The sequence below is a fragment of the Schistocerca serialis genome, chromosome 3, assembly GCF_023864345.2.
Source record: "Schistocerca serialis cubense isolate TAMUIC-IGC-003099 chromosome 3, iqSchSeri2.2, whole genome shotgun sequence".
Taxonomy (NCBI): domain Eukaryota; kingdom Metazoa; phylum Arthropoda; class Insecta; order Orthoptera; family Acrididae; genus Schistocerca; species Schistocerca serialis.
The window spans coordinates 872,340,851-872,412,939 of NC_064640.1; the positions used below are offsets into that span (position 1 = coordinate 872,340,851).

Genomic DNA, 72,089 nt, shown 5'->3' on the forward strand with positions numbered 1-72,089 from the left:
TTCTTTGATATGACCAGTAACTACAAAATTATAATTTAGCTTTCTTGCTTGGAATGCACCAACTCCCAGGAGGCCACAAGTGGCCACAGCAGTCTCACACCTGACACTGTGGCCTGGCCATGAAACATCCGTCACTATGTACGCAGCAGTCAACATGTTGACAGATCAATGAACTTTATTTCGACAATAGTAGTGAGAATGAGAACATTTTAAATTTCAATAAGACAATTGACATTTTTATTATGTGTAATTTATCTCAACACAACAAGCTTTCAATTACCTATAAATTATCAAATGGTAATAACTACTTTTTTTATGAAAATTTGGAAGCTAAGTATTTTGTCATATTAAGTATCAATTGATATTTTTAATATTCTGCTTGGTTTATCAGTTTTTTTTACATAATATTTGGGCATTCTCGAAGGAAATCCAGTATTAGCCACACTTCAAGATATCTTTACATATGAAAGTGTCGCAAACATGGCTATAATTAGTTTGCCCGAAATGTTTTTCTTTTTTAATCTGCGAGGATATAAAACTGACAAAATTATCCAAGTATAAATTCTAAGATAGTATTCCAATGTTTATTCATCTACAAGTGTTATTTGTTGATAATACTGCACAGGAAAACTTCTAGTATAGTAGATGACACATTGTAAACAATATTGCACTACCTGATACATGGCCTAATTCAGTACTTTAGTATCCTACACTGTATAAAACTTTATACTAAGCATTGCATCACTTGATTCAATGCCATTCCATTACTCTTTTCACTTTTGAGCCATTCTGTTGAACTGCTCTCAACGTCCTTTGCTGTCTGACAGGCTTATAATGTCATCATTAAATTTTTATTTCTTCTCCCTTAACTTTTTGTTCCCTTTCCATATTTCTCCTTCATTTGCTTTACTGCTTGCTCAATGTACAGATTGAAGGAAATAGGCTACAACCCTGTCGCTCCCTTCTCAACCACTGCTTCCCTTTTGTGTCTTCACTAGCTGGAATCTGGTTGTGTAAAAGTGGTGGATAGCCTTTCACTCCCTGTATTTTATACCTCTCACCTTGTTAGTTTTGAAAAGTATTCCAGTCAACAGTTTCAAAACTTTCTCTGAAACTGGAAATGCTATGAACGTCAGTTTGCCTTTCTTCCACCAATATTATAGGATATGGGTTTGAGGTTCCTTGTGTGTTCCTATTTCTCTCCAGAATTCAAGCTGTTCATCCCCTGAGGTCTACTTCTACCAGTTTTTTTTCTTCTGGAAATAATTCATATCAATATTTTGCAACTATTATTTATTAAACTAATAGTTTGCTAGTATTCACTCAGCAGCACCTGTCTTTTCTGGAATTTAAATTACGTTCTTCCTATGACGGCCTTTCACCTGCTTCATTCCTTGCACACCAGGCAGAATCATTTTGTCTTCAAATTTTAACAATTCAGAGGGATAGTGTGGAAGGGTGCATAGAGGAAGATTCAGCATTAGCTAGGATATATACACGAGTTCTCCAACTTCTCACATTCCTATCTTGTGCCTAAGAGAAGAAAATGGCTTATGACTAAAGATGCACTGTTGCTATCATAATTTGTGTGTCAACAGTGCACTTTGTTCATACAGCTGCCACCTACACTTATGTTCAATATTGGAGGTCTTGCTGCTGCTGCTTCTTGTTCTTCACTATGATATTGTAAGTTCTAAAGGTTGCTGAGTGGATGCTTAAGCAAAATGCTGTCAGGCACATGTATTTGATTTTTGCTGTTAGGAGACTAGTGAGACACAGCAGTAGACGAAAGTTAAAAAATGAAAGGAATATACTGTTTACTTGAGTCTCTGGGCAGTACTTTTGGTGCTCTGAAGTTTGTTGTTACTACCTGCTGTACAAATAAATAAAAAATAAATAAGAAAAAGCCTTCTGTGGATGATTAATAATATTAAAGGAGTTGTCAGTCATTGTTCCTAAAAGACAGTGATACAATTGTCATCTAAATTGAGGCTGCATAGCTAAGGCATCTGATGTCATTAAATCACTGGAAGTACACTTTACGTATCAGGGATCTTATTGTTATTCAAGCACTAATGAAACTAACACATGCTAAAGCATCAATGGTTTCAGTTCCTTTAATAATCACTGCACTAAAGATTTAACCCTGGTCATTCCTGCATCAGATCTTGCTGCACTGCCAGTTTTCTTCAGCCGGCCAGTCATGGTTGGTTGGCTGGTTGGTTGGAGGGGACCAAACAGCACGGTCATCGGTCCCATCGGATTAGGGAAGGACAGGAAGGATGGGAAGGAAGTCTGCCACGCCCTCTCAAAGAAACCATCTTGACATTTGCCTGAAGTGATTTAAGGAACTCACAGAAAATCTAAATCAGAATGGCCTGACTCAGGTGGAACCATCATCCTGCCAGTCATGACCAGCACCAATGTACAGTAGTTGCTATACACAACAAGATACAGATTTTTTTTCTACTTAAAATTTTTAGATGTTTGAATAATTTTAATTATTTGAAATAATGATACACTCAGATTGTTAAGTGCAACTTTTTTATGAATGTAGTTAATTTTTAATTCAATGATTTTTAAAAATGCTTCCTTTTCATTAAACATACTTACAAAATTATGAAGTTCCCAAATCCACATAGGAAAGGTAGTTCTTCCAGATGCACTGGAACACTTTGGTACAACTGTAGTATCATATCTCTTTAACAGAACCCAGTTTCATCATTCATATTTGTTTCTTAGATAGTGACCTGATCAAATTAATCTTGTAGACCCAAAGGTCCATTAACATTTGAAAATTTAATACTTCATGCAATAATCTAGGTAGAGAGAGAAAAACTGACACATGCTTGAAATAACATGGGGTTCTCTTGAAGGGAAAAAAATGCACAAAATGAGTCACAGATGGTGCTTCATATGATACAAAAGCAATAATTAGCAAAACTATTTTTAATAATGATAATGTTCTTTGTAACAAATGCTCAACATGTCTGCTATGATTCATCAACAATACCTGTAGCCAAGGAACAAGGTTGTCAACAGAACTGTACAGCACATTAGTAGGTACAGTGATAAACTGCCATCTGATGTCTTATAGCATTCCTTATGAAGTCTGATGATTGTGGTAGACTTGTGACTTGGGTAACCCCACAACCAATAACCACACAGAATGACATCTGGTGACCTGTGAGGCCATACATGACGGAAGTGGTGGCTCGGCATGAGATCCTCACCAAATATTGTGTCCAACAGATCCTGCAGATGGGTAGCAATATGCGGTGGAGTGCCATCCTGCATAGAAGTCATACCTTCCACCTTCCAGCAGGTGTTTATCAGCCAGGCTATGGATGATGTGATTCTGTAACATAACAGCATACCTTGCACCCATCACACTGACAGCTTGGAAAGCAGAAATACCATTTCCATGAAGAAAATAGGTCCAATCACGATTGATGTAAATGTAAATTCTGCAGCTGTGCCCATTGACAGACCATTGGAGTGTGAAATGGGCTTTGTCAGCCCATAACAGGTTAGACAACGAATCATCATCTTCCCCATTTTTTTGGGGTACACACACTGCAAATGCTCTCCGCATCACAAAATCAGTGGCTAACATTTCATGAAGGTGCTGGATTCTGTACAGATGGCATTGGAGGGTGCACTTCAGTGCTCTCCATATAGTGCATGGAATGCCAGCACACTGTCCGATTTCATGAGCGCTAACTTACCATATGGAAATGAACTCAATAAAGTCTCCATTTCTCCCTGAATTGTTTGAGCAGCAGTAGCAGATTTGTCTGGTCACCCACTATCCATGGCTTCAAACTTTGTAATCATTTTCTTCACAGCGGCACCTGTCTCAGGACCTTTACCTGTTCAAATGGCCTTCTTACGGCTATAGGATTCTGAAGCAGCAGTAGTAGAATTCTCCAGTGTGATAGTAAGGCTTTACTAATAGTGATGTTTTGATAAGGTCAGCATGCCATGATTTGTGGTCCATCTGACTCATCTCTCACTATAGCTCATTTATATATGATTCTCATTTGGCACACTGACGTGTTGCTGTCATGTGATGGCTGATGGCCAGTTTTTGGACTTTTTTGGTTGATAACACTCATCACATCAGGCATGTGGGTCAATTTTTCCTATCTACCTACATTTTTCTGTGAATTATGTGCATTTTCAAATGTTAACGGACATTTGGGTCATCCTGTATAATACACTTCAGAGAAAAACAAATATACGAAAAGTGACTGATACAATGAAGCACTGTAACAACAGTAGAGAATTGTTTCTCCACTCTCATCATTAATCTCTGACAGTATTGTACGTGTCAGAGTCAATTACTACATCAGTGTCACTGAACACTACCAAGACTCCAATTTCCCTGCAGTGAGAAAACAACCAGGAAAAAAAGGCAGTTTGGGCGTGGGGGCCAGTGTGAAGGTGAGGGAGATATATATATATGCAGTATTGTTAAAGACAGTATTTAAAAAGCTATTTACAATTGTGCCAAATGAAGACCAAGAGGTGGTAACTCCACCTTCTTATTTTTTAATAGTACTGAAATGACATTCCATAACTGGCATTTTGTAAACAGCACAAATGGCAAACTCTTACAACAAACATTTGGGTAACAGCACAAGTTTCTGCTTTAAGCAAAGGTGTCCATCTGCTGACAGTGGAAGTTATGTAGTTGAGGGTTACACCAATGTGCCTGCTATTATTTTGAGTTTTCCCAAATCCCTGTCTATTCTCAATCTTCTGAAGGTTGCAGTAATACAATTTTATGTGTGCGATTTGTGTACACTGATTCACCAGAACTCTAGTGCAAAGACAGCACTGGGGAACCAATTATTTGGAGTGACCATAGATCCAGCAATGAATATTTTCTATCACATTTAGAATTACCCAGTACTGGCAAGCATTTTTATTTTCAGATTTTCTTATTACGTAACACCCAAAATTAGTAGTATCTTGAATTTGAAGTAAATAAATTCCACATTACTGTCAAATAAAAGTTAAAAATGTATAAACTAAAAATGAAATTACGCCAGTTATCCTGTCTTAAATATTTGTAGCCTACAGCGTGTATCAGGCCTACAGTCATTAATTAAAATTAAAAGCCCCAAAAAGTAACATTAAAGTAGGTATCTGTTTTAAAATTTTGCAAAAAAAACAGTAATAACGTGAAATTGTCAATTTTTTCAAGATATTGCTAAAGTTGTAATTTTCAAGATAAGAATGTTATAAATCTGAGACACAACATAGTTATTGAATGCTGAAATTGCATTCTGACTTCCAGTCACCTCAAGACTGAGAAGGTTCATGTAGGTTAGAATATTAAAATAATAGTTCTTTTCACATGCAACAAACTTTGATGTGATGATAAAAACAGCACTGAATTTGGCCAAAGCAAAATGATTTTTTTTTTCTTGTCCCTAATAATGACATGTGGTTTTCATAATATTACGAGGTTTACTAGTAGTATTTTTAAAAAAAGGATAAGTGATGATTGTGGGGCAAAAGATTAATTAGATGACGCTGATGGTAACTATGCAGTAGCAGATACAGCAAAACAAACAACAACAAAATGAAAATAAATTACAGAAGGAAAGCACAGAGAGAGAGAAAAACCTTATTGTGGAGAAGCTTATAAAACAAGAAGAGGGAAAGTGGTTGCAGAAAAATTGTTCAGTAAAATTACAACAGTAGAAACAAATGTTTTTCTAACATTTCGGAGAAAGCACAAAAATACGCATTCAATCTTATGACAGTAGGGCCTTTCTCTGTTCAAAATACATTGTTATGTGACCTATTAAAATGGGCAACACCATATTGTCATCACTCAACATCAACAAAAATAAACATTTATACCAGTTTTGTTAAACATGTCGAAACAAGAATTCCCTCTGCAAGACACTGTCTTGTACAGTGATACCTATGAGAGGGATTGAAAGATAGTCATGACAACGAAACTAGTTTTAAGTGAAAGTAACAGCATTGAACTAATCAGAAGTTTGTGAACAGAGGCCATTTTCATCTCTACCATGATTTAATTTGCCTCAATAGAAAACTGCAGCAAGACAACATACTGACCTAATGATTGGTACAATATTATTACTAGGTCATGGAAAACTTCCAGTCACATCACTGTAATAACAAACAATAATTTCTTGTCTGCAAAAGGTTTGTTAAAGTCAGTAACCGAAAGGAAGTCTCACATTGGAAAAATCCTGCATGATGGCTAAAGGGGCAGTGGATTCAGTAACATTCAGTGTCTCAATTGACGAAGCCCATTTAACAGACATGGAATTTTCCAAGTTGGACTTCACACCAGGATCTAAAAGCACTGTGACTAACATACCTCAAGGAATGCTGTACACAGGACCACAGGCTGTTACAGAAGCGAAGGACAAGGAAGACCTTTTGTCCTTTGTCATACCTGTTGCTCAACATTACTTTCACTGTCTTCCTTCTTCTGACTACGCTGAAGATATTTGGCCACTGAATGGGGATGACAATACTGATGATGATTACAAAAGATCATGTAAAATTATGTGATAACGGTGTTGTTGACTGCCCTGCATATTTTTTTAGTCAATAAAACCCTTTACCTGTTTATATCAGGTCTATAATTAGATGAAATTTATTAAAATTGTTTATTATTTGAAAGAACTTATTTTTATAGCCATCAGCTGTACACAAATTTTATTCATCACTGGTTTTGGCCCCCATCACTGGAAGTTTAAACAACAACATAAAAACCACAGTATTTACAAAGCTGTACAGCAAATGGATTAAAAAGGCATACTTCTCATACAAGACTCATTTGCATACCAAAAACAATGTCTCACAGTGGTTTGTAGAAACATACGTCATTTAGCATATGTCAAATCACACAGAAAGGTTAATCAGGGGAGGCCATTCCAGCAACAATGCTCGCTATTGGCTGGTGGCCCCTGACGTCACAGTGAGGCTGCATAGTGCAGTGCATTAGTATGATTACACAGCAAATGAGCTACACTACAGGTGCTCTGGAGTTTTATTCATTCATTTCACTTTCAGTTTGGTTCCGTACACAGGTGGACAAATTAGAACAAGTGGCATGGCAAATGAATTACACATTATGACTGAATAAGTGGTAATTAAGCTGAAAATAACATTCATATGATGACAAAGCATGTATTAACATAGTGTGTTCCAGATTTCTATTGCTGTTTACCAGATGAAGATGCAATCCATAGCTGCTTCCTCCTCTTGGTACATTTCTGCAAGGTTTACAACTTTGCTTACTGATTCAGATGCCTAATCCTTATAAATGTTCTTGTTCTTACATAAAGTGCAATAACTGTCATGAACCTTGGGAAACTTTTGTTTCAATATGAAGTACAGAGACCATATTACCAATATATAGTAAATCAGCAGTTGTTTTAAAGGGCTCTTCCTCTTCTTTGTTCCATCATTCACAGGTCTGCAGCGTTTTCCCCTGGTCTGCAGCTCTCTCTCCATTACCATATACTGGTAATATTTCAGTGCAAATAAGCAGAATACTAAGAAAATATAAAGTGAATGTAATCTTTCGCCCTCCTGCAAAAATTTCAGCACTGTTGGCATCTGTCAAAGGTGACCTAGACCTGCGCAAGGCAGTTGTTTACAGAATTCTGTGTGAATGTGGCAAATCTTACATAGGGCAAATGATGCATACTTCCACGATCACATCATAGAACATCAGCGGCATACTCGCCTTCTTCAGCCTCGTATTTATTAATCATGACGACGGTTTCCAACTGAATTCGGCGCGGAATCCAATCGTCGAAAAACTTTGTGTCCTCTGTAGCTGGCGTAGTTCTGTGATGGAACTGCAGGAAGACAATCGAATTGATATTGATGCGGTGAGTTTTCACCAGGGAGGGCGCACGGCACAGCAGAATCAGATGCACTCAAGTAGCGCATGTGCAACGCCAAGTGAATCCACCACACATGGGCCGGAGGGGCCTTAAATACCAGAGCTCAGGGAGTTTTCGCCAGTATCACCTGAAGATGGCCAGAAGACTCTGCACCAAAATTTGTGGCAGGAAGTTGCAAACATCTGGCAGTTTGCCCAAAATTTTGTGGAGGCATCCGATAGTTTGTTGGCAGGTTTGTGGAGCTATGTGGCATTAAAGATATACACACAGGTCATGTAATTCCATAGGATTTACATCAGGCAAATTTTGTCACTGAGACATCAACGTGAGTTCACTATAATGCTCCTCAAACCACTGTAGCATGGTTCTGGCTCCGAGGCACACACAATTGTACTACTGAAAGAGAACATCACCACTGGTGAAGACATTAAGCATGAAGGGATGCAGGTGGTTTGTAGCTGTCAGTTTCCACATTTGCAGCCCATATCTTCACTATGGTGTTCTCCCATCAGTATCTGCTCCACTTGCATATTTTTGTTACTGCGTCACGTGCCCATAATGCCACCAAGCAACATCCAATCTTGTTGTGGGCAGTGGCCACACCATTTTGGCTTACCAGTGTACGTTGCCCCAAGCTACATTCAAGTTACCTGTGAAAATACCATTATAACCTGAGCAGTAGTTTTGGAGATTAGCACATTCAAACAGACAGACAACAATATTACAGTTTTGTTATTTGTATAGGTAATACGGATTTATTTAGTGACATACCAGAGGGTGAAAAATTAAAATTAATTGCAAAAGAAACCACCTCAAGCATTTTATATATTAAACCCTTACTGTGCTCCAATAGCCAAAAGAAAGGAGGTCGAGAGAGAATTACAGAAACTTGCAAGTCAGGGCAACACTGATTAAAGTAGTAGCATTGTAGTAATCCGTTGGTTGTGCCAATACAGATGGTGGCATACTCTTGGTTTTGAATTCTAGACAATTCAATCTATTTCTGTATCAAGAAATTCTTCATTTAGAAAATATTTATGAATATCATCACAAATTTCAATGTGTGAAACCAGGTCAAGACTGGATTTAACTGCTGGCTTTTACCAAGACCTATAGCTCCCAATTCTAGAAAATACAATACTTTTAATATGGGGTTGGTTGGCTGGTTGTTGGAGTTAAAGGGACCAAACTGTGACATCATCAGTCCCTTCATCCTACGTGTATGGAACCACAAATAATCTCCCAAAGAAGGAGAAAAAAAGGCAAATCTTCGGAAGCCCAGTTGTAAGCGAGATACAGAAAAACAGAGAAGATCAAGGGAAGTAGGAGGGGGTAGAGAAAGAGTGTAAGGTGGGCGAGCCACGCTGCCTGGAATGCAGTTGGAGGTCCCCAGAGCATGGTATGTTGTGGAAGATGCACCCTCTGCATCCCACCAGCACCACCTAACTCTCCATTACCCCAAGAAAATGGGCAACATAGACAAGACTGGAAAATTTAAGGTAAGATAAAGCACTAAAAATGACAAACATAAAATAACAAGGAGAATAAAAGGGTGGGAAGGGTAGGGGCTAGGCCAGACCACTGAGCAAGGGTCACCATGGGATGCCTAGGTCAGAGCAGGTGAGAGATGCCTTCCAACCCCTCCGACAGTCAATGAGGCCAAAGGGCCCCACCTCAAACAGACGTGTAGAAACCACCTTTGCAGGTGAAATGTAAAACCAGGTCAGCCGCTTTGGTATCGTCTGTTAGCACCAGAGATAGGGTATCAAGAAGGTTAAAAAATCACATCCAAGCAGCCAAACTTGGGCAGTCCAGTAGTATGTGGGCCATAGTCAGGCGGTCACAACATCGGCAGTAAGATGGGCCCTCATGTCGAAGACTGAGTCTGTTGGTCAGCCACATTTGGTCAATGTGCAACTGACAAAGGAAATTAGATTCCTTGCAAAAAGTGCAAAGGGAAGACTGCCATGTGGTTGGGATCTCCTTTATTGCCCTCAGTTTGTTAGGGGCAAACCATTCCGAGCTTCAGAAAAACAACAATTGATGGTGTAGAGTCAACCAAATATCCAGTTCTGGGAACCCCATTTCCAAAATTGGCTTCCTGGTAGCTAACTTTGCCAAATGGTCAGCACGTTCATTCCCTGATATCCCCAAATATCTAGCACTCCAAACAGATGACTGGCTGTCCAGCTTGAAGGCGGTCAGAAAGAAGATCCTGGATAGTTTTACCTAATGCGTGGTCTATAGTCTGAAGACTACTCAGATGGTTGCTTCAGTATAGAAGCATCTTGCCAGTACAAGAACCAGCAAGGCTAAGGGCTCTTCTGATGGCCACCAATTCAGCAGTGAAGACACTGCATCCATTCGGCAAGAAGTGTAGTTCACTGCACCTTGCATGAAAAGAAAAATGAGTTCATCCATCAACTGCTGAGCAATCTATGTATACCACTTCTGAACCTAGAAATCCATCTTACAGAGTGGGTTTCAGACCACATGAGCGGTATCTATTTTCCCCTGCAGCTGGGTATCCAGGCACCCACAACTACTGTGGTGCTGGCCAATCCACGCAAAACGTATCCTACAGTACAAAGGAAGTGAAATTTTATGTCATCCAATTTGCCTTTAAAAAATTGCTTTACATAAATGAAACATAGCTACAGCCCTTTCTGTAGTCAGTTTTTCAGTGAAACTTTTAGTTTTCACGTAAAAAAAAAAAACCATTGTTTTGGGATTGCATATGTTCTCTGCTGTGCAGTCTCTCTCATTCAATTTTGAGGAAACTATTTTGCATTAAAAATATTATTTTTCCACATATTATAGTCACACATTGAAGCTTGATAATGAAATTTTTACCTTTTCGCTATGGCTGGTAATTATTGTGATACTTTGAAGTAAAGGACAACATCACACATATTTTGGTAAGTTTGCATTGAAAAAAGTAGTCACTGTCTAGATTACGTTTAGTGGATTTTAGGACATAAGTTGCTGGGTATGAAATGTAGCTACCATATTGAAATTTTTTTTAATGGTGCAAGGAGTGTCATGTCTGTTTCCATTATCAAGAAAATACGTGAGATATAATGGAGATTCTCCGCAACAAGGTTGGCAGCTACATACTAAATGCCCGGCCATTGCTGCCTGCTATGGTCTGCTGTGCAGATTGTGAAGTTGCCTTGTGCTTTATATGTTGCCATGGCAAAACACCATGGCATCAACTGAATCCTTCAGTGATAAATCGAGACAGATCCATGGTCAGGATACACATACACACTACTGGAGCTTACACAATCGCTCTCTGATAAGAGGCGACAGAGAGCAGAGATACTGTAGTCTAACAGCAATCGAGGCCCCAGGTCTGGGTCTCTGTTGGGGGAGGTGGACCTCCCTACTAAGAAAATGGACATGACAGTTTGGATGCTTAGGGGAGATGCGAATATGTATAGCATAACACCTCATTTGTACTGGAGGGACCCCAGCCTCTGCGAGTAGGGCTACCTAAAAGGCTCCTGTTGCAAGCTGGACCCCACAGTGGTGTATCAGGTCCAGTAACCACAATGGTGAGGGTGAAGCTGAACAATATGCCAGGCTTTCATAATCAAGATGGGACAGGATCAGGGCTTTGTAAAGCTGCTGAAGGGTAGTGCAGTCTTCACCACAGCTTTTGTTACTGAGGCAGCGAAGATGGGGAAGACATGCCAGCCAGACTTTGTACACCATAAAGCGATAAGTCTGCACCACACTGGGTAGTTGGTTGTCAAGGTAAAGTTATGGTTGTGGACGAACGGTTCGACAGTGACAGAAGTGCATGATGCAAGTGTCGGCAGCAGAAAACTGAAAGCCACAGGTGAAGGCGCATGACTGGACTGCTTCCTGCAGTCTGTTCAGCACACCTCACTAGAGGAGCCACAGTAAAAGCAAAAATTGTAGGCATACAAGGAGGGTGATACTGAAGACTCCACAGCTGCTGCTACACCATTTATGGACACTAAAAAGAGAGGGACACTCAATACAGAACCCTGCAGGACCCCATTCTCTTAGATATGGAGAGTACTGTGGGAAGCACCAAATTAAACACAGAAAGTGCAGTGCGACAAAAAGTTCTGGACAAAAAACTAAAGTGAGCCTTGAGGCTCCACTCACTTATGGCAGTGAGGATGTGTCACCATTTGATGTAATGTGACTTCTGTAGGTTGACGAAGACACAAATAAGGTGCAGACGTTGGCCAAAAGCTGTCTGGATGGCAGACTCCAGGCAAACTAAATTGGTTGGTTGGTTTGTGGGGTTGAAGGGACCAGACTGCAAAGGTCATCGGTCCCTTTTCCACAAAAAGGAAGCAGCTGTCAGAAGGACAAAAGATTCTTTTAACGAATCTGAAAGCAATATTTTATCTGTAGATTCTAAAAATAGCCCCATAAAATTTTGGTCGTACGTAAAATCTATGAACGATACAAATAATTCAATACCTTCTCTTGCTGAAAGTACAGGTAATGTAACTGATGATGATAAACAGAAGGCTGAAATTCTAAACCTAGCTTGCAAAAACTAGTTTACGGTAGAGGACTGCAGCACCATTCCCCCTTTCAATTATCGAACAAACGAAAGGATGGCTGACACAGTGTTTAGTGTATCTGGGTGTAAAACAATTAAGATCCTTAAGTGCCAGGAAGGCATCTGGCCCAGACGGTATCCCCGTAAGATTATATGTTGACTATGCTACAAATAAAGCACCATTCTTATCAATCATCTATCAGAAATCTTTGGAACAGTGGAAAGTTCCACTGGGGTGGAAGGAGGTCCAGGTCATAGCAATCTATAAAAAGGGTAGAAAATCAGATGCACATAATTACCGGCCAATTTCACTGACATCGATTTGTTGTAGAATCATGGAACATATTTTGTGTTCAGACATAATGACCTTTCTAGACTCTGAGAAGCTCATCTGCAGAAAGCAGCACAGTTTTAGGAAACAGCGGTCATGCGAGACACAGCTGGCCCTCTTTGTGCATGATATACAACAGGTTCTAGATACTGGCTCCCAGATTGATGCCATATTTCTCAACTTTCGAAAGGCATTCGACTCAGTTCCGCACTGTCACTTGCTCCAAAAAGTGTGCGTTTACTGTCTATCTGATGACATATGAAGTTAGATAGAAAGTTTTCTAACAGACAGGGAGCAGTATGTTGTCCTGAACAGGGCGACTTCAACAGAAACAAGTGTAACTTCAGGTGTGCCCCAGGGCAGCATAATAGGTCCGCTGCTTTTTACGATTTACATAAACGATCTGATTGATGGTATTGACAGTGGCATTAGACTGTTTGCCGATGATGTTGTAGTCTACAGGAAAGTAGTATCACACGAAAGTTGTGAATAAATCAATGAGGATATGCAGAAAATAAATGTGTGGTGTAATGACTGGCAGTTATATCTGAATATTAGTAAGTGTAACCTACTGCATATAACAAAGCAAAAATCCCCATTAATGTACGAGTACAAAATAAATGCCCATTCTTTGGAAGTGGTAACATTCATCAAGTATCTGGGTGTGACTATTCGAAATGATCTCAAATTGAATGATCAAATTAAGGCAAACTCTAGATTGCGGTTTATTGGTAGAATCCTGAAGTGCTGCAGTCCTTAAAGGAAATAGCTTACAATACTTTAGTTCGTCCAGTCTTAGAGTATTATTCGTCTGTATGGGACCCTTCCCAGTTGGGTCTGATTCAAGAGACTGGGAAGGTCCAAAGAAGAGCGGCAATATTCGTGACTGGTACATTTAGCCATCGCGAGAGCATTACAAATCTCATAGAAAGTTTGAAGTGGGATACACTTGCAGATAGACGGCACGCTAAATGGAAGGGGCTGTTTACTAAATTCCGAAATCCGATCTTCACCGAGGATGTAGAGCATATAATATTACCACCTACTTTCAAATCGTGCTAGCTTGGTGGCTAGCAGAGTATATGTGTAGATGTAGATGTAGACCATGAAACACCCACAGGGAATAAAAAGCAACGTAGATGACAAGGGACGACACAGAACAAGAAAGACACAGACAAAGACCAGTAATAAAAGAATTAAAAGCACACAGAGTTTTACAGTGGTTGGCTGACCATGGAAACAAAGAAAAGGAAAAGCCAACCACCAAGAGAGACACTAAAAACCCTAATCTAAAACTGTACACCAAAGGCCAGATGCAATGCACAAAAGACAAACCCTCAGATTGGTGATAAAAGCCCCCTGCTTGAATAAAACTCAAAACTAAGCCTGATATGGCAGCGTCATCCATTGAAAGAGCAGGGAGTGTATCAGGCAGTGCAAATGTCTGTCTCAGCGCAGTTAAAAGTGGACAGTCGAACGAGATGTGGACCACTGACAACGCTGATCCACACTGACAGAGAGGTGGGGTCTCGTGGCAAAATAAATGACCGTGCATCAGCCAGGTGTGGCCAATGTGTAGCCGGCAGAGAACAACTGAGTCCTTGCGAGAGGCTCGCATGGAGGAGCACCACACATCTGTAGTCTCCTTGATGACACAAAGCTTGTTGGGTGAAGGCAGGGTGCGCCATTTATCACCTCAGGTGCCAAGGACTTTCTGCCGCAATACTGACTGGAGATCACATTGCTAAAGGCCTATCTCCAGGGCCAGTTCACTGATAGCCTGTTTAGCCAGCCTGTCAACACGTTCATTACTTGGGATGCCGACATGACCCGGGGTCCACACAAAAACCATGGAGCACCGCAATGGGCAAGAGTGTGGATGGACTCCTGGACAGCCATCACCAGACAAGAGTGAGGGAAACACTGGTCGACAGCTCGTAAACTGCTCGGGGAGTCACTACAGATGACGAAGGATTCACCTGAGCAGGAGAGGATATACTCTTAGGGTGCGAGAGATGGCTACAAGCTCTGAAGTGGAAACACTGCAGCTATCCAGCAATGAGCATTGTTCAGATTGAACCCCAAGAGTAGAAGCATAACCATCTCTACCAGCAACCACCGAACTTTCAGTGTAGACTACAGCAGAGCCGTGAAACGTGGCAAGGATGGAAAGAGAGTGTCGGCGGAGGGCCTCAGGAGGGACTGAGGCTTTCGGGCCTCATGCCAAATCCAGCTGAAGGCATGGGCAGGGTGCATACCACAGGGGTATACGGATATGGGCCCGGAAAAGAGGTAGGAGAGGGAAAAACTCAAGCCCAGAGAGAAGAGACCAGATGCAAACCGCAATCATACAACCTGAATGAGGCTGCCGTTTCGGAAGATGGACGACTGAGTTTGGGAACAGGAGATGGTAATTTGGATGCCCAGACAAGCTACAAACATGTGCAGCATAAGTGACCAGTAGTCGGTGGCACCGGATCCGCAATGGAGCGACACCAGCCTCCTCAAGTAGGCTGTTTACAGGGCTGGTGCAGAAAGCTCCAGTTGCGTGTTGGATCCCACAGTGAAGTATGGGGTCAAGCAACCGCAACGAAGAAGGCGATGCCGAACCATAACCCAGGCTCCCATAATCGAGACAGGACTGAATCAATGCCTGATAAGTCTTAGAAGGGTAGACTGATCGGCACCCCAGCTGGTGTGACTCAAGCAACGAAGAGCGTTAAGATGCTGCCAGCATTTTTGTTTAAGCTGCCGAATATGAGGGAGCCAAGTCAACCAGGTATCAAAAAGCAATCCCTAACACCAATGTTCCTCCACCACAGCAAGAGGTTCACCATCAAGGTAAAACTGTGGCTCAGGGTGAACAGTGCGATGCCAGCAGAAATGCATGGCGCAAGTCTTGGCGGCCGAAAACAGGAAGCCGCGCATTACGGCCCAAGACTGCACCTTGCGGATAGCGCCCTGCAGCTGTCATTCAGCAACTGCAATTCCAGTGGAGCTGTAGTACAGGCAAAAGCTGTCAGCATACAAAGAAGCTGATTCGGGATGGCATGCATGGAATGGAGACTCCGACGTTCCAACCGCTCTTTCAGGCAGCGGAAGGCCAGCGGGTAATTCATAGAAGCGGAACTCTGAGCGTAATGCGCTGCTAAGAGTTCTGCAATCGTGTCAGATGCAGTACACACTGCTCCATTCAGGGAAAGCCCAGGTACGCTGACGGGGGTCGGGTCTGATAGCCATAGTGTTGCCTAATCTTGGTCCAAACCTGCGATGGAGAGGTATGGATGCCAATGTTGGAGACATACCTTTCCCAGCACTCCTGCTTCTGTCGGCTTATAAGGCATTGGGCTCGGGCACGGAGCTGCTTAAAGGCAATGAGGTGTTCCAGTGATGGGTGCTGCTTATGATATTGGAGGGCCTGCCTGTGATCTCTAATTGCCTCAGTGGTCTCTGGTGACCACCAAGGCACAGACCTCCACGGAGGGGACCTGGAAGAACAGGGAATTGCAGATTCCGCTGCAGAAATGATGCCAGTGGTTATCGCGTGAACCACCACATCAATGGCGTCATGAGAAAGAGGCTGAATAGTGGCAATGGAGGTGAACAAGTCCCAGTCAGCCTTATTCAAGGCCCATCTGGGGAGACGCCCAAAAGAGCGACACTGTGGCAGTGACGAAGATCGGAAAGTGGTCACTACTGCACAAGTTGTCATGCACACTCCATTGGACAGATGGTAGAACGCCAGGGCTGCAGACCGAAAGGTCGATGGCTGAGTACATGACAAGCACTCACTAAAATGTGTGGAGGCACCAGTATTTAAGAGGGAATGGTCGAGCTGTGCCAACACTTGCTCAACGACAGTGCCTTGGTCTGCTGCCACCAATCCACCCCACAAATGGTTATGGGCGTTTAAGTTGTCCAGTAACAGAAAAGGTGGTGGCAGTTGGGGTATCTGCGTGGCCAATACATGCTGTTGGACATCACCATCCAGTGGAAGGTAGGTACTGCAGACAGTAACAGCCTGAGGCATCCACATCCTAACAGTGACAGCCTCTAAAGGTGTTAGAAAGAGGTACACACTTGCTGTAAAGATAGTTAAGGACGAAGATGCTGATTCCACCAGATATCCTCATACAAGCTGCCTGATTCTTATAACAACCCTGATAGCCATGGAGAACTGGGGTTTGCATCACTGGACACCAAGTTTCCTGGAGAGCAATGCAGAAGAAAGGGTGAAGGCTGTTAAGTTGTCGGAGCTCAGCAAGGTGGTGGAGAAAACTGCTGCAATTCCACTGGAGTATATATGACCGTGAAGCTGGGAAGGCACTGAACATTCAATGAGATGAGTTATGCCCCAGGGTCACCTGCTGCTATCGACGAGTTGATATCCATTGTGTCTGAGGGTCCGGCAAGATCCAGGTCCTCAGCAGACACAAAGCTTATAGGTAGTGGTGGGGTGGATGCCACCCCAAGTTCCTTGCTCTTGGGGGTCTTCTTCTTGGACTTTTCTTGCTGCTCCTTTGGTGTCTCTGGCTGGGAGGGCTTCACTGATACAGTCTCCTGGACTGAGAAGGATCATGAAGCCCTACGACCAGCTGCTTTGGGGTAGTTCAGCCACTGGTGGGCATCAACTTGACCACTAGTGGAAACTTGGGAAGGGAGGGACCCCCCAGGGACCCCTTCCGAGTGAGAGGAGCCAAAGAAGTTGGGCGCTTCTCCGACTTAGAACTGGGGACGGACATCCCTTATTGTTGGGGGGGGGGGATTGCTCCCAAAGTAGGTGGTGCAGGAGCAACAGGGAGGGAATTGCCTCCTACCATCAAGGGGGCAGGTGTAGTCTTCCGGCTCTGACAGGTGACTGGGGTAGGTGGAGCAGATCGGGCTATAACAGTTGTAGCAGTGGTGTAAGAAGTGGTCATACGAACAGGATGGAGGCGTTCAAACTTCTGCTTAGCCTCAGTGTAAGTCAGTCAGTCCAGGGTCTTATATTCCATGATTTTCCTCCCTTTCTGTAAAATCCTGCAGTCCGGGGAGCAAGGTGAATGATGCTCTCCACAGTTGGCACAGATGGGAGGTGGGGCACAAAAAGTATTGGGATGTGATGAGCATCCGCAATCTCAACATGTGAGGCTGGAAGTACAGCAGTAAGACATATGGCCGAACTTCCAGCACTTAAAGCACCGCATCGGGGGAGGGATATAGGGCTTGACATCACAACGGCAGACCATCACCTCAACCTTCTCAGGCAATGTATCACCCTCGAAGGCCAAGATGAAGGCAACCAGAGCATCCCTCGGACCCCGATGAATGCACCAGACAAAATGAACACCTCACCACTCTAAATTGGCACGCAGCTCGTTATCAGACTGCAAAAGAAGGTCCCTGTGGAATATAATATGCTGGACCATATTTAAGGTCTTATGGGGTGTGGCCATGGAGGGGAACAATTTGGGGTCATACTTCAGACCACTGAATTGAGCTCTGGAACACTTAGAGACTGCTGGTGGTTGGCCACTAGCAAGAGATGATGTACCATGCTTCATTGTGTGTCATCCATCCTGATGCCATCCACTCTTACCAAGGGCCCTTCCCACATGCACCACACAGCCTCAGCAAGGGCCACCTGGCAGGATGGCCATTGCCGGGAGTCCTAATGCTGCAGGGTGATGCGCATCTACTACTTGGCATACGCGGGGAGTTAAGGGCGCAGGCATCAGCAGAGCAATTGCTGTGTTGTCAGGGGGCTACAACCAACAGGGTACATGGCGGCCCCACCACAACGGACTGGCTACCATGCTCGATAGCAGGTGAAAAGAAGTCCATGACATCGTCGGCGCAGAAAGCGACACCCAGGAATGTATCCTCGCCAGAGAGATGGAGAATGAGCAGGACTGCACAACAAGAAAGTGGGTTAAAGATCTGAATGCACGATGGACACAATGCACAATTTACGGCACCCTTCCCCAATTGGCTCGCTCTCTGGAAAAATTTTGAAATATGGAGGTCAAAACCCTACAGGGGACCATCAAATAAAGGCAGCAACATGTGAGACTCCTTTCAGTCGCCTCTTACAACAGGCAAGAATACCTCGGGCCTATTCTTACCCCCAGACCCGCATGGGGGCAAACCAAATTATTAGCAGTCAAACAGCCCCACAAAAACTGCCCTTGGCTGGAGCAAGAAGGCCCCGAGACTCAAGGAGCCAAGACAGCCACTGGCTCACCATGTGTTCGAGAAACTTACAGAGAACATTGGTGAGACTAATTGGGCAATAGCTGTCCATCACTAGGGGGTGCATACCTGGATTCAATGCCGGGCTGATTATGCTCCTCTCTCACCACTGAGAGAAAGCTCACCCTTACTAGAGATATGGTTAAAGATGGTAAGGAGATGGCAGTGGCAATCCATTGATAGATGTTTGAGCATTTGGTCTCATCACCATAACCTGCAAAGGAGGTATGTGGTGCAATTGTTGAAATGTACGATTCCCAGCATTCTTGCTGCCATTGTTTTATTAAGTGGTGGACCACGGTACACAGTCGTTTAAAGACAATGAGATGCTCAAGCGATGAACACTGCTTATGTTGCTGGAAAGCATGCCTACAATACTGAATGGCTTCGGCGATTTCAGAGGTCCACCAGGGTACTACCATCTGACAAGAGGATCCCAAAACATAAGAGATCACTAAGTCAGCTGCCGATATAATGGCTGCTGCTGCATTCTGGACAGCCTCATCAATGCCGCCATGTAGCAGCGAGCTCAGAATGACAACAGAGGTGAAAGCATTGTGGAGAGCCCATCTAGGTGGGTACCCAGGGTAGTGACACTGAGGAAGACTGGGAAGTGGTCGCTGCCACATAGATAAGTTTTGATGTCTTTACCATGGTCAGTGATCATGGTCCCACACCATAATCTTGAGTTATAGGCATCGATGTTGCCCAACATTAGGAAATATAGGGGGAGCTGAGAAACCAACGCAGACAATGCATTTTAATGCACTCCACCATCGGGAAGGAGATAAACATTACAGAAGGTAAAATCCTGAAATGACATTACCTGAATAGTCACAGCCTAGAAAGTTGTGTCAAGAGGCCCAATTTTGTTATATACCCAGTTCAGACGTATGTGCAAACTCCACCTGACACACTGTCATAACCAGTACAATTCTTAAAATATGCCCGGTGACCACAAAGGGCGATGCAGAAAGCAGGCAAGGAGCGTAAGTCATGTCATAGCTCAGCAAGGTGATGGAAAAAAACCACTACAATTCCATGGGAGAATTGTTCTGTCATTATAATGTGATGGCATGAAGGGACCAAGGAAGCAGGTTATGTCAGAGGGTCACCTGCTGCCACTGGTTGAAAGAGTATGGTATCAAGACATGCAGATTCTGAGATATGTAATGTGGAGCGAATGGGAGCCTCGAGGGCCACTGGGTTGGTTGCTTTTGGGGTTTGCTGGGGGCTAAACATCGAGGCAATCAGTCCCCTGTTCCAAACAGACATACTTGTAAAAGGCCTATACAGTAAAAGCGTAACCTCTGCACCCAGAGGGAGGGAACACCAAGGGGTACAGAGCTAAAATGAACACCTCAATAACACAAAATAGAGGAAACTTAAAAGGAGCAGAGCAAATAGTTGACTAGAGTAAAACAGACTACAGTGGTTGATGGATCAGGTAGAAGGTCAACCACTCAACTACAAACAAAGAACCTCCAGCTGGAAAGCGTTGATAGAGGTACCAACACAACTTGTTACCATAAAAGACACTATTTTGGTATCCACGTCACAATTAAAAGTCGCTGGAGTGGGTGTAGCCTGAGAAATCTTGTGAGAGCGCCCATACTAGAGTGAGTGATAAAACCCAGCTGCACAGAAAAAACATAAAACTGAGTCAGCTATAGAGACATCATCACCTAAGGAAGTGCAGCTGGTAAATTAAAGGACTGCCACAAGCGGGCTAAAATGGGGCAGTCCATCAGAAGATGGATCACTGTCAGCCCTGCGTCACAGCGACACTTGGGCTGGTTCACATAGCGAAGGAGATAGCTGTGGGTCAACCGCGTATGTCCAATTTGGATATGGCAGAGAACAACTGAGTCCCCATGTGTGCTCCTCAAGGATGAGTTCCATACGGCCGTAGACGACTTTACCATGTGCAGCTTATTTGTCGTGTTCACGACAGATCATTCAGAGCTCCAGACATCGCGGACCTTGCGATGTAGGGCTGACCGGAGGTCTCTTTCCATGAGACCAAGCTCCAAGGGTGGCGAAGTGGTGGCCTGCTTGGCCAACCAATCAACACGTTCATTTCCTGGAATGCCGATGGAGGGCCACCGGGATCCCTGCTGCAGCCACAGAAGCTGAACATGTGGGATCCATAGGCATGGGGGTCACTAGAATTTCCTTTGTCTTTGAATACTTCTTTTCATCTTTGTTTTCTTTAAGTAGTTTGGATGACTGTGAGGACTTCCTTGAATTAGTTCCAGGTACCGAAGAAAATCGTGATGCCCTACGACAAGCAGCCTATGGCTCCTTCAGCCACTGGTTGGTATCTGGTTTCTTTAGTTTTATTTTGCTTTAGGGCACAAAAACAACTGGGGTTCAGACACACCCAAGTCAAAACTATAGAACACAAAGACAGAGAGGATTTAAAAACGACTATATTTCAGTCCCAACTGACAAGAGAAGACAGTAAAAAACAGGGACGTGGCAAAAGGGCTACAAAAGACAGCGTACAGAAACGGAGGTTCAAGACTAAAAATTAAATGGCCTTTGCCCTATTGCTTTGGCAGATGAAAAGTAAATCGTGTTGACAGCCCGCGTGTCATTTGCTAAAACGGCCGATAATTCTGATGGCAAACCCAAGTGGGAATGTAAGCGGTTAGAAAATGGGCATTCTGTCAGGAAGTGGCGGAAAGTTAAAACTTGGGTGCAATGTGAACAAAGTGGTGGGGTAGGCCTACTTTTCAAATGACGATGGCTAAAAAGGCAGTGCCCAGTACGCAACCTAGTTAAAATGACCTCTTCCCAGCGGGAGGACCAAAAGGAGGTCGTCCAAGCCCCTGGAAGAGGCTTAATAAGCCAGAGCTTATGCCCGTGAAGGAAGGACCAGTGGCGATGCCAAAGGGACACCACCACCTGACAGACCCCAGAGATCATCGCGGGGAATATAGGAATGAGTGGGCTGAGGTATGAGGATTGCAGCCGTGGCAGCAGCCTCGTTTCCTGGCAAACTGACATGACCAGGAACCCACATAAACATCACAGTGGCTCCACGAAGAGTGAGGAAGTGACAGTTTTCCTGGACCGATTGCACTAAGGGATGGGCTGTGTACAGCACACGTAAGACTCTGAAGGGAGCTGATTCAGTCTGAGCAGAGGACACAATCGAAAAGGCTGTTTTGCCGAAGTACTCCGTGGTCTGATACAGGGCAAAGAGCTCGGCTGTAAATACTGAGCAATGTGACAGAAGCTGATATTGAAAGACACGGGCGCCAATGATGAAGGCACACCCAACACCGTAGTCAGTCCAAGAGCCATCAGTGTACACAAAGGTACTATCGCAAAGTTCCATGCGCAGGTCGTGAAACTGAAGGCAATAGAGCGAGGCTGGAGTAGTGTCCTTAGGAAGCGAATGAAGGCCAAGGTTAATACGGGTCACATCACGAAGCCAATATGGTGAAGGGTTCACACCTACCGGGAAAGTGGCAGGTAGTGCGAAATTAAGCCATTGTAGCATGTGCCGAAAGTGGACTCCAGAGGGTAACAGAATAGAGGGACACACCCCGTACTGGCGACCAATGTATTCATCCAAGAAGGATGCATAGGATGGTAATACTGTAGGATTTGGAAATGTGTATGGAGGAAGTGCTGTCACTCTTCACAAGCTGTTACAGTGCTATAATTGCTTGTGGTCTAGTGGTAAGCTTCATGCAACATAGAAATAAAGTCTCGCGTTCTAGCCCAATCCATTCCCTTTATTTTTAGATTGCATTACATTTGACTGTGTAAGTTAACAGTTTGATGGAACCTTACAGATAATTCAGTTTACTTTCTAATTCACCTGTAAGAACAAAAACTTCCAGAAACCATTGCACAAAAACAGCTTGTGGCAGTGTCAACATCAGTTTACGGTTGAGAGTTTCCTTGCTCTATAGTGGCCTCTGGCTACTGGCCACACACAACTCACTGCTGGACATCAGGCACCTTCCAACAAGCTGACCAACCACTGCGGGACACTGACAAGGGAATATCACCATCACACCCCCCTCATATTTAGTTATAAGTTGGCACAGTGGATAGGCCTTGAAAAACTGAACACAGATCAATCGAGAAAACAGGAAGAAGTTGTGTGGAACTATGAAAAAATAAGCAAAATATACAAACTGGGTTGTCCAGGTGCCAGATAGGCAATATTAAGGGCAATGTGAGGCGAGGAGCGCCGTGGTCCCGTGGTTAGCGTGAACAACTGCGGAACGAGAGGTCCTTGGTTCAAATCTGCCCTCGACTGAAAATTTTGCTTTCTTTATTTTCACAAAGTTATGATCTGTCTGTTCGTTCATTGACGTCTCTGTTCACTGTAATAAGTTTAGTGTCTGTGTTTTGCGACCGCACCGCAAAACCGTGTGATTGGTTGACAAAAGGACGTGCCTCTCCAATGGGAACCGAAAACATTTGATCACAAGGTCATAGGTCAACCGATTCCTCCACAGGAAAACGTCTGATATTTTGTATACGACACTGGTGACAGCATGTGCGTCACATGACAGGAATATGTTGTCGACCCACCTTCTTCTACCTTGCCCGATTTAGGTTTTCTTGTGGATGTAATAATCACTCCAAAAAAAGTGATGAAAATGTAAGAGTTTTTCACATAAACTGAAAATAAAAAGTTAAAATTTTCGGTCGAGGGAAGATTTGAACTGAAGACCTCTCATTCTGCAGCTGTTCACACTAACCACAGGACCACAGCGCGCCTCGTCTCACACTGCCCTCAATATTGCCTATGTTATGCATGGACGACCCAGTTTGTATATTTTGCTTATTTTTTCATAGTTCCACACAACTTCTTCCTGTTTTCTCGATCGATCTGTGTTCAGTTTGTCAAGGCCTATCCACTGTGCCAACTTATAACAAAATCTGAGGGGGGTGCGATGGGGATGTTCCCTTGTGAGTGTATTTATCATCTGCCATTTTCTCATTTGAAGTTATAGTATTCATCTTGTAGTTACATACTGGAGTTTGTATGGTTAAAATTTACAAACATAAATGATTTAGGATTAATACAAGCTCTAAACTTTGGTACTGAGTGCGGGGAGAGTACGTTTGTGCAAATATATCACAAAGGATTTTCTCGTTTCTTGAAAGATCGTTCTTGCATGAATGGTTTTTCACATTCAAGAAGACACTATACCTAACATATGTGATGAATTTGTGACCATTTAAGAGTCATGTGACATTGACATTCAATAGGCAAGGTTTGAGTTGTGTGACATTTGCATTCAATAGGAAAGGTCCGTAAGTTAGGAGTGGGAGTACTGCATGCTCCAATTCAAGGCAACAAATATCAAAGGGATGAAGGTTACTACACTTTTGCTTGAACATCATCAGTTCACTCGTCATGCATTCCTCTGCAATACTGTAACTAGCATTGAGTCATGATGCCTTTATGTTAATCTCTTCAGAATGAATTGATGGACAAGCCCCACCAAAGACATAATTCATCAAAGGGCTGTGAGAACATAATATTTTGCGTCTGATGGCCCAAACAGGGTACTGCTTGCTATGAACTCCTCCCCACGAGTATGCCTATTGCAGCTGGTATTTGTTGCCAATAACTTTAAATACATTGCAGTCATAGGTAAGAAAAGGGACTCACCAAACTACTGCACTACTGCTAAATGATAACACACTCCACTGATTTAACAAACAAAACTAGCAAGAAATTTATTTCGAGAGTCACCCCCATGCACTTATTCTGTTCTTCTCATGGTATGTCCTCAAATTTTTATCTTCCTTGCTGCTTAACAAAAAGCAATCAAGAAAATTCCTTTCAGGATGAAAATGCACTTCCAAACTGGTTTGATGACATCTTTAACCTGGCTCCTTTAGGTTTCCACAAGCATGCAAGCTGAACTATCTAAGCACTGTCAGCCTGTTTTAGATAATGTGAGAGAATATATTGTTGGTGTTTACAGTTATGTTCAACAAAATAATGGTAAACACTATGAAAATCTGCACTGTACTAATGCCAATGAAATACACCACACCACAATAACCTTACGATGAAAGTCTATTTCCATAAAATATAAGGCATCTGTAACTACGACGTGCCTACGTCAGCATGAATAGGTAAGATATTACTCAGTTTGGACTTTGAAACTGTCTACGTGTACTTGGTGTCCTGGGTCACTCTCAAGTACCACAAAGATGTAGAATTTCATAAACAAAATAAGTAAGATTCTCTTTCTGATTTTTGATCTGGCTGCCTGTATCTCTGTCACAAAATGGCTAAAAATGTAGCTTTCAGTGAAACTAAAGCTAAAGCAGCCTTCCTGTTACAGGTGACCATGATGCCACAGAGCTAGCAAAGCATTATGGCAGTTTCTTCTCCCTTATTGCTCCAGTTGTGGCTAGGACAGCTAAGATGTAGTGTTAAAGACAAGAAAGTTGCAATTTTCACTTGCAACGACTTTCCTGCACTCTGAACCACAAATTGCTAACCTTACTTCACACCTTGAGAGGTGGCATGAGCCCCCTCTCATATTTCTATCTTACTCTGAGTCATTTGATTTTCCTCTCTAATTGCATGCGGTGAAAAGTCGCTATTCCTTCACATGCGGACTTCTCACGCAGCGTCTCTCGTCACCCGGGTGGTCCGGTGACAGGCGGGTTCTGCTGATCTTGAAAGGGTGTGAGGGAGTCGAGTGGATGCTTTCCAGACGCTGATATTGTCATAAGAGCGGGGCCGACACGCGCAGAGGGGCCTGAAGAGCGGCTGGGCTAGAGATTCCGTTACTTCACAGAAACTTAGTGAAAATACTTTCTGGCGGGCTACCAGTGAGGTGTGGGAATGACTTGTGTTCCCAGGCAGTCTTGGTGGGCAAATTCCCGCGTTTTCTGCAAAATCATAACTGTGATTGACTTGCCCAGGGAATAGCTCTGTGACGTAGCAAAATCGGCGCCAAGTATCTCCATTGGTGGAATAGTACTGGGTCGGCAATAGAGGGGAATTTTCCGCCGGTTTTCGAGTTGCTGATTGGAATGTTTAACCACGACCACTGCCGTGGGGGCGGGAATGTTCTGTGTTCGGCTTGTACAGGTGCTCTTGAGAGAGTTGGCTCTCACCTTTCGGTCAGAGTAGGTTACAAGACTGAGCTCTCGGTGCTCTGGACAGCCTGCCTTCCGTTGGCTGTCTAATATACTTTCATTTAATTGTAACTGTTTGACGAAGTTGCTGAAGTTTCGACTTCGACGTAACTTTCTGAGTATTGAGCGTTCTGCGTACAAGCGGCCTATGTTGTCTGTCTTGAGCAGTTTTGGTTAAAGTTGACTGTAGCGGAGTTACTGTGTGACTTTTCTTGATAAAATCACTCACTGTATCGTCAGTGATTGTGTAGCGAGCCTTCTCCATCTCCCCCAGAGGCGTATTTGTGTTGCTAGGAAGTCTTTAGTCTGGAACGACCAGACCAGGAGAATTTGTTTCAGGCTATACTCACAACATTATCATCACCACGACGGGACGTCGAATCAATCAGCCATCGCCTCCGGTATGCCAGATCGTGTCCTTGCAGTTAAGAAGACAGCTTGGTAATGTACATCCGCAGCACCGGCAAATCAGGGAATTTCGCTAGGTGATAATCAGAGCTCAGCAGAGTGCGCCTGTACATCTTTTCTAACTTTGTTCTGTCTTGGGTGTTCATTGTCTGAGTTATCAATAATGTAGCAGAAATTAACGCTGGGTTGGCTGTGTGTTTCTCTTAAGATTTGAGTTGCAAGGAATTGGCTCCACATACCACTAGGTCATAAATGTCACAATCTAGTTTATGGAGAACTTCAACTTCACAGCATTTATTTGAGTATCCAATTTGATGTATTGTAAATGTTTCATGTGTTTTACTTATTATTTTGAGTTTAGTCATAATAAATCAAATTGTTATTTTGGACAGAACTTCATTCTGTTAATCAGTAGAGCAACCCTTTCATTTCTCACTACGTTAATTAAACTTTCCTTTATCTAATTAATTTCTATCCAATTAAATTATTGCAGGAGCCAAACTTTTCTACTCCACTTGCAGTGGAGATTACAGTCAATTCGCATTTCTTCTTAATCCATGTGCAACAGCAAAAGTCGGAATTAGAAAAGAGGGGGCTTAGAGCATCATTTCCATATGAAGATTCGAGAAGAATTTAGTGTTAAATACACTGCTAGCCCCGGCACCCCGCAACCTTACGTGAAAATCACCCAGATTATTCAATGGAAATGGTACAAATATATCATGTGAATTTAGCAGGATAATTATGTGCTATCCAACAAGTAACTTATCAGTCACATAGTTGTCAAATATAAGCAGACACTGAAGAATCAGGAAGTCATTTAGATTTTTTTTTTTTTTTTTTTTGGTACCTAATGTCCATGGAATACACAGATCAATAATAAGTATAAATTTATTACTGAAAAAAGACTACAAGTACACAGGAGATTAGCGCGCTGGAAACATATAGAGCCAGCAGAATTTTATTGCTTCCTAGCTTGTTCTCTGCTTATGCCTAGAAGTCAAACGTTAGAGGTGAATGAATACTGGCAGACAGATTCTTTGCTTCAAACACCAATATTTTCAAACACAATGGCCAGGGGCCAGTACAAGTTGATCCTGCGTTTACTGCACTTCAGTGACAATTCCACCACATCTCAAGATATACTTGTAAAACTATGTCTCATTGTAGAGCACACAAAAAATAAATTCCTCAAGGCAGTAGTACCCTTTGAAAACCTAGTGATTGATGAAAGTCTGCTACTTTTCAAAGGAAGGCTCCAATTAAAGCAGTACATACCAAACAAAAATAGACATTTTGGCACTAAAATTTTCGTCCTTTGTGATGTACAAACCAACTATATTTTGGATTATATTGTCTACACTGATGCCGCCACAGAAATAGAATCTAGAAATGCTGAATGGGGAAAATCAGACGATGATGATTTGAGTTTGTTATTGCCATACCTCAATGTAGGTCATACCATTTATTCTGACAATTGGTATTTGAGCCCCAATTATTCCTGTGGCTCTATGATAAATGTACAAACGCCTTCGGAACAGTATGTAAAAACAGGAAACACCTACCACCATTGTCAGAGTTTGTGGAGACAAAGAAAAAAGAATATAAAATGGGCCAAAACAAATTGAAACCTACCTGTTTTGTCAGCTATAATAAGTCAATGGGTGCAGTTGATAAGACAGATGTGCTGTTATCTTCTTTACAATGCATCCGAAAGACAATGAAGTGGTACAAGAAAGTATTCTTTCATTTGACTGACTTGTATGTGCTTAATGCAAAAACTATTTCTGAAATACAAAAGCAACAGAAGATACCACTAGCGAAATACCACTTCGAAATAATTCGTCAGTTGCTTGATAAATTTCATAGTCCAACGTGTAGAAGTGCGATCCCATGAACAATCAAAGAAGAAAGCCCTTTCCAACTGCAGAATAAAGAGGGACACTATCCAGGGTTCCTCGTAGCAACAGACAAAAAGGAGATTTCCCAGAGACGCTGGGTAGTATGTACTACTCATTCACAATGAAAAATAACACACATAAGATGCAAAAAATGTGATGTGGCTCTCTGCATGGCACTATGTTTTGAAAAATATCACACACTAAAGAAATATTAGGATGTTGTGGTAACTGTGTATGTTCCAAGTAAAGAAATGTAAAAAATAAAAATAAAAAAGTAAATAAAGTGGTTTTTAACTCAGCCAGCGGCAGTCCAAATCCTGCATCAAAAATGAGGCTGGGAAACCACTAAAATAAACCATATCCACTAAAATAAACCATATCAAACATGACAAGCTGAAAAAGAAAACAGCGAGCAAGAAGGAGGCAGACGTTTACTATCCAATTTCTTACTGTGGAGAACTAACTTTAGGCTTTAATTACAAACGAAGCTATGGGCCTATCACAAAATGAGTTATCCAGATATATTCTTTGTTTAACTCTGAGTCCAGATACACAAGACAATTTGGTTTTAAATTTCTGTAATTATTTTTTAATTAAGATAGTAGGAAGAATTGTGTGAGATTTGGGCATTTCCGCTACACACTACTCACTTTAAAACTATATATCTTGAAACACATTCGATCGATGTTAATGAAATTTTAATATGTTATAGACATACATATCGATGCTAAAAGCCTCAAGTTACAGAAATTACTGTTAAAAAAGTTCCTATCATTTTTCTAAACCAACTGTTTTTCGGTCCAAAATGAACAATGAACATATAACAAAGTGTTGGTTAGTTTCGAAGCTCTCTTTCGTGGTTATCAGAAACTATAACCACCGTGACCATACAGGGTATACTGTTTTTAGGAAGAACATAACTGAACAATGGTTCTGTGCACGCCGGAACGCGCAGGAAGCCTGCAGTGGCCGTAGCCTACAGCAAGCACAGGGCTCAGTCCACCGCCCCCATCGCTTGTGTGCCGACTATAACACCACATTCGAATTCACTCACATCTTGATAACCTGCCATTGTAGCAGCAGTAACCGATCTAACAAATGCTGCGGACACTTGTTGTCTTACATAGGCATTGCCGATCGAAGCACCATATTCTTCCTGTTGACGTATCTCTGTATTTGAATACGCAACAGATTTCTGGAAACAAATATCATGGCTAAAGCACAACGATACACGATTTTTGAAAGGATTGGGTTTTCAGACTCAAACTTTGTGAAAACTGACAATTTTGAATAAAGATGATGTCTGAAATGGATATTAGAAGAAACAAAATGCTATTTAGACCTATACAATAACCATTACATGATGGATGAAATTTCGAACTGCACATGATTATAGGGAATCAGATTTTAATTATTTAAATAAAATGTTACTATATGAACTAATTACATAGTTCTTATAAGCAGGTTGTAAACTATACATTGAATAATGAATTTCAGAAAAATATAGAAGGAATAAGAAATTTATACATGCATATTATAAAATATAATATTACAACTGTATTATCTATTAAGCTGTAAGTGCATGAATATGATGAGTCAGAGGGGCGAAAATTGCACTTTAGGAATAATATGAGATTCAAATATACCTGAAGTTCAGAAGACTGCCTGGAAATTGTCAAATAACACATCATATTGGGTGACATCTTGGAGTGAAAAGTAGTGGAGCTCCGACATATCAGGGTAGCATTCCTGATCCAAAATTATTATCTAGTTGGTGTAGAGTGTTTAGTACTGGCATCCTAAACAATGTGTCTAGCTCCATCATTAACAAACATAACGGTCTATCTTCAATCTGAAATGAAAGAAAAGTAACTTTCATTAAAGCAGACATCTGAAATTATACTATAGTTTTTCACTGTGGGACAGTACATATACATAATACATCCGGTTCACAATGCTTTAAATAAAAGCCATACATTGTAGATAGTTACTAAATGTATGAAATTCAGTGACATAAAATGGGCAGTCCAGGATGGTAAAGTGAATGAAATGAAATGAGTTGGAATGATAGCAGTGACGGACACTAAAAAATGCTGAACTTTAAAATGCATGTCTCTGTTAGAAACAACTTAAATATAGGATACCAAGGGTGCCAAGTACACAATCCTAGCATACATCACCATTTAAAGTTTGTTCAGGAATTTCATATTTTAATACATAGTGGAATAACAGTGCTGAATATGAATAAAAGGTTTTTACTTTATTGTGAAATAATTTTTTTGTAAATGTGAAAGTTAAATAATACAATGTAAAAATACAGAGGTCCTCCTCACAGGACACTTGAAATGGGTATGTCGGTGTTCACACAGAAGTTATGAAGAACCCTGCTGAAGAGAAACTGAGGCATGGAATGGGAGTTGTCACACTCCAAGATATCAGGTTCAGGGAAGCTGTGAGGCAAATGAGCTGAAATTCCTCCTGTGCTACTCATAAAAAGATAAAAGTAATAAAGATATGGAGTTGCTTTCACTCCTCATGATGGAAGAATATGTACTGTGCATATCAAAGGGAAATTTCACATTGTGACCTTCATGAATGCATATGTGCCAACAGAAGAATAAGATGAAGATGAGGTATGTGGTTTCCATCAGTAACTACATGAAGCATGTCATAAAATGCCTAGATATAACTCCACATTAGACCTTGGTAACTATAATGCCCAACATAGCAAGGAAGTTCATTTAAGAAGTGTGTTGTTGGAAAATTTTGTACGATCAAACCAGTATAATATGAGGATCACCCAGTTTGCTGCTGCAAACTAGTTAAATGCTGTAAATGACTGTCTCCTGAGAACAATATCTGCAAAGGGACCTGAAAAAGTAATACCTATTAGTACTAAAGAGGTAAGTATCTTGATACAGAAAAAATGTGCATGCTTTCTGAGGAGCTAATTATAATTCTTACAATTACCTACTAGAAGAAAGAAAAAAATGAGGCAGAAGGTTGCTACGGCTTCCAAAGAACAACAGAAGAGTTCATAAATGTAATATAGTACAGCAGAGAGAGGTCTACTGTTCAAGAGTTAAAAAAAATAAATGCTGCTTCAACAACAGCACATGGGCTAAAGTCTACATCAGGGTCTGTGGCAGTCACTGCAGTGACTATCTACTGCTCATAGGTTGGCAACGCATGTTTCGTGTGGCCAATGGAATGATTCTTTGAAATAACCAATGAGATGCGAGAATGGAGGCAATGAATTTCTAGTGCCAAAATTGAAACCATTGTCTTGTTTGCTGTTTTTCAGTGTATTAGCAAGTTTTGGGAGAAATATTTTGTGATTATGTTAATGAGTATTGTAAAGTGGACTGATTTCAGTGTTTTAGTTCTGCACGGCGATGATGTCCATTGGTGCATGTCTCGTGGATTAATTGCAGAAACATGAAAATGTATCAAATGTGGTGGTCAAATGACTCTTAAGGTTGGTTGGGTATTAGGGGGGAGAGACCAAACAGCGAGGTTATCGGTCTCATAGGATTAGGGAAGGATGGGGAAGGAAGTCGACCATGCCCTTTCAAAGGAACCATCCCGGCATTTGCCTGGAGCGATTTAGGGAAATCATGGAAAATCTAAATCAGGATGGCCAGACGCAGGATTGAACCGTCGTCCTTCTGAATGCGAGTCCAGTGTGCTGACTCTTAAGGAGTCAAAGGTTTGTAAGGATGGAATCATCTGAAAGTGCAACAAATGCCACCACTTTGAGTAAGTGGACCAGTGTTGTTCAATTATGTCATGGGAGAAGGTAGGTGGATCGATGTTTATTACTAATAGAGTCACGTATTCGATATATTAATAAACAATGATTTACCTACCTTTCTCCATGATTTAATTAAAAAACACTGATCTGTGCTCATGCGTATCATTGTGTAGGAACAAAGAGCAGATAAATATTTCATTGCTTTTTTGAATATATCATGGGCTGTGACACTGTTGTTGGTTTTAGAGCAGTTTAAATACCAGTTGCTCAAATAAGGAGCAATTAAATTTATAATCCTCATTTACAAACATGCTTCACCCTTTCTCCTAAATGTATTATTTCCAAACACATCATTTGGCTGCTGCTCTCTCATTGGCTGTGTAACACAAACAGCTGACACACTTTTTGCTCCCATGATACCTCACAGCAAGTGCTGACAACATTCCTGTATGACACATGTAAGTACACCACTGACCCTATTGCAGACTTTTACCCATCACATGAAATACTAGGAGAAACAACGAGAAAGAGAAATGGAGAGTGATTAATATAGCCAGGAAGTGAAACAGAAGAACGAAGCAAGACAAATGCTTACAATGCAATACTAGATCAAATAAAGCATTATACAATAAAAATAGGATCAAGGGAGCAAAGGTGTATTGGCGGGGTAAAAAAAAAAGAAACCCTAAGGAGAAAAAGATGGAAGAGTACTACCAAAGGAATGAAACAAAATTTTGTAAGAAAATTACAGAAGGAACTGAAGAATGTGAGTAAAAGTAACTGCATGTAAGTGTGAAGAAGTAAATTTACTGGCATATAAACAATATCTCTTTCACAAATGGAGAGAGAGTAGTTTAAGGGAATTTTTGAGGGCAATGCTACCAGTAGTGAGCAGCCACTCTGTTACACTGCAGATGGAAAGATAGAAGAGCCCACATTATAGCAAGTATGGAAGGTAGTGCACAATCTAAAAAATTAGAAAGCACCAAGAACTGTTGATAAACTGGCAGAACTGGTCTCCATAAGTGAATCCACAAACTATTGAGTTTACAGTAATCAGGGAAGGATGATTTGGAAGAGTGGTTCTTAGGTGTAATTATACAGTTAATTAAGGAGAGAGACAAGCCTTGTTAAGATTATCAAGGGATTACTCTGCTGGGTATAACCTACAAAATTATCACTAGCATTACGAATAAAAAGCTAATTCCTTAGGCTGAGATTCTGGGAGAATCAGTGCAAATTTCAGCCTACCAGATCAGATAATTGAGCTATGGCAAATATGTGAAAAGGCATTAGCATAAAATATTGAGCTTCATAATGTCTATGAAGACTTATAGCAGGCCTTTGATAGTCTTCACAGGGCAGAAATGATAAATTATTTGTTACTACTTGGTACACACTCATTCTAACAACATTTCCTGGTCCCAAGGATTCAGTTTGAGTGGATAGAGAACTAATTAATTGGTTTAGCATTACTGAAGGAACCAGACTTGTGGTTACCCTCTTTACAAAGCTTTTCAATCTGACTAAGTAGCCATTCAAAAGCTTCAAGTATCAGGTTACATACACACGAAGTCAACTCTTACATGCATATGCTCTGATGCAATAAGCAGTAGAATTTCATGACAGAATATGTGAACTGAAATAAGTCATAATTTGAGAACTTGCTATAAATGAAATCAAGGCTAAGGGCACGAATCTGAGCAGTAAGGAAAACAACAATTTCGATGAACTATCAGCAGCAGAGCTTACTTTCCAAGGTGTGCAGAAGTTTGGTTACCGGCATTTTCATATTAACAGAAAAAAAATGCTGTAAGACTAACATGGGATGCTCACCCACAATCATCTTGTAGACATCTGTTTAAGAAGTTCAGCATTCTGAATACTGCTTCACAGTATATTATCCATTCATGAAGTCCTTTGTAAATAATCCACTGCAGTTCAAAAGAAACAATGATTTATGTAATTACAATATTACAGTTGCCTCTAGTACAAAAAGGGGTGCATAATCCTGCAACTGTAACTTTTGACTACTTCCCCTCTGATATGAAATGTCAGACAAACTGCATAGAAATTTAGAAAAACTGACATAGTTTCTCCTTGACAACTCTTATCCCACAGAAGAATTTCTGTCGTAAAGTGTAAAAGGTGGTGGGTGGAAATTACTGACTCATCAGTACATTTAGCGACAACACAAAAAACTTATAAAATGTTCAGCTTGTAGCCATATTTACTAATGAATGTGCATTATGACTGCAAAATAACTTGTTTCACACCATTTTAATTATTGTGCAAATGATCTACGGATCATCAAACTAACTAACATGGCATATTCCATGTCAACTGAAATAAAATATTTGAGACTAAGCAGAATAGATGCTTCAACATGTGTAATAAATTATTAGTCTCCAAGTTATCAGACAGACAGCTAAAATTGCAAATATGTGTGGTTACAATCAGGCTAGTTGTAAACTACAGATACGCAGCATGGACATTAATCCTTTAATTATGTTTTATCCCATGTAACACTCAAATACAAACAGTATGTGTTCTTTGGTAATAGTTATCAATGTAACTACACCCTATGTACTCTATTACATATTAGTAAGTTCACCACAAGATGTGTGGTGGTAAATATTCATGCCAATGAACCAGGAGCACAAAATGTGAGCTAAATTTTTTAAAACAAATCTGCAGGAAATTAGCAGCATCAACTTCAAACCATGTACAAAAATCCACATTTGCAGCCATTTCAGTATCAATCTGTTTCAAAATTTTCATGAAATGCTTCAAGCACAAGCAAACAGTATATCCTACTGGCTGAATCTGTACTAGATGTTTCATCAACTAGCCTACTTGCCACTGTGTTATACACACACTACCATTAGTTATTGCAAGAGTGTTGGAAAGTGTGGAAATAGTGGCAACATCATCTGCACCAGAGGTCTCTTTCAAATTCCAAACCTTCTGTGTTATCTTCTGTAACCTCTTCCCAGCAGTTCATTACATGAACACCCACAACTTAATCTGCCACAGTTCCATACCACGTATATGAAGTCACTCGTGCTGGTCTAAAGAATGTAAAGATGCGCACAAATGTCAATTTGATCCCTCTATCTATAAAACTTCACCATAAATGAAAACATAATATGCCTATTACATTCAGATGTGTCAAACTACTCTAGTTAAGTTGTGTATTTTCAGTAATCATCCTAGATCTGCACTTTCAGCAGAAATGATTCGTATTAACTCACCTGTGAACATTTTCGTGATAACTTGTGAAACAATATTAACCGAAATGTTCATTCTTCATTAGAAGTAGCATTTCATAGCATATATTTATTAAAACTGTTTTCTAACTAGTAACTGAATTTCCGACAATTTCTTTGTTTATACATACGGTGAGGAAGAAATCTAGTTGTACATACGCTTACAAACGAGTACCCTACTGATTTTATACTTCATAATGTGGGAATTGCTGCTGTGAATTGAGCTATGTCACTTATATTAGAAGAATAAAAAATCTACGGATGGCAAACGCTACCTGAATGCAAATCCAACTCTGAGGACAAGTGCCTCAAAGGTTATTTTGAATAACTAACTTTTAAGGTGCATCCACACCATGCCTTTTTTGTGTTCAACTCTGCACATGTGCATAAATTTCCAGCAGCGTAACTAAGCACGCGCATTTGTAATTCCCTGGATATGACGGCCGTGCATAAATCACAGTCAACCTTCGCGCTAATTCCTTTAGTTACTTGCGATAGCAGACGACAGGCAGTCACAGCCCATGTTTGTTCGGTTATCTTTATTCACTTGTTCGCGGCTATCTCAAACCTACCAACTTGCAAACATAAAAATGGTAACTGGATAAACTATTGAAAATATAACCAATACAATCCATTATTTGAAATAAATAAAGCAATAAACAGCATTTATGACCAGTGGTACACATATTTCGCAGTGTAAGGGTTAACGAGCGCTGACGAGAAGCAGTTCTGGGTGTTGGAAACGCAGTGTTCTGACGACCTGTGTGGCAGACTGACAGTTTAAGAAGAGAGGTGGCTCTGCTAGACTCGCCTTCCGGCGGGCAACTGGGCGACTAGACCACTGTTTCAACACACATCCTGCCATCCTGATTTAGGTTTTCCGTGATTTCCCTAAATCGCTTCAGGCAAATGTCGGGATGGTGTCTTTGGAAGGGCACGGCAGATTTCCTTCCCCATTTTTCACTAATCCAATTGGACCGATGACCTCGCTGTTTGGTCCCCTCCCCCAAATCAATCAACCAACCAACAGTTCAGAATAACAATTGTTTCATCTAGAACAAACGCTTAATTGGTCACCTCATACAAGGAGCTGCCATTGTAAGATTAATAAAAAGCAGAAGGATAGCCTGGCTTGGATATGGCCTTCATAGAGGCCAACTGGAGAAGACAGATAGGAATGCCACGAAAGCATTGAAAGATCAAACGATGTGGAAGAAGATACAAAATCTCTCAGAGCCTAAAAATGGTGAATAACCGCACTGGAGAGGTGAGAATGGAGGAAACGTACTGAAATGGGTAAAGCTGAGTTCACAGACGCAACAAAAGTATAGCCACAGCTAGTGGCATACAGTAGTTGCAACGAAATTGCATGTGTGAACTCTCATTTCTCAGTGGCGCAGCTTAAGAGACTCAACTCTTGTCATGGCACAAAACTTTCACCTTGGTTGTACTTTGTTAGTCCACATTCCTCCCACCACTGCTCCCTGTTGGCTGCAATTCGAAACACATGCACACTGTCTTAGCTATCGTGGAGTAATACCCGCTGCACTCCATTTGATTTCAGCGTGTTTTCGCTTGATTACTGAAAGTGAAAATAGCGGTCGGCAGATACACTTTCGCAGCTTCTGGAACTCCAAGAACAACAATCTATCTTTAATTTTCTGTAGCAGTGTGTGTGTGTGTGTGTGTGTGTGTGTGTGTGTGTGTGCACGTGCATACAATATTTGCAAATTCTTTCTTTAGATCTGTCCCACAATCTTGAAAGATTTTTGAAGTCCGCGAACACTTTCAATTATTTATTGCACAAGAACCAAACATTGTACAGATATCATACATATGTCGTTTTGAAGAGAAACCCTGAAAGTTTTTTTTTTTTCATGTATTCTGACACAGCGTAGTTTGGTAATTTGCCGATAGTCAACGATAGTCGCAAACATGCCGAGTTTAGGTGCGGAGCAATCTTTCTTTGTGTTCGACAAAAACAAGTGTGCTACAGCTGTTCAACGGATGGTGTTCATTCTTTCCGCGTGCTATACGAGATTGGAATAATAGAGAATTGTGAAGTTGGTTCGATGAACCCTCTGCTAGGCACTTAAATGTGATTTGCAGAGTATCCATGTAGATGTAGATGTTTAGAACCAAGTACGGTAAGAAGCCACCAACAAGGAAGGCCATTTGCCACTGGCACAAAAAATTCGTCACGACGGGTTGCTTGTGTCCGGCAAAGAGAAGCGGACGTCCCACTGAGAGTGAAGTGAATGTGGAGCGCGTACGAGAGACATTCATAAGGAGTCCGAAGAAATCGGTGCGTCGTGCATCGCGTGAACTCGAAATGGCTCCAATGACTGTGTGGAAAGTCCTGCGACAGAAGCTGTCTATGAATCCATTCAAATTGGAGCTAGTGCAGAAGCTCAATGACGACGGCGACATGGACAAGCATTTTGAGTTTTGTTCGCAGTTGTAACAATTGAATGAGGATAGGGATGGCATTGTTGATCGCTTAATTTTTAGCGACGAAGCCACTTTTCACACTAATGGGAAAGTGAACAGGCATATTTGTCGAATCTGTGGTACAAAGCATTCACACGATTGCATTGAATTTGAGCGTGATTTCCCAAGTAAATGTTTTTTGTGCCTTGTCGCGTCGAAAACTGTACAGGCTATTCTTCTTCGCCGAGAGCACTGTCACTGGATATTCCTACTTGGACATCCTGTGGCTGATGCCTCAAATGCAATCGAACTCTCCGTTCACCTTTCAGCAGCATGAGGTTCCACCACATTTTCATCGTGAAGTTCGTGGGTACCTGAACACGGAGCTGCCGCATCGTTGGATTGGCCGTGCTGCAGAAGGGGACAGGTGTTTCATGAAATGTGGGGGCACATAAAAGATCTGGTGTATGTACCGCCTCTACCACATGATGTTAACAGAGCCTCGGGAGAGAATACGGGAAGCGACTGCCACAGTCGACTATGCTATACTGGGACGGGTATGGCAAGAATTCGGTTACCGTGTTGACGTCTGCCGGGTCACTCATGGTTCGCATATCGAATGTTTGTAAAAAAAAACTTTCAGAGTTTCTCTTCAAAATGCAATATGTATGGCATCTGTACAATGTTTAGTTCTTGTGCAATAAATAGAAGGTGTCAATTTAGCTTCCGCCGTTTGCCAATAGGTGGCGACAACGGTAAGTAGCGGTCAAAAGAAACAGATCGCAGACATCAGGCAGTTAGCTTCGATCTCCATCAACATAAACTCATTCAATCATTATTCGATTTGTGGCTGCATCATAAAGTTGTTCTTGATTGAAAATGTCAGTTTACGAGCATAATTCTCGTCATTTGTGGGAGGTGTTACTGTTTTGTTTCAATATGAAGAAAACAGCGGCTGAGTCATCGAATGCTCTCAAGTACGTTTGGTAAGGACGCCATTAGTGAAAGAACATGTCGTGAGTAGTTTCAGCGCTTCAAGAACGGTGATTTTAACGTCGTGACCGGCATATTGGTGGAAGAGAGAATGTTTTCGAAGATGCAGAATTGGAGACATTGCTGAGTGAATACTCGCGTCAAACTCAAGAGGAATTGGCACGATTAGTGGGAGTGAACAGCAAGCCATTTCAGAACTTCTCAGGGCTATGGGCATGATTCAAAAAGAAGGAGCTTGGGTCCCGTGTGAGCTGAAACCAAGAGACGTTGAACGGCGTTTGTGTGTTTGTGAACAGTTGCTTCAGAGGCAAAAACGGAAGGGATTTCTGCATCTCATTGTGACCGGGGACGCAAAATGGGTTCATTACGATAACCCTAAACGCAAAAAATCATGGGGATATCCCGGCCATGCTTCCACGTCGACGGCCAAACCGAATATTCACGGCTCCAAGTTCATGCTTTGCATTTGGTGGGACCAGCTCGGCGTCGTATACTATGAGGTGTTAAAAACAATTGAAACAATCACAAGTGTTCGTTATCGAAGGTAATTAATGCGTTTGAGCAGATCGTTAAAAGACAAACGGCCGCAATACAGCGAGAGACACGATAAAGTGATTTTGCAGCACGACAACGCTCGACCCCACGTTGCAAAAGAGGTCAAAACGTACTTGGAAACGTCAAAATGGGAAGTCCTACCCCACCCGCCGTATTCTCCCGACATTGCTCTCTCTATCACCTGTTTAGATCAATGGCGCATGGCCTGGCTGACCAATACTTCTGATCTCATGAAGAAGTCGCAAACTGGATCGCCGGCCGGTGTGACCGAGCGGTTCTAGGCGCTTCAGTCTGGAACCACGCGACCGCTACGGTCGCAGGTTCGAATTCTGCCTCGGACATGGATGTGTGTGATGTCCTTAGGTTAGTTAGGTTTAAGTAGTTCTAAGTTGTAGGGGACTGATGACCTCATATGTTAAGTCCCACAGTGCTCAGAGCCATTTGAACTATTTGAACAAATTGGATCGATTCGTGGATCGCTTCAAAAGATGAACAATTTTTTCGACGCGGGATTCGTACACTGCCCGAAGGATGGGAGAAAGTAGTGGCCAGTGGTGGAAAATACTTTGAATTATACATGTGTAACCAGTTTGTTTCATTAAAGCATCAAATGTTGGGGAAAAAACAGCGGAAGCAAAGTTGTACACCTTTAGTTTGCCACAGCAATATGAGTTTACAAGCCTTCGGTGTATTTTTAGTACATTCACAATAAATCTAAATATTGTGAGTCCTGTAGCAACAAAGTCAAAATCCATGTTACAAGTTCAACAACAGACTCAGTAACTACAAACAGTGCAACAACAGGCATAATAAAATGTGGTACAAATTTACAAAGTGAATGAGCGACAAAAGAAGACATTATAAGCACCTTTAGTTATTTTCTTTAACGTGAATGTTAGGATGAAAATAGAGTATACTGTTCGCACGTGAAAGATAACACACTATAATTTGTCTAAAAATACGAATTACAAGATCCATTTGTTATCGCTAAAATCAAGCATAGCACTAGAACAAAGAAGTAAACACATAAAAATAACAAACACTGATACAGGTCACTGCAGTCTGTGTCACTCCAAAAATGTGTGTGAAATCTTATGGGACTTAACTGCTAAGGTCATCAGTCCCCAAGCTTACACACTACTTCACCTAAATATCCTAAGGACAAGCACACACACCCATGCCCGAGGGAGGACTCGAATCTCCGCTGGGACCAGCCGCACAGTCCATGACTGCAACGCCTGAGACCGCTCCGCTAATCCCGCGCGGCTGTGTCACTCCAATCGATATCACTTGTCGCTAAGCCAACCCCCCTTTTTGAAGTCCTGTGCCCCAGGGATACCAGGCTACTGGTTGCCAACAGCTCTACTGGCCCCGATTATCACCAGCGCGAATGTTAGAGTGCTGTCTGGTACACTGATGAGATATGTATCATGAGGTCTAGGTGCAACTCGAGATTTGTTATTCATGGTTGCCAAACTCGAAGGTACGACGCCATCTGTATCGAGGTGTGCAGAGTGCAGCCACATTCCAGTCTCTCACGAAGTTGTTGGATAATCTTGCAGTTCTTGGAAAGGCACCTTATATGATTGGCGAAGAGTAGGGTGGACAATATCATCGCGTCGTCACACATTCGTCGATGTGGCCAGATCCCTGTGTTCAAATGCTGTTTCATTACCATGATGTTGTGGTGAGCCCACGTTGATCAGTGGCATTCTTTCTTTGAAACGCCGACAGATATCTGACGCTTGCTCATCAGATGGAAGGCCTGCCTGTTTGTTTTTAAGCAGATATGCAGGAAGGCACACTTCTTCACCAAAAACCAACTACACCAACGGAAAGCCTACATCCTGTTTCACGCCGGAACAAAGGCCTAATAACACCAAAGGTAAAGCCTAAATTTGTTTCGAACCATGCACCGTTAATGTTGCCTTGAGAGTCTGATGAACTTTTTCAGCTAATCTATTGCTTGATGGATGGTAACTTGTTGTCCGAATGTGTCAACATCTGAGCGACCAAAGAGGCTCTTGAAACAAATAAGCCTCAAACTGTCTTCCACAGTCAGATGTGATGACTTGACGAACCCTGTAGTGGGCAAAAAACTCTCCGACTGCTTCACCTCACATTACTCTCCACCAGTTAACGTTCTCCTACTATTTTTCCTTCTTATCTTTTTCATACCATTGAATTCCAGTCCCCCAGCACAATTAAATTTGTATCTCCCATAACTATACGAATAATTTCTTTTATCTGATTTATATATTCTTCCAGTCTCTTCTTCTACTATACTGCATTCACTATGCTGTTCATAGAAGCTTACCTGCATTCCTATTTTGTTATTCATTGTTAGGCCTACTCTGTATTAACCTAAATTGATTTTGTATTCATAACCCTGTTCTGACCTGACCAAAAGTCCTCTTCTGCTTGCCACCACACTTTTCCCACTATATTTAGTTTTATTCTACAGTCAGTCAGGATAACGTTGTACCGCTTATTACTTTTGTTTCAAATGCCTGGTGTGCCTCCTTGCTGCATTATTTTGTGCTAACCTCTGTGATTTCTTGTTAGTATTTCAATTGTCTTTACACCTTCCTACATGCTCTTAGGCTTGTAATTTTTCTTAAATTGTGTTGGCTGTGAAGAGAGCTTCTGACGATAGTGATTTAAGCTGAACAATACCAGGCCAATAAAAACATCTTCATGTTTCAAAGAAAACATGCAATACTGAATTAACATCGGTTGTTTCTACTCCTTACTAACACCTCATTTTCTTTTGGCACGATCTAAATTTACCCAGAGCATTAGTTATAGAGAAATACTATTTCTTAAATACTGGTCTAGAGTTAACCTACGTGACAGCGTGACTTGGTACCAGTATTAAAACTGAAATTTTACTCTAGTAGGGTATACTTACTATAAATTTTAATTTTCTCAAGCACTCAGTAACTACAGACGTAATACGAGGGTTGGAACTTTAATAGTGGCAACTATTTATTTTCAGCCCGTACAAAATAGATACGTGTTTCAGACTTTTACTAACCTTCAGAGTAGTCACCAGCATTGTGTATAACCGGTTGCCAGCGATGAGGAAGTCTTAGGATACTCTTAAGTCTTAGCAGTGCCAGTTGTGTGGACAGTTCGAGCGGCGCGGTCTATTGCCCGACAAATTTATAGCACTTCTGAAGCGAATGCCTTGAAGTCTTTCCTTCAGTTTAGAATTCGAGTTGAACTTACGAGGGCTTAAGTCAGGGGAGTGCAGTAGGTGGTATGGCACTCAGCAGACCCATCAGTCAAACAAATCAGTAATAGCTTGCACTGTACGTGCTTGATCATTGTCCTGCAAAATGATGGTCATGTCCTGCAGAAAGTATCATCGCTTCTGTCTCTAAGCTGGTCGTAGGTTGTGTTCCAAAAATGAACAGCATAGAGACAGAAGTGATGACACTTTCTGCAGGACCTGACTATGATTTTGCAGGACCAATGATTAGGCACGTACACTGCGAGCTGTTACTGATTTGTTTTACTGATGGGGCTGCTAAGTCCCATACCACCTACTGCGCTACCCTGACTTAAGCCCTCGTAAGTTCAACTCGATTTCTAAACTGAAGGAAGCACTTCACGGCATTCGCTTCAGAACTGCTACAAACTCGTCAGGCAATAGACCGCGCCGCTCGAACTGTCAACACAATTGGCACTGCTAAGAGTATCCTACGAGTTCCACATCGCTGGCAACGTGTTATACATAATGCTGGTGACTACTTTGAAGGTCAGTAAAACTTTGAAACACGTATCTGTTTTGTACGAGCTGTAAATAAATAGTTGTCACTATTAAAGTTCCGACCCTCGTATGTTACGATGTCTGTTGTAATGTGTAAACTATATTATGTCTAGTATTTGCAAAAAATAGAAAGAAATAGTACAAAGCTACCCCAGTTGACTGTCTTCATTTTCCTTTGTTAAATTCTCTAACCTATCTACCTATTTAAGAAATCTAACATTCCACATTCTGGCCTGTAGTGAACCAGTCTTCTTTTTCCTGTCGGTACCATCATCGTTAATAGTCCTTGTCCGGAAATTCAAAGGGGGGGGGGATATTTTACCTCCAAAGTACTTTACCCAAGAGGATGCCATCATCATTGAGCCATGCAGTAGAGCTGCACAGCCTCAAGAAAAATTACGTTAGTAACAGCAGGGGGTCATTTCCATTGCTTTCAGCTGTTAGTAGTACAAACAAAACAAGGTTCTCTGACATAATTAGCTAAGGGCTTTACTTTTGTTACGATTTGTGTGTTTTCTGTGCAAAGAGTGTATAGTTACAAGCGATATTGCTTGGACTGACAAAGACTTCAGTGACCTGTGTCAGTGCTTGTTATCTTCTTGTGCGTAGTCCTTTGTTCTTGAGCTATGCATAATTTTGTCACTAACCAGCGGATCCATAATTTGTTTTCTAGACATATTATAATATGTTATTTTGCAAGTGTGCTTTCTTTTCATCCCTAGCATTCACATTAAAAACTCAAGTGGTGACCCCAATGTGATAAGCAAGATATCATGGGTAACAATACCGGCGACACTATGATCAAATTCGAGCCACAGTAGTCACCTCCACACTCGGCATCATGGAATGTTAACTCAGAGGCAAGCTCTTCTCATGCACCCCTAGTCTCTACAGTTCAAGGTAGGAACTTTGGAAATGTAGAACTTCCCACCTTTAGGACTAAACGACCGCATCTATGGTTCCAGCATGTAGAGAATTGTTTTGGAACATGGTGTACTGACTTCGCTAGACAGAGTTCATTGTATTGTGGCACACTTGGATGAGACTCAAATTATGCATGATGAAGATTTGTTAGTTTCGCAGAATTGTGAGGTCCCTAAAGCAGGCTTAATTAAAGAATATTCCTTAACTCTAGAGAACAGATTACATACACTGTTACGAGAAAAACCGACTCGTGACATATCGCCAAAACAAATTTTGGCGGAGTTAAAATCACTAGCAAGTAACGATTTGTTGCCACAAGCTGCCCTGCGTTTATAATGGTTTCGACAACTTCCGCCAATTAGCACTCTCTAGGTGGCACAGGTTGCTTTATCTTTTGGCAGCCTTGATGGATAAAGCGAAGGTGATGGCTGTGTATTTGGAACATAAAGGTTGTAAAATTGTACAGCAGATCAGCATAGCGGTGGACTCCGAACTGAGCATCAACAGTGAAGGTAGGCAGTGCCGCCCTGACTCAGGCAGATCAGTAGAGTAGCCATCACGAAATTAGACAGCTCACGGCCACACCACCAAGTGACGTGGCGCAGTGGTTAGCACACTGGACTCGCATTCGGCAGGTCAACGGTTCAAACCCGTCTCTGGCCATCCTGATTTAGATTCTCCGTTCTTTGTCTTCTCTGTTCACTTGGTTTTTTAATCGGAGAGTATAACAATGGACAAAAATTTTTAACGGTTTGCAGAGCCATCACAGCAACAAGAACAAAGTTTCGTGTAAAATGCACATACAGTGTGCTGAAGACATTGAACTCAGATTTCACAAAACAACATGCAGAAATATATTTCGCACGACTTCAATGGAAATATTGGCCTGAAAATACCCACAGTTGCTTTTGTATAGCGTGCATCGGCGACTTAGGTAACTGGTGCAGTGACGAAGGGTGAGGAAGAGCAGCAAATAAAAAAAAAACCACCGGTAGGTAGGGAATATTCCCGGTCGTATTAACGCGAGCCGTCGCAACTAAAATCCTGGCAGTAGCATACAAGTAACGAATCCTATCCTGCCTACTAGTGTAAAAGTAGAGCAAAGCCTCCTCTCATCACCCCAGAGCTCACTGTCCCCGTCCGTCCAGCAGATGATCCATCCACACCTACAACTCCCTCCGCCCTCCTACTGCAGATGACATTATCCGCTTAGTCACCGTAGCCCTACAAAACATCCACCCTTTCCAACGCCCCCACACCCTTTCCCAAATCGCCCTCCCTAACCATTCCGTATTTCGCCTCACCACCTTTGCCACATACTCCCACAACCAGGCCTGCTTTACCTTCACCCCTCTCACGATCCTGATCTAAATCTCCCCTACCATGGTGTAACAGTATCACAGTATCCTTTACCATAATATCCGCTCCCTGCCCACCCACAAACACCTCTTCCTGCACATCCTAAATCAACACCGCGTGGATGCCTTCATACTCAATGAAACCTTCCTCCAACCTCATTTCTCCATCTCCTCAGCGCCTTACGCCCTCGACCACACCGATAACCCGTACCCCCTAGTGCATGGCGGGGTTGCTATCTGCCACCTTAAACACCTCCCTGTTCCGCTCCACCCTCTCCTCAACAATCCCACCAAGCATCTCACCCTCAGCCTCTGCTTCCCCACCCTTACCGCTACATGTGCCACCATCTACATACGCCCTTGCACCCCCATCCCATACAATTTCCTCGCCCACATTGACTGCACCTTCTCCACCTGTGTGATTGCCACAGACCTAATATCCTCAGTCGTGCTCCTGCAGATCTCCAGTGGTGGCATTGGTTTATCACCACCCTCCAGGGAGACCTGGTTCCCTTCCCCCAACACATTTGACCTGAATCCCACACCACTCCTGATGTGATCCTAGCCCCTCCCGACCTCCTTGGGCACATCACCTCGGGAGCCCTTGACCTCATTGACAGTGACCATGGCCACGTCCTTGTCACTATCTCTGATGGTCGCCATCCCCATCCTGTTCCTTGACCTGACGGTCCCCTTAAACTTGTCCATGATTACTCCCGCACCAACTGGGATGCCTACCAGGACTCTGTACACACCCAGGTTGAACACCACAACTTTACTCTCCAATCTCACGGATACATCTTCCATACCGCTACTTTCCTCCACCAGACCTTGACTGACGCCATAGCCACCTATATCACAACCACAGTCATCCACTCTCACTGCCTAGCCCTGCCCCCACAGGTCGTCCTTCTCCTTTGAGAATCCCATTCACTCTACCAATCCACCTAGTAAACCGAGCGAGGTGGCGCAGTGGTTAGACACTGGACTCGCATTCGGGAGGATGACGGTTCAATCCCGCGTCCGGCCATCCTGATTTAGGTTTTCTGTGATTTCCCTAAATCGCTCCAGGCGAATGCCGGGATGGTTCCTTTGAAAGGGTATGGCCGACTTCCTTCCCCATCCTTCCGTAATCCGATGAGACCGATGACTTCGCTGTCTGGTTTCCTTCCCCAAGCAACCCAACCCAACCCCTCCACACTAGTGACTGGGACACACTTACACATCACCAGCATTTACAATGACACATCCGCAACATGCTTACTGTGAAGAAACCCCATGCCTGACAATGGACATGCACACAATTCAATTCCACACTCCCAATAAACTCTTCCAATTATTGGCTTGCTTTCCACCACATTACTGTGAACCGTCCCACCCCACAATACCCTCTCCTCCATGATAACTGTCCCTTTCCTGACAATCTCAGTAAGGCCCACTACTTTGCCTCTCACCAATCCAAAGTCCTTTCCATTCCAGATGATCCTCAATTTGATTAGTCCCTCTTCCCCAATGTCATCGAACATACAGATACCTCCACTCCTCCTCTTACTCCTAGCTTCCAGTATTTGGGCCATACACTACCATTGGAACTTAACATTCCCATCATTGCACAGGACATCATCCTCACCCTCCACACCAAACGCAACACTGCCTCTGCCCGCAACCGTGTTAACTACCGTCACCTCAAACACTGCCCTCGCTCCTTCCTTGCAGACCTTGCCACATTCTACAACATAATCATTGCCACCGGCTTCTACCCCAACCTGTGGTAAACCTCCCATACCCTGATGCTCCTCAGACCTAACAAGCCTCTGTCTGATACCCCTTCATGTCGCCCTATATGTCTCACCTCGGTGTTCAGCAAGCTCTTCGGATCCATGCTTACCTAGCGCATCCATGACCACCTCCACCTACACCACCTCCTCCCCAACACCCAATGTGGTTTTTGACCTTCCTTCTCTGATGATGACCAACTCCTATGCCTCACCCATCTCCTCTCCCTCCAGTTTAACTCCTGTCACTCTGCCATTTTTGTATCCCTAGAGCTCAAAAAGGCCTACAACCATGTATGGCATCCTGGTCTCTTGTTTAAACTTCAGACTTGTGTTCTTCCTATCAACTAAGTCAGTCTCATTGCCTCCTACATCACTGTCCACAACACCGATTCCTGCACCTTCTACCCCTCTCTGAGTCTGTCCCAGGGCTCTGTCCTCTACCCTCTCCTCTACCTCCTGTACACAGCAAATATGTCCCAACCCCCCCTCCAGTCCACCTCCTGCAGCATGCCAATGACACCGCCTTCCTTGCCCTCGCCCCTACCCCTCAATGATCCCAACACCTTCTCCAGAATCACCTTGACGTTTTTGTCACATGGTATAACCCATGGCTCCTAAAATTCCTGCCTTCCAAGACCCAGGCAATCATCATAGGTCTTACCACACCCTCCTTCTGGGTCCTTGATTTTTCCCTTACTATCTGCACCCATCCTGTCCACCTGTCCCACACTCTCACCTACCTTGGACTTACCATTGACCATCGCCTTAACTGGACCCCGCATCTCTGCTCTATCCAATCTGAATCCCACAACTGCATGAGTCTCTTTAAACTCCTCTCTGACTGAAGATGGGGGTTGAACCCCTCTACCAACCTCCACACCTACAAATCCTGATCCACCCCATCCTCTGCTATGCCAGTCCTGCCTGGATCTCCACTCCCCCCCCCTCCCCAAATTCTAAAAGTCCATTCAGATCCTCGAGCGCCATGCACTCTGCCTCGCCTTCCATATATGCCTTCTGTCCCTGATGCGGATCCTCTATGACCTAATTTCTTTCCCCCCTCCTTTTCCTCAAACATATCTGCATCCTCTACACCTCCCACAGACTTGATCCCCCCATCCCCTGGTTGATCCTCTCCTCTACAACCTGCACCCGCTGCCGCGTCTTCACTGTTATTCCCCACCTACCCTCCACCTCTACACCTTCATCTCCTTTCCCAAGGTGATGCCCTTTCTCCCTCCATTTATCCCTCCTATCAGCTCTGATCCTCACCCCCTCCTCCCTACATCTGTTCCTTTCCTGTGCTCCCTCTCCCCCGTCCCCCTCCCATCCTGTTTTTCCCTTTTCTCCTGCCTATCCTCTCTTTGCCTCCCTTCTCTCCCCAGAGTTGCCCTGCCCCGCCCCCCCTTATGCGTCCTCTTCCTCCACCGACTCCTCCCCCCCCCCCTATTTTTCCCTCATCTGTCCGGGTCCACTCCCCGCCCCCTTTTGCCTTAGGCTGTAGTGTGTCATCTCTGTGTCAAGTTTTTAGTGCAGTGTTTAAGTGTTGTGTGTCTTTTCCAGAGTGATGTGAACAGAAACCATACTGCCACTGGGTGTGATTTTTTTGTCTCTTGCGAATAGGAACCAGACTGTCATCGTGTTTTTTAATTGTCTGTCTACTATTGTGCCTGTCTGCTTCCTGTGTATTTAATTAGCATCGCCTACCCTTTGTTTTATACTTTAACTTCCACAAATTTCCGCCACTTTACACTTTAAAAGTCCCCATTTTTATCGCCTGTTTTTATTATTTATTATCTTCTGACGTTTCAAAAATTCTGTAGGCTGAAGAGTGGCGTACTAGGCTGCTGCCAGCCCGCTACCTTTGGGGGGAATCGAAACTCAATAAAGAGGAAAAAAGCATATAAGTACTCGCGCGCTGTCGTACAAGGAGTCTCCCGCAAATAAAATGCGTTTTTGTGTGACACGATACAGTGATGATGTCTCAGATACTACGAAAATTAATTTAATAGTTTTCTTAAGAACTTTCTCGCTGGAAGTTTCTACAGGGTCCAACAGAACATAAATTCATCAGCGACAACATTTTTAGTTACACAGACGGAAATCAGCTCGCTACAGGATAGGTGTGGATTCCCGGCAGACTGAGGACGGAGAGCTTGGGAGATTACGAACCCCAAAAACTTCTGTGTTCGAACGTTTATATTTTCACATATACCACTTTCCAAATTTCTCTGCCAACTTTTAGAGTATGAAGTACATAGATGGGCCTGCGGTCTTACCACACGCAGAGAACATTCCAGTCAGGCAGAAGTGCCCTTCACAGGCTGACCACACCTGCTGCTAACAACAAAACCAACCGATTTGTGAGTTCCCGGGTATAACTAGCAAACCACAGGAAGTCGAGTATAGTAAAACTGAAAAGGAAGATCCTTCACCGTGAAAAAAAATCAGAAAGACTGACTTCTTGAAGGTAGGTGGAAAGGACTGGAAAAAAAAAGTATTTCCCTCATTTAAACGCTCACAAAGAAACAGTCAGCTGACTTGTGTTCAGAATCATAGTGCTGCGTGAAACACTGATAATGATGACCGTACATTACAATCTTATACTGTATAAAGTACCACGTTGTCGAAGTTGGGAGAGTTTGTTTAAGTTCTTAAACCAATAGCATTTTATGTACTTCTCAAACGTACGAATAAATTGTGTTCAAATGATGTATTTTCCTTAGCTTCGAAAACGATGCACGAAGAGCCTATGCAAATTTTTATTGTTAGTGAAGTTTTATCCATCCGTGGCATTAAAATTGTGGATGGTAATTTATATTTGGTGGGGAGACAGAATTGTGACTCCTTCCCAGAGCTGAAGACTAGGCGATGGCTTCAGCGCGCTCCACCAACCTTGACTCTCGCAGTTAGGGACACCCCTTGGAAATGGTGGGCGCCGCCTCAAACCCCATCTGCCCAGCACACTCCTGACTCCACTTTTGTAGATTTGAGAACCCACCGTTCCTGAAACGACACAAATTAATCCTTGTAAGGATACACATTGCTTGGTTATTACAAGCAAGCATTTGAGTCCGATGGAAATGCTGAACACATAGTAACATGTAAAAGATAATATTTGTGTAGCACCATCAGATTAATATGTGCTTACTATCTGACAAACCGATACTGCCTGGGTATTCATTACGCCAATTTTTTGTTAGAAACGAAAAGAAAAAAATGAACTGCGTTTGTAGAGAAATATCGCAATAATCTCATTTCCATGTATTCGTGAAAACACCTTTGAAATTATGAAACAGTTGTACGAAGAAATATACATAATGTGCAAATGTGTAAATACAGTATCCAAATTATGAAACATAGATTTCTGTACACTGGGCGCAGCTGATTTTCTTGTCTACAGCGCGATTTTGTAAACGTCTCTATGGCAACGCCTCTTCATAGTTCTATAGTCGGCTGTTTTCACCTACAGCCATTTGCGCTTCGCAGTTAAAAGCTGTCAAAAGAGCTGCCACGTGTCAGGGATTTCCTTAAGCTTACTCGACTGTAGTAAAGCCGTAGTAAAGAATAAATGTATTAAAATTCACGTATGCTGCGGCATTTTTCCACGATATCATTGTTTATGACGTCATATCTCTTGAACAATGTGCCGTACAAAGCTACATTTGTGTACGTACATTCAGCGTCATATGTGGGTACTGCCAGCGCAATTTATTGCGAATAAAGATAGTGGCACAGAACTAATACAATTAAATGTCATTCATGATGGGCAGTTTTTCACGCATCTCATTGTTTATGGCGTCATATCTCCTGAACTATGATAGGTAAGTGGTTCTTATCCCTACAGCGATTTTTGCCTGACAGTAAGGGGTATTTGTAACAAGTTTGGTTAAAATCGGTCTACTATGTTAGGGGGTGATGCAGAACATACACACACATTCATTTTATAATAGGTATCGATTTCATTGCGAATTTCTCCAGTGTCATATGTTAATAAATATTGCTGTGTGTTACAAGGGTTTGTAATGTTCCAGTCAAATACTGAGATGTCAGGAGATAACAATGCCGGCAATTGCCTGTTGCTGAAGCTGCGCGTTAATGCAGGGAATAATGGAGAATACTTGCAATTACTCCAGTCAGCCTTCGGGAAAATTCTCAGCAGGATTTTTATTGTTATAAATGTGACGGTAGCAAGAAGTATTTCTCGTTTGTCTCAGTTCCCAGTCCGACACACTGACATTCAGGCCCGTTCTTATTTTAATTTCTCGAAGGTCGTAAATGTGTTGTTTCCTTTAAACAATTTCTTATCAGGAATACCAGAATCTACTTGTCAACTATCAGAGAATTACCAGAGTTTTGCTGAGTTAGACGTTCATTAATGATTGCGTCTTAGTGATAATATAGTTTATTTAGCGCCAATGCCACAAGTGGATATCATTTTCCTTTTTTGAAATAAATGTTAATTAAGCGCAGAGTTAAAATGGCCGACTTGAAGGTTATTTTATTTTAGTTTACAATATTACCGCACGTGCACCTAGGATACAAGTATTTAGTCATTTTCAGAGAGTAAGACAAATGCTCAGTTGAAAATCTTGAAGCCTCATTTAATTAAAGGTAATAAATATTCATCTCAGAAAGAGAAACAATGCTTTAAGTAGCCCATAGGTTAATCAAACATTAAACCTGAGTAATTAAAGTCACTCATTATTTATACTTCTTGCTTAAATTCTCTGCTTCGAGCAGATTTTAGTATCATATGTGATTTTTAAGGTCCCAGGTAAGATGAAAGAAATAATTCGCTGAGGTGTTTTTGCAGCCCTCTCAACTTTAATAGCTCACTGCAGTCCGATTTGCTGTTTTCTAACTAAATTCTATTTATAAAGACCAGTCAAAAATTAGTTACCTGATTTAATGGGAAGCCACATAATTCTCTTAAAGACTATAACTGTGAAATTTAATTTTTACGATTCTCAAATAATTACATTATTAGGATAAGCGTGATCAATAATTAATAATAGTTTTAAAGTTAATATCCATATACTGGCCTTGCACGTGCTTCAGCTCACCTATGAAACAGAAATATTAAATTTACACAGACGAAATCTTACGTACATTATGAAAAGTGTATCTTTGCTAAGACATTGCCCATCAAAAGGCTTTTTTTTTTTCGTGTTTCTATAGCACAACCATATTACCTTTGGTGTCAGGCACTCACAAAAGCAGACATACTATCTTGTCATCAATCACTCTGTACTGCATATGTGAATATGAATACAAAATGCACACATATGGAGACAAATGTATTGTCAAGTATCTACTGAGAGAAGTTCAGTCTCAGGGCAATAGTGAGGGTTAATCACATGTTTACATGAGCCACATCAAAATTTCTTGTAGCCTTTTAAAGACATTAATGACAAAACAGTGTAAATATGACATTCTTAACAAACAAAGATGATTTAGAATGAACAGTGGAGAATTCTTCAGAACATATGCTATAGCTAATAACACAAGTGTTGATAAAGGATCTAACCCTCACATTAACATCCAGGAGAATAGTAGAACAGCCTTACAACTGGCAGACAGCTTGACAACTAGCGTCTTATCAGTTAATCTTACAAAAACCCACATTGCACAATATGAAACAAAAATTAGTTTAAAGTATCAGAGGTAGAGCTTGTAATATATTTAAGTTGTGGGAGTTAGTTTCAGCGCGTTTTAGTCTATACATTTTATGTCAGAATGGGTTATCTATAAGTTCAGTTTGTTATTTACCGTGTGTAAAATTCTAACAAATAATTATAAACTTACTTCAGGAGTAAGGGTTACATAAGTAATTAATTATGTTTGTCATCCTGCCATATCCAAAAATCAATTATGGTGAATTTGTCATTTATGTTTCCTAATTACAATATAGAATAAGACCTATTCTAAATAAGTATTTTCTTCTACAACATTAATTTTCATAATTTCATATTTATGTAACAAGTACACCAAAATCTTAAAAGCATGAAGAATTATTTTATATTAACGAAAGTATGTAAGTGTGCAAATTTTATTATCTTTGACATAGTGTCAGGAGTTTTGGCAGGAGACGTTACTGTAAGAGAATATAAGCTTGGCAAGAAGATAGTGGTTTGTTGTTGACTGGCTAGGATACTGTAGTTTTTTGGCATCTGCATTGTCTATGTAATTGTTTTGGATGATGCTGTCACCATTGACTATAATAATTTTTATTTTATTGTTACATGATAGAGACTTTGGACTTGGGCCGTTTTTAAGTAAAAACATTTATTTATATGTCAAAAGACATCAGACTGGTATAAAACACAAGTCCCTGTCGATAAAGCGTATTGATTATACTGTATTTCATAACAGTCTAATGTCTTTTGACATGTAAATAAGTTTTGATACATGAAAATGGCCTAAGGCCGATATATTGGATTGTATAACAATAAAATAAAAATTTACAGACAAGTGGCGGCAGCATTATTCAAAACATTGAGTAAACTGCAATTACAGTTAATCTCTGTATAGCTTTTGTCTTCAAGAATGATCATAGTATGATAAAAGTTAGAAGTTCATCAGGCACGTGCTGGATAAGCTTCATGTGCGAAATTCCTGGACATTGTGACAGATAATAAATGTAGGTGACATACCAGCAAGTGGATAAATTGATCAAAAATCTCAGTTTTGCTTGCTTTGAGCTCAGAAATCTCTCTACTGCGTTGACCTGTGCAAATAGGATTACTAGTATACTTTCACTGATTGCTATCCTGTGGCATAACCCTCTGGATCAATGCAGCCAAGGTTAAAAAAAGTATTCTCCACAATCATGCTGTATAAATATTGCGTGAAATTGGTAATCTAACATCTTTCAGAAGTTTCTTCAGTGACTTATGGATTATTACACTCACATGCTAACACATTTGCTCTCCAATAATAAGAAGTCAAGATGAACTGTGAAACTCACAAACATAAGAGTAAAAGTAAGTATAGCTTCCATACAGACTGTATGCCCCTGTGCAGGGTTCAGAATGGCGTTTTATATACTGATTCAAAATTCATTAAAAGCTTCCTGGCAAACGACAGACAGGAATTGGAAATCCCCCAAAGATTCACTGCAAGCGACATAACGATATATGAAACTGGTGATGTTGAATGCTGGGATGGTTCCTTTGAAAAGCACAATGCCAGTTTCCATCCCTAATCCCAACTTATGCTCCATCTCTAATGACCTCATTAGGCAAAGAGATCATTGGGATGGAGGACAAGTTAGGACGGGGGAAGGCAATCGGCACTGTCCTTTTGAAAGGAACCATCCCAGCATTGTACGTATATACGAGGGCTGGAACTTAAATAGAGGCAACTATTTATTCACAACCGATAAAAAAGAGTTACATGTTTGCACCTGTTACTGTCCTTCAAAGTAGTCACCAGCGTTGTGTAGAACCCACCAGCGATGTGGAAGGCATAGTATACCGTTAGCAGAGCCTGTTCTATTGATGGTGCGAATGGAGCGGTGTACTGCCTGTCGAATCTCTGGAATAGTTCTGAAGTGAATGACACGAAGTGGATCCTTCATCTTCAGAGTCAAATCTAAGTCACAAGGACATAAGTCCGGGGAGTATGGTGGATGGAGGATGGTACAGTACTTCCCAGTCCCCTCGACCGAACAGAGCAGCCACAGCTTGCGCTGTATGCGCCGGCGCATTGTCGCGCAAAATGATAGGTGTATTGCGCAGAAAGTGTCGCCGCTTCTTCCGCAAAGTTGTTCGCAGGTGATTCTCCAAAAACGAACAGTAATACTATTTAAGTCCTTGTGACTTTGATTTGATTCCGAAGATGAAGGAACCACTTCGTGGCATTCGCTTCAAAAATGTTCCAGAGATTCGAAAGGCAGTAGACCGCTCCATTCGCACCATAAAGAGTACAGGCTCTGCTAACGGTATACTACGCCTTCCACATCGCTGGCAACGGGTTCTACACAACGCTGGTGACTACTTTGAAGGACAGTGACAGGTGCAAACATGTAACACTTTTGTATCGGTTGTGAATAAATAGTTGACACTATTTAAGTTCCAACCCTCGTACTTTGATTTACGTACATACTCTGCAAGCCACCGTTTTGTGGACGGTGAAGGGTACCTTGTACCACTGCTACTCATTTCCTTTACTCTTCCACTCGCAAAAACAGCGAGGAAAAAACTATTATCTATATGTCTCCATACGAGTCATAATTTCTCTTATTTTATCTTCGTAATCCTTGCATGAAATATACGTTGGAAGCATTAAACTTGTTCCGCAGTCAGCTTCAAATGTCGGTTCTCCAAATTTTTCTCAATAGTGTTTCGCAAAAAGAACTTCGTCCTCCCCCCAGGGATTCCCATTTGAGTTCATGAAGCAACTCTGTAATACTCGCGTTTTACTCGAACCTACAGGTAACAAATCTAGCGGCTCGTTTCGGAAATGCTCCGATATCATTACTTAATCTGATCAGTTGGGAATCCCAAATACCCTAGCAGTACCCAAGAATGGGTAGCTCTAGCGTTCTATAAGCGGTGTCGTTTATAGGTGAGCTACACTCTTCTAAAATTCTCCCAATAAACCGAAGTCCATCATTAGCCTTCCTTACTACCCTCCTTACGTGCTCGTTCCACTTCAAATCGCTTTGAACTCTTAACCCATGAAAACCCTTTACTTAGTGGTGGGAATTCAGAAGAGTATTGGCAGGGGAGAGGGGGAGGTGGGGGGTGTCATGGGGATCATGAGTCTCCTCCACCCCACATAAAATTTAACTAAAGACATTTATGTGTTTACATAAATGAGTTACTAAATTTCTCAGATAACTTTCGTAGAATAAAGTAGCACAAATACTAACTGATGACGTCAAGGAATTTTAGAAAATAACAAGCCATGATTAAGACTCATTACTTTTCAGTTGCCTACCACGTAGCAGATTGGTATGTGGCCTAACTGGCTGTAGAAATCATTCCAGCCATCCATTAAAAGGTTCACAATCACAGACTGCCATGTTGGCAAAAACAAATCTGATTACACAGCTAGAATCTCCAAACCACAGGAAATTGTGTGAGGCAAAACCGAAATGTAAAGGCCCTCCAGTAAGTAACAGAAAGACGGAATTCCCCGGACGCGGACGGAAACGACTGAAACAAACAGAATTACTCACATTTGGACACTCTTGTAATGATAGTCTGTGGACCCATGTTTACATTATTCACCTTTAGTAGGTCTGTTACATTTTCTAAGTGTCCTGCAAATAAAACATAATCTTTGGTTAGCCTTCCCCACAACATTTTCTGTGTGTTCCTTCCAATTTAAGTTCTTCGTAACTGTAATTCCTAGGTATTTAGTTCTAAGTGTAATACTGATTCATGGTGAATGTACATTTCGATTTATCGAGTAAATATTGGCTTTGTGAAAGTTGTGAGAGTTTTTAGCTATTATTTTTCTTAATCAGTTGGATCACACATTTATGTCTCTATTTTTCGTGCAAATATTATACAAACGATATATTTATCTGAATTGTAAATTCTTCTGTAAGTATAGCTGTAGAGATGTACTAAGCACGACGGTTAACAAATTATTATTATTATAGTAAAGCGTTTAATATATTTTAACGTTATTATTATTGTTATTGAAATCTTAGGCATCTGTGGCACATTGAAAATTGGGCTAATCGCACCCCCAACAGGACCGAGCGCTGCGTTAGCACCCGATTACCCGACGCCTATCCAGAGTCTCATTTCATTTTGTTCAAAGTTCTATACTCAAACGCTCTGTGAATAAGGCTGCCCTCATAGTGGAAAATACATTGCGTATGGGAAACGGTAGTCAAATAAACTGGAGAGAGTAAGAAGAAGAGAGAGAATGGAATTGAATGCCAGTCTCTTGGAGCCTCATGATCATGTTTTTTCAGTAGTTGAGAGGTCTGGAGAAGGCGCTGGTCGCGACAACATTCATCTGCATCTACATAGATACTCTGCAAATAACATTTAAGTGCCTGGCATAGGGTTCATCCAACCACCTTCACAATAATTCTCTAGTATTCCAGTCTCGTACACCTCGCGGGAAAAATGAACACCTATATCTTTCCGTGCGAACTCTGATTTCCCTTATTTTATTATGATGATCGTTTCTCGCTATGTAAGTCGACCTCGACAAAATATTTTCGCATTCATAGGAGACAATTGGTGATTGAAATTTCGTGAGGAGATTCCGCAGCAACGAAAAATGGCCCTGTTTTAATGATGTCCACCCCAAATCCTGTGTCATTTCAGTGACACTCTCTCTCCTATTTCGCGATAATGCAAAACGTGCGGTCCTTCTTTGACCTTCCTCGATGTACTCCGTCAGTTCTATCTGGTAAGGATCCCACACGATCAGCAGTATTCTAAAAGAGAATGGGCAAGCATAGTGTAGGCCGTCTCTTTAGTAGGTCTGGTACATTTTCCAAGTGTCCTGCCAATAAAACGCAGTCTTTGGTTAGCCTTCCCCACAACATTTTCTGTGTGTTCCTTCGAAATTAAGTTCTTGGTAATTGTAATTCCTAGGTATTTAGTTGTATTTTCGCCCTTTAGATTTGACTGTTTTATCGTGTAACCGAAGTTTAACGGGTTCCTTTCAGCACTCGTGTCAATGACATCACACTTTTTGTTATTTAAGGTCAACTGCCAATTTTTGCATCATACAGATGTCTTTCCTAAATCATGTAGCAATTTGTGTTGATCTTTGATGACTTTACAAGTCGATAAGTGATAGCATCATCTACAAGGTGAAGTCCTTCTCAATATCAGAAAAGACTAGTACTGCACCAGAAGCTAATGCTGCCTTCAGCGCTGCAAACATCGTTTGACATTCTGCTGACCACTGGATTTTCACACCCTTCCTCAACAAATGACTCAATGGGTCTGCAATCTGTGCAACATTCTTTACAAATTTGTGTTAATAACTGCATAAACCTGGGAATGACTGTAGTTTGTTTGTGGATTGTGGTACTGCGAAGTTCCAAACTGCCTCTGTTTGGCGAGAATCAGTTAATGCCTTTCCTGCTAATCACATACACAAGGCAGTTTAGCTGTGTCTGCACAAAATCGCATTTGTCTATTCTAAGCATCAAATACGCTGATTGTAGCCTGCTGAGTACGTCTTCCAAGTGTTTCACATTCTCTCGCATTTCCGTTAAGAATACAATGATATCGTTCAAGTATACCATGAAAGTTTTTGGCTTTGAACCACGTAACTTCTGGAACATGGCTGGCGCGTTTCCCAGCCCAAACAGTATTCTTTTATACTGGTGACGTGTCCACAAGACTGTGAAAGCGGTCTTCAGTCTATCTTTCGAGATTACATCTAGCTGGTGATATCCACTTCTTAGATCTATTGCTGTAAAGTACTGGCACTGCCCTAGAATGTCAAACGTTTCCAAAACATTGGAGATGGTGTATGCATCTGTCACAGTTTTCAAATTCAAGTAGCACTAACATCAACAGAATCTGTACTTCTTTATACAAAAAAATGACTCTGAGCACTATGGGACTTAACAGCTGTGGTCATCAGTCCCCTAGAACTTAGAACTACTTAAACCTAACTAACCTAAGGACATCACACACATCCATGCCCGAGGCAGGATTCGAACCTTCGGCCATAGCAGTCGCGCGGTTCCGGACTGCGCGCCTAGAACCGCGAGACCACCGCGGCCGGCACTTCTTTATACCATCTAGTGAACTGTGTGATGACAACATTTGCATCCAATGGGCAGTCCTTGTACTCTGTTATACCTTCCACTAGCTCCTGACCTGTAAATATTTCGCCGGCCGGAGTGGCCGAACGGTTCTAGGCTCTACAGTCTGGAACCACGCAACTGCTACGGTCGCAGGTTCGAATCCAGCCTCGGGCATGGATGTGATGGTTGTCCTTAGGTTAGTATGGTTTAAGTAGTTCTAAGTTCTATGGGACTGATGACCTCAGAAGTTAAGTCCCATAGTGTTCAGAGCCATTTGAACCATTTGTAAATATTTCCATTATGGGTTGGAAGAAAATGTGTGTGAATTCCTAAGGGACCAAACTGCTGAGGTCATCGGTCCCTAGACTTACACACTACTTAAACTAACTTATGCTAAGAACAACACATACACCCATGCCCGAGGGGCGTCTCGAACCTCCGGCGGGAGGTGCCGCGCAATCCGTGACATGGGGCCTCTAACCGCGCGGTCACTCAGCCCGGCTTTTTGGTTGGAGATGCTTCGCTATGCAGTATAGCTTTCTGTAAACCAACGCATTATGATGTGTTAAATAAATCCATAAACTGTAGTAGTTACATTCCATTGCCTGCCAATCACTTCCTCGAAAGTAACCAACTTTTTCATGTAATGCTGCTGTATCTATGGTTTGCTTGGAGCTCTGGTCATCATGTGACCTATCAGTATCTTCTTCATCTAATACCTCTAATGTAGCAGTCATTTAGCCCTTCGACAGATGAATCATGTGCATGCTGAAGTTATCCAAGCTTACAGGAATCATAAATTTACCATTAATATTACTTACTTGTGCTACATTTCTACACACAAGGCACTGCATTTTGTCTAGTTCTTCTTTTTGACTTGGTAAATTGGTATCAATGGAAACTCAAACTACGAGGGCTATTCCGAAAAAAATGTCCGCTCGGTAACGAGATGGAAACCACTGTGAAAATCAAAAATGTTTTATTTGCAACATTTAGCTACACCTTCCACCTACTTCTCTACATAGTCAACGCTCCGACATAGAAATTTGTCGTACTGTTGTACCAACTTTCCACTACCCTTGTCATAGAAGGCAGCCGCCTGTGCTTTCCGCCAATTCTCTACGCTGGTCTGCAGCTCGTTGTCTGTGCTGAAATGTTTTCTTCATAGCTAGCGGTTCAGGTGAGCAGAGGTGTAACTCAGAGGGAGCAAATTACGGGCTGTATTACGGGAGATCAAATACTTTCCAATCGAGAACTCTACAGGAGCATATTCATTGTCCCTACAAAGTGTGGCTGATAACTGTCATCCAGAAGGAAATGCATGACAGTTGTGTTATGTGGGCTGCGTGACATCAGGCGAAATCTCTCACCAGGCCCTCATACATGGCGGGAGACACTATTTTATATGCATCTTTACGTGGTCATTGAGGTCTCAGAACTGAAAAGTGCGACGTGACGTGATCGACAGGAATATCAGAGACACTGCCAAATATAACTGTGCAAAGCTTCATCGGGTGATCACTGTGGTTTCCATTTCCGCGCCTCATCGGAGCTTACTTTCCAAATTGGCCACGTAAATTTGCCATACCTACTGATATTGTATCATGGCAATCAATCTTTAGCATATGTGTTCGCAATTTAGTTGCCAACATCTTTATGAGGGGTGTGCCTTGCGACATTGCCTCACTTGTTGCTGTATCCCTCAATGGAAAGAAAATCCCACTGAGTTCTGCTATATACTTCGAAAGATCGAGTTTGGTATGATGCTTTTCGAGAAAATCTAGCCCAAGAATTGTTGAATACCCTCCACCCATGTATTGTAACAGTAAAATATGCTCAGGAAAATCTTCAGCTCCGATACTAAAACTGAGCAACATCGAATCCAATGACTCTACATTATTATCACTCACTCCACGCAATTTGTAACGTTGGGGTCCTTGTCTCCCCCTGCCTACGAGGTCCAGAGTGATGACCGACACAAGTGTACCTGTGTCCACCAGATATTTATGTTCCCTGCCTCTCACAAAGCCTTGACAAGCAGTATTCCATTTGTGCATCTATTTGTGGACAGTTTCGTACTATTGGGAATGTGTTTCGATGGTTGAAGCATTCCTGTTTGCGTTTAGCGGCTGATTCTGATGGCTTTGTTTTCTCTACCATTGCTTTCCACAGTCCTGTGCTCGGCCAACTTGGCCGCACATACTGCATTCAGGTTGCTGACACTGCCTCTGTGCTGACCTATATGTCCACATCTATAACACTTTTCTTCTGCAGAAAAAAGCATTGTGGTCTGTACACACTCTTATAGCAATGTTTATCTCTTCTACTAACTGTGTCATGATCCTTAGAGCCAGAACCAAATTCCTAGCATTTTTCTTTCTTATCCTACGTCACATCTCGGCAGGGATATCACCTAGAGAAACAAATGGTTCAAATGGCTCTGAGCACTATGGGACTTAACATCTGAGGTCATCAGTAGCGGTCGCGCGGTTCCAGACTGAAGCGTCTAGAACCGCTCAGTCACAGAAGCCGGCTAGAGAAACATCCAAAGCCCTATTCTCTGCTTCACGCAGCAAGACTCTATCCGCTTCTGCGTTTTGGATCAGTTGATATGTGTGTGCATTGATGCCCTGGATCCTATCTGAAAAGTTTCTACTGAATCCTTATGCTTCTGCGTTCAGGTACTCAATTTTTGCCAGAGAAACCTTGTGATATTTTACTTCTCATCACATTGTCGTAATCTGTCAGCTAACTGCTGGAATGTTCCTGCTTTACTGAGAACCTCGTGGTACAACGCATATGTTTTTGGTTCGCCTGTCAGTCGTAAATTAGCCACATGGGGAGTAATCTCGTCTGACCAATCACGCACTACTGAGGTTGCCTTAACTTTGGGATTTAACACATTGTAATGATTGGAAACCGGTAACGGTACCTTTTGAATAAAGGAACTGAAAATAAATTTGTGGTTGGTTGCTGCCTCAACACCATCAATTAACATAGTTGCGTTCTCTGTTGATTTACCACAACAGGTTGTTATTAAGGTAGCTACTAATGGAATGAGCAAGGTACACAAACTACTGCCTTGGCTTCCTCACACCCTGATTGCAATTGCTGAACCACAGCTTGTAAGACTTCTACCTGCATACATAGCTGATCTTTTCCCTGCTGTTCCTGGGAATTCAACCCTGGCAACACCTGTACCTGCTATGTCAAAGCAGCAACAGTCTTAGCCGCAGCAGCAGAATGTGTGTCTACCATTTTGCATACTCTACCACTACTATACAGGGTGTTACAAAAAGGTATGGCCAAACTTTCAGGAAACATTCCTCATACACAAATAAAGAAAAGATGTTATGTGGACATGTGTCCGGAAACGCTTAATTTCCATGTTAGAGCTCAGTTTAGTTTCGTCCACCTACGCTCAATGGAGCACGTTATCATGATTTCATACGGGATACTCTACCTGTGCTGCTAGAACATGTTCCTTTACAAGTACGACACAACGTGTGGTTCATGCACGATGGAGCTCCTGCACATTTCAGTCGAAGTGTTCGTACGCTTCTCAACAACAGATTCGGTGACCGATGGATTGGCAGAGGCGGACCAATTCCATGGCCTCCACGCTCTCCTCACCTCAACCCTCTTGAGTTTTATTTATGGGGGCATTTGAAAGCTCTTGTCTACACAACCCCGGTACCAAATGTTGAGACTCTTCGTGCTCGTATTGTGGACGGCTGTGATACAATACGCCATTCTCCAGGGCTGCATCAGCGCATCACGGATTCCATGCGAAGGAGGGTGGATGCATGTATCCTCGCTAACGGAGGACATTTTGAACATTTCCTGTAACAAAGTGTTTGAAGTCACGCTGGTAAGTTCTGTTGCTGTGTGTTTCCATTCCATGATTAATGTGATTTGAAGAGAAGTAATAAAATGAGCTCTAACATGAAAAGTAAGCGTTTCCGGACACATGTCCACATAACATATTTTCTTTCTTTGTGTGTGAGGAATGTTTCCTGAAAGTTTGGCCGTACCTTTTTGTAACACCCTGTATAGAAAAGCAACAAGAAAAAACAGAAAAAGTGCACTCCTGACACATAAAAATAATTATACACTAATATTTTCAGCGTATCGTTGACCAATAGAACTTAGAACAACCATGTACCGAATGCCCAAATCGTCTAAAAGTACTACAATGAATAGGACGACCTTAATGTATGGGAATTCGTGCCCTGATAGGTTACAACACTTATGCCGAACTGATGTTAAACAACTTTCCCTAACATTCCCTCTAAACAATGACAAATCCACTGGCTTTTATGATTTAACAAATGATTGCTTATGAGTGCAACTGATTCACTGAGACTTTACATGGTCCAACATATACACATGTCCACCAAAAAGGCCATCAACGAAGAAAAATTCACTCACCACACCACAGTGTGTGCAGGTACTGCTAGACGACAATTGATGCTCTAGATGTAGCCCTGTTTCCATCGAAGTGCTGAGTTGACAGTCAAATCTGACAGCAATATTACATTCCAGAGAGCTGGGGTCACTTTGTGAGTAGGATACCAGGTACGGAGTGTGGTGAGTAGTTCAGTTTACGCCTGGAGGCGTCAGTGACACCGTGGTATCTGCTATAACATTTATTTTTCGTGCTGAGTTTACAGACTTATGAAGTCAGCGGCCGGTTGTAAGCACATGCAGCGAATAAGTGCTAGTGCCTTGTGAGTGACACGGGACATCACCCTGCTGGCAGTGAGCCATGGCTGCATGCTGTCCTGTCGGTAGTGTGGGGATGAGAAGCCGCCGCCCGCCCTTACGTTCTGTGGTATAGTGTGGCTCCCACCTTCGTGTTCCTGCAGACTGTCCATCATGTGCTCAGATGAGGACTGTCGACTGCCATCCAGGATGTTAGTTGTCGTGAGACCTAGGACCTGGCCATCTACTATAGATCGACGAAGACTGTAGCAGATATTCACAAGTCGGGCAGAGGGCTGTGTGAACGCCCCATTCCTCACCGGTGTCGAGATGACAGCTTGCAGATCTCCGCGATGACCCTTAGTAAAGGAGGACAGGTCGCACACCGGTCTTCTCCTCATTCTCAATGTTCCAGTAAAGAGCAAAGACAGACCACAATTGCAGTATACATCAAGCTGCCTGTGTCTCACTGTCAGAGAAAGCAGGTAGCACCCAGACCATCATCAATTTCTCTGGTTCTAGCAACACAGACAGTATGGCAACACGACTGAATGTGTGCCCGAGCTCCGAAAGACTCGTTATTTAAACGTCTAAGCCTGCGTCTATAACGTGGTGGCTCTGAATGTATGATCGCATTTACCCTAATTTATTTGGTCTCGTTAGCGTTCCTTGCCTCACTGTGGTAATTCAGTAATTATTCTGGGTCGCCGAGATCGGCCCTTTCTGTCTACTTTTGACTTCGCAGTGGCGCTCTGGGACTGAAGTTACGAAGTGTTGCTTCACTCTGTCTTGTTATGAAACACTGCGGCGTTTGTTTTTCTGCTTTCCTCGTTCGGAGGTTGTGTGGTAATGCTCGCTTCATGCCCTGATGTCCGTTATATCGGCAATATGCCTTGTTGACATTCCAATTAGCACACTGGGCCAGATTTAAGCTTCTCCGTTCTGAACTCGCCAGTTAGAACTTTAAAATGTTTAAGCATGTACAATAACATTATTCTGCGGCGCAGCAGTCGTGCTAACTGGACATATTCTCGCTTGTTATAAAGCAATATATATCACAACTTTTCATCAAAACAACAAAACTATGTATGTTATGTAGAAAATCATCGCCGGCAGCTGTGGCCGAGCGGTTCTAGGCGCTTCAGTCTGGAACAGCGCTGCTGCTACGGTCGCAGGTTCGAATCCTGCCTCGGGCATGGATGTGTGTGACGTCCTTAGGTTAGTTAGGTTTAAGTAGTTCTAAGCCTAGGGGACTGATGACCTCAGATGTTGAGTCCCGTCGTGCTTAGAGCCATTTGAACCATTTGAGAAAATCATCTGTGCGTTAGAGAGATTTGTGGTATTTTTACAGCTGAATTACCGAATTATCCCTGTCACTAGTTTAGGCGTCCAGAGTGTTCGAGCGGTTCTAGGCGCTACAGTCTGGAACCGAGCGACCGCTACGGTCGCAGGTTCGAATCCTGCCTCGGGCATGGATGTGTGTGATGTCCTTAGGTTAGTTAGGTTTAAGTAGTTCTAAGTTCTAGGGGACTGATGACCTTAGAAGTTAAGTCCCATAGTGCTCAGAGCCATTTGAGCCAACTGGTTTAGAAATGCGATGGCGCGTGTTGGATACAGAATGCTGTAACGCTGGAGTGCTAGAGTGCATCTTCACTTCATCGTCAACCATGTACCCAAGATATTTTGCTGTCTGAGTATCAAAATTTTTGTGATCTGAAAACGACATTCATGAACAACGTTCTGCGATGGCCGATGGAGTGCACTACTGGGTAAAACTGTTGTCTCATCAGGCGTCTATGAAACGCAGATTTCCCGCCTTATCTGCTGATGAAAATGATTATGCCTGATCATTAATTCGAGGCAGAAGGTTGTGAAGTACAGCACTTTCACGGAATTCATAAGAAATGTTGGGGTATCATTCTTTTCTTTCACTTGACGCAGTGTGTATCTGCGTTGCGGTGTTTGTGTGGATTCTACAGCGTGTATCTTGGCCAAGCGAAGTGTATGTATGTGTGTGTGTGTGTGTGTGTGTGTGTGTGTGTGTGTGCGCGCACCTAGAGGAAGAACGCTGTGTTTTCGAACCAAGTGTTACCGGTCTGCCACTGTGCAACATTTACAAGGCTACACACCCAACAGAACAAGACGCGAGCCGGCCGGGGTGGCCGAGCGGTTGTAGGCGCTGCAATCTGGTACCGCGCGACCGCTACGGTCGCAGGTTCGAATCCTGCCTCGAGCATGGATGTGTGGGATGTCCTTAGGTTAGTTAGGTTTAAGTAGTTCTAAGTTCTAGGGGACTGGTAACCTCAGAAGTTAAGTCCTATAGTGCTCAGAGCCATTTTGACCCATTTGAACAAGACGCGAAGTGAAAAGAATGTAACAGTTAAATTTTCACTGATTTATTTTCTTTATTGTTTACATCAATACCAAGACGATTATATTTAATCTCTGCAAAGGAAAATAATAGCGACTGCTCCATTTTCAAAATGTTCAAATCGGTGTGAATGCCTCAGGGACCAAACTGCTGAGATCATCGGTCCATAGACTTACACACTACTTAAAGCAACTTACGCTAAGGACAACATACACACCAATGCCCGAGGGAGGACTCGAACCTCCGGTAGGAGAGGCGTCACAATCCGAGACATGGTGCCTCTAATCGCGCGGCCACCTGGCGCGGCGCTCCATTTTCCTTTTGCGTCGACTAGAAGGCCAGTATAGACAAAGTAGCCAATCATAATATTGTTCCTGATTGTCTGAGAGTTCTAGATGCCATGTTTTTCAAATGGTTCAAATGGCTCTAAGCACTATGGGACTTAACATCTGATCTGAGGTCATCAGTCCCCTAGACTAAGAACTACTTAAATCTTACTATCCTAAGGACATCACAAACATCCATGCCCCAGGCAGGATTCGAACCTGCAACCGTAGCAGCCGCGTGTTTCCGTACTGAAGCGCCTAGAACCGTTCGACCACAGCGGCCGGCGCCATGTTTTTAATTGTCTAGAGTATGTTCTGGCTACCGTAAAGCATTCAGTTCTGTTGTAGATTGCTTGAACACATTGATGTCAAATTCCGAGGTTAGTATTTATGTACGGAAATGTGGTTCGTTTCTCAGCACTGTAGCGTTTTTTTGCGATTGCATTTCACATTATGTAACATCGACCAACATTCGACCTGTAAGTCGGATCTGTGGTGACATTTTAAGAAATAGAAGTCTATATCATTTTCTGGAAGATAAATTTTAAATGAAAATCATTTACTGAGGATAATTAGTAAAGTTTACCTAATGGTAACTGGCAATGTAATGTCATGCCAGATTCTTCCACTATTGGCTGTAAAAGTAGAAGTGAAGATGAATTCATGGTGGTAGTACTTCCAGTAAATAAAGAAGCAAACAGAAGACGGAATACGTAAAACTGTCTCGTGGATACCTAGAATATTTCGTTTCTATATGAAGCATATATTTCGCCTTGGGGTATTGGCATTGTTTATTTATTTAAACTGGAAAGTTTAAGGCTATCACGTTGTCTCTTGTCCGCAGCTCGTGGCCTAGTGGCCAGTGTTGTTGCCTCTGGATCACGGGGTCCCAGGTTCGATTCCCACCCGTGTTGGGACTTTTCTCTGCCCGGGGACTGCGTGTTTGTGTTGTACTCATCATTTCATCATCATCAAAATTTATAACAATGGCTTTATTGGACTGTGTAACAAATTGGACTGAGTAAAAAATTGGAACTTTGTACGGGCGCTGATGACCGCGCAGTTGAGCGTCCCACAAGCCAAGCATCATCATCAAACGCTGTCTCTTATATCTAGGCAATCATTCTACATATTTTTCATTAATTTCATTGCCATAAACGTGTTATAAATTGTATCCTATGTACAACTTTATGCAACATTTGAAATTACTGTAGTGTTAAAAATAAAGATAAACACAGTTACATTCGTTCGTAAGAAGTACAACAACAACAATGACAAACAGCAGGAAGGCAGGTTTAAACTATTAGTGCCAGCAGCAACCGACATGATGGCAGGGGTGGAAGAGCGGGAGAGTAGGAGCGTGAAACAGCTAACGAAGGCAGGGGAAAGTAATCAGAAATGAAAAGAGAACGAAGTGTAACTATGAGAAGATGGGAACACTTGAGTTACTGTCGGAAAGAGGGAAAACTTGTCATATAAGATAATTTTCGAGGAAAAGTTATGAGAACGACAGAAGGAACTGCTAGTGATCCTTCTTAAAAGCGAGAGGGCATTTAACTGCACGTACAGTGAAGGAGAGCTTTTGCCGAAGTCGAACGGTAGCAACAGAAAAGAAATTTGCGAACATTTTTGTTCTACAGATGACTAGGATACTAGATAAGTGACGTCTTGTACATCGATTACGATGAGATGACAGGTAGTTAGTCACTGCTGGAGTATATGTGCACTGAACACCCTATAAAGTAGTAACTTGTCTGGACGCAACCAGCCTAAACAGGGGTATGAAGCACTGACATGATCGAGCAGACGGATGTTGCAGTTGTAACGCCGGCCGCTGTGGCCGAGCGTTCCAGGCGCTTCAGTCCGGAACCGCACTGCTACTACGGTCGCAGGTTCGAGTCCTGCCTCAGGCATGGATGTGTGTGATGTCCTTAGGTTAGTTAGGTTTAAGTAGTTCTAGGTCTAGGGGACTGATGACCTCACATGTTAAGTCCCATAGCGCTTAGAGCCATTTGAGCCATTTTGTGGTTGTAACACAGTCATGGTTAGTTCTGACTATCCAGTGTTCTCAATACTCTTGCGGTGTCGGATTACATCGTAATAGTAGAGGTTCGGTCGAACGAGTGATTCCATAAGTTTACGTTTCACATCCAGTGGAGATATGTTCCGGAGCTTAAGGGCATAGAGGCATGCGAAAGTGGCGACAGCACTTTTTTTTATAAGGTATTGCAATACCATCGAGAACAATAGAAGGCAACTGTTCGCGGAATCCAAGAGTTATTAATATTTAATGGGATACTAAAATTACTTGAGGTTTCCTCGTATTTAGTTTTAATCCCAGAATTTCCGCTTATCTTACCACTAAAGACAAATCTCATTCACCTGGGCGATAACAGTATTGACGTTTTCAGGTCTGGCACTTGGTTAAAGTTGGAGGTCGTCGACATAGACATTATTTTTGCAGGAGAACAGAACTGACGAGATATAATTGACATTCAAAGAATCAGTAGTGGGCCCAGGACTTAGCTCTCTGGCACTGATTGGTCGGTAGTCACTAGTTGACTATGGGTTTTCGTTCTTAGCGATAGGTCGGACTATGCTTCTTTTTGCATGGAAAGAGATATGTTCCAATTGTTTGTTATTGTTGTGGTCTTCAGTGCAGAGACTGTTTTGATGCTGCTCTCCATGCTACTCTATCCTGTGCAAGCTTCTTCATTTCGCAGTACCTACTGCAGCCTACATCCTTCTGAATCTGCTTAGTGTATTTTTACCCTCCACGCTGCCCTCCGATACTAAATTGGTGATCCCTTGATGCCTCAGAACATGTCCTACCAACCGATCCCTTCTTCTAGTGAAGTTGTGCCACAAACTTCTCTTCTCCCCAGTTCTGTTCAATACCTACTCATTAGTTATGTGGTCTACCCATCTAATCTTCAGCATTCATCTGTAGCAGCAAATTTCGAAAGCTTCTATTCTCTTCTTGTCTAAACTATTTATCGTCCATGTTTCACTTCCATACATGGCTACACTCCACACAAACACTATCAAAAACGATTTCCTGACATTTAAATTATACTCGATGTTAACAAATATATCTTCTTAAGAAATGCTTTCCTTGCCATTGCCTCTCTACTTCGCCCATTATCAGTTATTTTGCTCCCCAAACAGCAAAATTCATTTATTACTTTAAGTGTCTCATTTCCTAATCTAATTCCCTCAGCATCACCTGATTTAATTTGACTACATTCTATTATCCTCGTTTCGCTTTCGTTGATGTTCATCTTATATCCTCCTTTCAAGACACTGTCTCTTCCGTTCAGCTGCTCTTCCAGGTCCTTCGCTGTCTCTGACAGAATTACAATGTCATCGGTGAACCTCAAAGTTTTTATTTCTTCTCCATGGATTTTAATTCCTATTCTGAATTTTTCTTTTGTTTCCTTTACTGTTTGCTCAATATACAGATTGAATAACATCAAGGATATGCTACAACCCTGTCTCACTGACTTCCTAACCACTGCTTCCCTTTCATGCCCCTCGACTCTTATAAATGCCATCTGGTTTCTGTACAAATTGTAAATAGCCTTTCGCTCCCTGTATTTTACCCTGCCACCTTCAAAATTTGAAAGAGAGTATTCCAGTTAACATTGTCAAAAGCTTTCTCTAAGTTTACAAATGCTAGAAACGTAGGTTTGCCTTTCGTTAATCTATCTTCTAAGATAAGTCGTAGGGTCAATAATGCCTCACGTGTTCCAACATTTCTACGGAATCCAAACTGAATTTCCCCGAGGTTCCAATTTTCCAGTTACGAGAGAAAAATTAGGTACTAAGGCATTTGCAGTGTTCTTTATCATGATTATACTGATTCCGTCGTTGCCTATCGCTTCGGAATAGATTATCGTTATTGCTTTTCTTGTTGTATTTATTGTAATATTTTAGCTGGAAAGCGTCGTGATAAGTTATTTAGTCTGTGAATTCTTCCGGACAATAGTTCTTTGGATCGTGGGGTTTAACTGTTGCTGAGGAAAATTCATTCAGTTCGTCAGTTGTAACCTGAAAAACAGTTTGTGATGTTTCCTTTCAGATACTCAAGTTGCGGAGGTTCTGCCACAGAATCGCGGATGCCGTATTGCTCCACACAAAAAGAGACGAGCCTGCCTCGATTGCTTTCCACCGTCCCGCAGCTTTCTGTATTCTTCGCAGCTTTCCGGTTTCGGATTTTCCTTGAAACGTCTGTGAGCAGCATTCCGGATGTTCATTACCAACGCACAGCTTATAATATTTCGTAGTTCTGTTGTTGAATGACTTGTTAGGGTCATAGGGTACAGATTGTATGTTGCTAACTGAAGGAAAAAAATCCAATTTTTTATTCCAAAATAATCGTTATTCTGTAATCTGTTGGGGTCGGGAAGTGACCCCAAGGGCGGCGGAGAAATCGGCCGTCCGTAGGTGAGGATGAGATGCCGCTTCCTCGCCTGGACGTGGGTTATGTAGGATGTGGTGACTGGAATCACACGGTGGACCGTTAGTAATACATACCTGAATTCAACAGTCTTTATTTCATGTTAGGTACGGAGGCGGGATCACAGCTGATGGGAAGGCTGTTGCCCCTGATGACGCACCATGTGGCTATAATTAAAGTGCAGCTACTGACTGAGGTCCAGTGTGGTATGCAATTAGTGTACGCAGCGAAACTTGGTAGCTATATTAATGAGCTAATGCTGAAACGATTTATAATGTAAAAAAATTAGTTCCAATTTTTGCCACCAGGTGCAAATCTGGCGCTGTGAATGCAAGAAAGACAAATTGTTTACATATGTAATGGAACAGGATGTGTGCAGAAAATGTCAAACAAGTGAGAAGGGATAATGTTGATGTTATTATTAACAGCTGCGTACATGATATGTAAAATATGAGAACTGGAGACGTCGACGAGATGCTGCATCTGAAGACGTGATCGACAGTTGCTCCCAGCAGTTCCAGTGGAATCTGTATACTGGCCTTCAGATCAGGTAGAGACCAAATGTATCCCTCGTATACACGTTCTTTCAGATATGACCAGAACCAAAAGTCACATAATCAGGTGATCCTGGATGCCATGCAACCGGAAAACCTCTGGAGATAACACATTTGTGGAAGGTTGCATTAAGCAGATCTTTCACTGGGCGAGCAACATGAGGTGCTGCCCCATCTTCTATGAAAATAGTGGTTTCCACATAGTTGCTCTCTTCCAAAGCAGGGATCATGTGCTGTACAAGGAGGTCTCGATAATACGCCGACGTGACGGTACACCTGCAGGAGCTCTGCATGTATTCCTTTCAAAGATGAACAGACCGAGAGTAAAAGAGCTTGTGAAACCACGTCACGCCACGTGTGAAATGGCTCTTCGTGCACAACACGCGGCTTAAGATTATGCCAAATTCGGCATTTCTGTTATTCAGTGCACCCTGTAGTGTAAAATGTACCTCATCACTCTATAGAATACTGCCCGGCCAGATGTCGTCACCTGCGATCCACGCCAGAAACCGTAGAGCAGGCTGTTCCAACCGAGCTCCAGGGAGCCGGAGCGCTCCGGAGCGCTCACTGCGGCAGCTCGGAGGCCGCGTGGAGGGGGAAAGCGAACTCACTGCCCCCTGGCCGCA

The 72,089-nt window shown here is 42.3% G+C and overlaps 1 long non-coding RNA gene across 1 annotated transcript; it reads right to left on the reverse strand.

Annotated features, from left to right (window-relative positions):
* Positions 1-6,650: 6,650 nt before the first annotated feature.
* LOC126471060 (uncharacterized) lies at positions 6,651-36,018 on the reverse strand. The gene is made up of 3 exons (XR_007586289.1): positions 35,769-36,018; positions 30,117-30,322; positions 6,651-8,560 (listed from the first exon to the last, which is right to left on the reverse strand). It is a non-coding gene; the product is annotated as an uncharacterized LOC126471060 (long non-coding RNA).
* Between the last annotated feature and the right edge of the window lie 36,071 nt (positions 36,019-72,089).